Source organism: Prosopis cineraria, unplaced genomic scaffold, assembly GCF_029017545.1.
Source record: "Prosopis cineraria cultivar Desert tree isolate PC_DT_omini unplaced genomic scaffold, ASM2901754v1 PC4, whole genome shotgun sequence".
Lineage (NCBI taxonomy): Eukaryota > Viridiplantae > Streptophyta > Magnoliopsida > Fabales > Fabaceae > Prosopis > Prosopis cineraria.
In genome coordinates, this window is record NW_026555335.1 from 37374038 (window position 1) to 37445430 (window position 71393).

General features: G+C 31.7%; 6 protein-coding genes and 1 long non-coding RNA gene across 14 annotated transcripts in view; 6 read left to right on the forward strand and 1 right to left on the reverse strand.

The window, feature by feature from the left end:
- The window catches only part of LOC129307686 (alternative NAD(P)H-ubiquinone oxidoreductase C1, chloroplastic/mitochondrial), a 5284-nt gene extending 1043 nt beyond the window's left edge, over window positions 1-4241 (forward strand). The window contains exons 3-11 of the mRNA XM_054948544.1: window positions 37-132; window positions 605-671; window positions 755-938; window positions 1319-1412; window positions 1535-1747; window positions 3009-3413; window positions 3510-3586; window positions 3680-3783; window positions 3874-4241. Coding sequence (XP_054804519.1) covers window positions 37-132; window positions 605-671; window positions 755-938; window positions 1319-1412; window positions 1535-1747; window positions 3009-3413; window positions 3510-3586; window positions 3680-3783; window positions 3874-4013 — 1380 coding nt within the window. The 3' untranslated portion in view covers window positions 4014-4241. The remainder of the gene's footprint in view (window positions 1-36; window positions 133-604; window positions 672-754; window positions 939-1318; window positions 1413-1534; window positions 1748-3008; window positions 3414-3509; window positions 3587-3679; window positions 3784-3873) is intronic.
- A 10424-nt stretch (window positions 4242-14665) lies between these two features.
- On the forward strand, window positions 14666-20944 carry LOC129307916 (fatty acid amide hydrolase-like). Its single transcript, XM_054948871.1, has 19 exons — window positions 14666-14885; window positions 15146-15255; window positions 15374-15434; window positions 15545-15720; window positions 15857-15986; window positions 17155-17232; window positions 17320-17467; window positions 17590-17702; window positions 18111-18186; window positions 18274-18345; window positions 18442-18493; window positions 18626-18691; window positions 18847-18927; window positions 19185-19378; window positions 19505-19573; window positions 19677-19741; window positions 19838-19899; window positions 19991-20086; window positions 20623-20944. The coding sequence occupies exons 1-19, from the start codon at window positions 14786-14788 to the stop codon at window positions 20686-20688; spliced, it is 1815 nt and encodes a 604-aa protein (XP_054804846.1). The 5' UTR covers window positions 14666-14785; the 3' UTR covers window positions 20689-20944.
- A 2108-nt stretch (window positions 20945-23052) lies between these two features.
- On the forward strand, window positions 23053-24766 carry LOC129307879 (uncharacterized). The gene is made up of 3 exons (XR_008592500.1): window positions 23053-23225; window positions 23890-23955; window positions 24505-24766. It is a non-coding gene; the product is annotated as an uncharacterized LOC129307879 (long non-coding RNA).
- Window positions 24767-27163: 2397 nt separating this feature from the next.
- LOC129307636 (filament-like plant protein) lies at window positions 27164-31889 on the reverse strand. 2 transcript variants are annotated; one of them, XM_054948486.1, is made up of 5 exons: window positions 31612-31889; window positions 30749-31073; window positions 30301-30475; window positions 28262-29598; window positions 27164-27795 (listed from the first exon to the last, which is right to left on the reverse strand). In XM_054948486.1, exons 2-5 carry the CDS (start codon window positions 30857-30859, stop codon window positions 27475-27477), a joined length of 1944 nt encoding a protein of 647 aa, XP_054804461.1. In that variant the 5' UTR covers window positions 30860-31073; window positions 31612-31889; the 3' UTR covers window positions 27164-27474. The 2 variants fall into 2 exon arrangements, with proteins under 2 accessions (XP_054804461.1, XP_054804462.1); XM_054948487.1 differs by lacking the exon at window positions 31612-31889 and having other exon boundaries at window positions 30301-30356; window positions 30749-30836.
- A 14896-nt stretch (window positions 31890-46785) lies between these two features.
- On the forward strand, window positions 46786-53202 carry LOC129309812 (CBS domain-containing protein CBSCBSPB3-like). The gene is made up of 14 exons (XM_054951533.1): window positions 46786-47130; window positions 47423-47591; window positions 47697-47829; window positions 48841-49011; window positions 50288-50366; window positions 50451-50564; window positions 50721-50787; window positions 50951-51056; window positions 51135-51193; window positions 51893-51999; window positions 52084-52214; window positions 52400-52482; window positions 52568-52657; window positions 52751-53202. Exons 1-14 carry the CDS (start codon window positions 46979-46981, stop codon window positions 52922-52924), a joined length of 1635 nt encoding a protein of 544 aa, XP_054807508.1. The 5' UTR covers window positions 46786-46978; the 3' UTR covers window positions 52925-53202.
- A 2188-nt stretch (window positions 53203-55390) lies between these two features.
- LOC129309420 (uncharacterized) lies at window positions 55391-59518 on the forward strand. 3 transcript variants are annotated; one of them, XM_054950997.1, is made up of 5 exons: window positions 55391-55550; window positions 56095-56214; window positions 56788-56868; window positions 57102-59234; window positions 59397-59518. In XM_054950997.1, exons 2-4 carry the CDS (start codon window positions 56113-56115, stop codon window positions 59139-59141), a joined length of 2223 nt encoding a protein of 740 aa, XP_054806972.1. In that variant the 5' UTR covers window positions 55391-55550; window positions 56095-56112; the 3' UTR covers window positions 59142-59234; window positions 59397-59518. The 3 variants fall into 3 exon arrangements, with proteins under 3 accessions (XP_054806972.1, XP_054806973.1, XP_054806974.1); XM_054950998.1 differs by having other exon boundaries at window positions 56791-56868; XM_054950999.1 differs by lacking the exon at window positions 56788-56868.
- Window positions 59519-60112: 594 nt separating this feature from the next.
- On the forward strand, window positions 60113-61260 carry LOC129310114 (uncharacterized protein At4g08330, chloroplastic-like). Of its 5 annotated transcripts, none has more exons than XR_008593018.1 (3): window positions 60113-60348; window positions 60587-60843; window positions 60970-61260. XR_008593018.1 is itself a non-coding variant. In XM_054951968.1 (3 exons), the coding sequence occupies exons 1-3, from the start codon at window positions 60269-60271 to the stop codon at window positions 60981-60983; spliced, it is 312 nt and encodes a 103-aa protein (XP_054807943.1). In that variant the 5' UTR covers window positions 60117-60268; the 3' UTR covers window positions 60984-61260. The 5 variants fall into 5 exon arrangements, 2 of the variants coding, with proteins under 2 accessions (XP_054807943.1, XP_054807942.1); XM_054951968.1 differs by having other exon boundaries at window positions 60117-60348; window positions 60626-60843; XR_008593019.1 differs by having other exon boundaries at window positions 60252-60348; window positions 60537-60843.
- The last annotated feature ends 10133 nt before the right edge of the window (window positions 61261-71393 follow it).

Genomic DNA, 71393 nt, shown 5'->3' on the forward strand with positions numbered 1-71393 from the left:
CATATGTATCGATCAACTTAAACTCGTCTTTTACAGAATCCAAGGGTGTGCATATTGGGTGGTGGATTTGGCGGTTTATATACTGCACTAAGGTTGGAATCACTTGTTTGGTCTGATGACAAAAAGCCACAGGTATGGTGTGGTTATTTCTCAACTGAATTTCATTTCATCTGATTTAACTAGCTTCCTAGACTCCTTATATTTTGGTACGATAGTCTTTTAAAAACCTCTAGAAATTACTTTTGGTCATATTGTCCTTATAGTCCCTTTCTCTTGTGAATGCAATAAAAGATTCGAATTGCTTTCCACCTGAAATCATATCCACAAACCCCTTTTCCTTTCTTTTTTCTCTCTGTTTCTCTTGTCCAAGTATGTTGTTGATGACTTTGATCTTTGATAAGAATTGAATGTTTTTATTCATTCCTGCATATGTGATCCATTGTGGAATGATATTTTAGGGCATTGTTAAATAGTAATGGAGCCTTTTTCCCTCCTCTAATATTGCAATAGACAGTAGTATTTATTGATGTATTACAACTTCCGAGGACTTAAGGAACATACTATAACACCTGAGTGACATTTTTACGTTATGCATGTGAAACAGGTTCTTCTTGTTGACCAGTCTGAACGTTTTGTTTTCAAGCCCTTGTTGTACGAGCTTCTGTCTGGAGGTAGGCTGTATTCTGGCTAAAAAAACAATTACAGTTTCATGATTATTTTCAAAGATGATTTAACATGGAGTTATGATAAGCAGAAGTGGATGAATGGGAAATAGCTCCCCGTTTCTTAGATTTGCTGGCAAACACGAGTGTCCAGTTTTTGCAAGACAGAGTAAAACTTTTGCATCCCTCTGATCATTGGGCAATGGATGGACTACAGCCATCGAGTCGTGGAGGAACAGTGCATCTTGAAAGTGGCCTTTCTATAGAATATGACTGGTACAAGTTGCTTTTTTTTTTTAATTACTCCTTTTATTGATTTGTGGCAGCAATTCTTGCATGCACAATACACAAAATGATAAGTTTTGATCTTGCCTTGTGCTGTAATGTTTGACCTAGTTACTTAAATCTGTGAAAGAAGAGCAACCTGCTAGTCAGGGCATTACTGGGCTATCCTGTTGAATCTGCAGATGCCCATGCCTCTAAATGCTGGCTAGGACGTAGATGCAGGATCCTACTATGATGCCATAGGCTGCAATGTGCCCTTTTATATATGAATAATGTGGACAAGGAAAAATTAGTAATGCGGTTTTAATTGTACATGTTGCATCATTACTTCTGTTGGTTTGAACTTGCATTTCTTTACACTGGACAGCCAGGCTGGTTCTTGCTTTGGGAGCTGAAACTAGGCTTGATATTGTACCAGGAGCAACTGAGTTTGCATTGCCATTCTCCACGCTAGAGGATGCATATGTGAGTGCATGACTGAAGATGGTGGACCTTGGACCATTTCTTCAAGATTTTAGGACCATTGTAGTCATCTGTAGCTTGAAACCTATATGTTGGACTCACTTGTTGTTTTTCTTGTTGTACAGAAAGTTAATAATAAGTTAAAAACATTGGAGAGAAAAAACTTCGGCAAGGACTCCCAAATTAATGTGGCTGTTGTTGGCTGTGGTTACTCTGGAGTCGAGTTAGCTGCTACAGTGGCAGAAAGGTTAAAGGACCGAGGGGTTGTTAGAGCAATCAATGCTGAAACCATGATCTGCCCGACTGCCCCACCTGGCAGTAGGGAAGCTGCACTGAAAGTGAGTAAACTGGAGTTTAAATTATATGTTTTTTGCTAGCCTATTTTGTGTAACTCAAAAGACTACAGGAAATTGGCTGCTCTTTTCTAAGATTTTAGTATTACTTTACCTGACAAGTTCAACCACTTGTTGGCTTTTCTCAGATCTTAAAAATATTTATATGTTTTAATGGCACAGTATCAATGTTAACAGTTCCTTTTGAAAGCGTCATTGGAAATGATAAAATGCATGTAAATGTTTAGTGGCTTTTACAGTATAACGCTTTAAGTTAAGTAGGTGCAAAAAATGTAAAAGTTGTTTTGAAAGCATCATAGAAGCGAAACTTGTACATGTAAAACTTAGGCCTTCAAAATTTTTGCGAGATTTAAAGGAGCAAAAAGTCAAAAACATGCTGCTTGTGTTTTGGAATTTCTGCCATGGGTTATGAGGTTGTTGACAAATTAGATATTTAAATCTCATCAAATGATGTTTCAAGTTTTTAATATATTTGTCGTTCTGCTAGATATTTTCGTAGCATTTTAAAGCCCTTTCCATCTCTCACATTGGTGTTGCTATTCTGTAGCAAACTTGAACTGTCTAGATTTAATCCAGACACTTCACTTTTTTTTTTAATCTTTTAATCATATATTTTTTAAAAAAATATCAGTCAGACGCTTATTTTTATTCTGTGTCCTTATTTTAAGATAAAAGAATATTAAAAACTTCTGATATATGCACGCACAATACAGACTGTTCAAATCAAATCTAAACAGTATAGGCTTGCTAAAGCACCACCACCGTTGCATTTGTTTCCTCAATTCTTATGGAAACCAAGCACGGACGAGGCAGGGTGACATTGTATTTGTTTCCAAAGAGATGGTCTAGGACTTGGGTTTTTCTCTCTATTTGGACTATGAGTCTTATGGTTGAATATACTTTCTGCATAACTAGGTGATGCCTAAGAAAACATGTCTGGTAAAAGACCAATTAATTAATCATTGCAGTTTGACGTCGCTAATGTTTTTTCCGCATGAATTACCTATAAGGTTGTCAGTTATTGATGAGGTTAAAAAGATTCCTGATAGGTGGAACTTTGAGATAACCAACACAAAACCCTTTCCTTTCTACACTGCTGCTGCTTTGAATGTGGCTGTACCATTTCTTCAATAATGGTGTCAGAACACCTCTCAGTTTAAAATCTTCTAATTCCTTTACCAACGTTACACTGTTTCAATTAATTTTTTTGGTTTCTAGAAGGGTTTGATAATGCTATGGATGATAGGTTCTTTCATCCAGGAAGGTTGAACTTCTATTGGGCTATCTAGTCCGCTGCATCCGGAGGGTGAGTGACTTTGAGTCTTCAGATACCCTGACAGAGAAAGGTGAAAACCAGGGAAATCAAGCTGTACGTGATTCTGATAAATATGTTTTAGAGCTGCAACCAACTGAAAGGGGATTACAAAGTATAATTTTAGAAACAGATCTGGTATTGTGGACTGTTGGATCTAAATCTTCTCTTACTCAGACAGAACCTTCAGATTTATCATTTCCACTTCCTCTCAATGGCCGAGGGCAAGCCGAAACAGATGAAACTCTTCGTGTTAAGGGCCACCCACGGATATTTGCTCTTGGTGACTCCTCTGCAATAAGAGATTCACATGGAAGGATCCTTCCAGCCACCGCACAGGTTTAGTATTCATCCTAGATGATGATATTATGACATACCTATAAATCTTGAGAGCATACTATCTTGTTTGCTGATTTGTTACCCTCTCCTTTGCAGGTTGCTTTTCAGCAAGCAGACTTTGCTGGTTGGAATCTGTGGGCTGCAATCAGTGGCCGTCCACTTTTGCCATTTAGGTATGTCTGTCATATGAAAACAAAATGGTTCGACATTTCTGTAGTCTACAAAATTTCTTACATGATATGAAACCTCTCTGTAATGGCCTTCAGGTTTCAGAATTTGGGTGAGATGATGACATTGGGAAGAAATGATGCTGCCATTTCCCCCAGTTTTGTTGAGGGACTGACCTTAGAAGGTCAGATTGGTCATACAGGTAAGTTTGCCCCATCCTTATTCATTTATATTCTCTTCTTTGATCTTTTTTAAAAAGACGGACAAACACTGAGCTTTTCTATTTTTACAGCAAGGAAGCTAGCATATTTGTTCAGGTTACCAACAGATGAACATAGGCTTAAAGTTGGGATCAGCTGGTTCACAAAGTCCGCCATTGATTCAGTGGCTTCGCTACAGAGCACCTTAATCAGGGTTGTTTCTGGTTCATGACTCCCTCTTATTGACGTCTCTTCCATTGTTGAGATAGTTCTCTATGTATAGTATTCGTCGGCCGTAGCTGCCTTCATGTCTCTGTTTTATAAACACAGTTTGGGGGGATGTTCCGCATAAAGATTTTAAATTTATAATCACAAGGATTCATGTGTCTGAAAAGGTAAATAATATGTTAATTAATGAGGTGTTTTGATCCGACGTCCAGATTTGACGTCGTCTTAACAATGCTTGAATTTCACTTAATAATAAGAGATACTCCATCCACTCTCATTTATAATACATGTTTAGAAGGTTCATTTGATTTTATTTATAAATTACGGTAATATTTAAAAGATATGTACAAAATTACCTTTTATGAGATAAAAAAAATAACATGACATCACTTTTTAAATTTATTATATGAAGGTACATTTGGAATTTTATATACTTTTATTCCATTTACTTTGTTTTGCATTGGTATTGATGAGGTTGATAGAAATGACTTATAAAAAAATTAAAGAAGTACTAGATACTCTCTTTGTTTAAAATTACTTTATTGGGGTGTGAGATTAAGTTAAAAATGCCTGAAGTAATTGTGTGAATATATTTGTTTTGAATAATTATCAAGGGTGTGTTTGGCATAGGAATTTCTGAAAGCTTTTGATGAATCTAGTTTCAAAACTGAAATTTTTTTTCTTTGTTCGATATACATTTTCTTTTACTTTAGGGGGATTTTCTCTGTTGAATTAGTTGTCCACATTCCACAAAACCTGGCCAATTAATTTTGAATTATTAACCATAGTTTAGGTTTCTCGTTTCATTTTCTAATTGTTCTCTGTTTTAAATTTGATCAAATAATTCTCCTCCGTTAAATGAAAAATCTAACGAGATCAATATGATATTTAATATAATAATTTTCTAAGGTTGTAACACTTGGTTCATAGTTGTCTAGGTAACTGAGTTTAAACGATAACAAAAGATATGATGAAAAAATTGATATGTCATCGGTAAGTGAACAAGTGTTCCAGTTTATTATAACATGTTAATTGGTTGTATTTAAAAATTTTGACTAAACATGACGTTTTAAATTTTCTAAAGTTTATATTTTCTGGCAAAAACAATTTTTTTTTTTTTTTGTAACGGGAAAGAAACCAAAGGATTTTATATGGGGTTGAGACTGAATTTTTTTTTTTTTTTCCGACCTTGGCATGTAATAAGATTTTTGTGTGCATCAGATGCGGTGTTTAATGTATTGAATGAAGTTTGAGCAGTGCTATGTTACCCTTGTATGCTTTACTGATGGTGCGAAATGTTGTCAGTCTTTTCGTAGTCCATGATATCCAGCTTAAGCTACAAATACTGGCCTTAAAAGCTTTAATGGTCTTTTGTCCTTCACCTTTGGGCCTGAGGCCATGTTTAAGTCTTCCAATATGGGCCTGAAGCTATGTTCAAGCCTTCAAGCAATTCTTTATAACTTCCGTTGTTCAAGTGAAGCTGCAAAAAATATGAGATCCATTCTTGAAAAGTTTAATGGGCTTTTATTTTTTTATCAACACTTTTTTAATGTTGATGTAAAGACTTTATTGATAAATAATTTATAAATATCTTTATAAGTATTTTTTAAATTTGGAGGCATGTCCTGGCTTTGCTTTTAAGATTCAATTCACCTAAGTTTTTTGATTAAAAAAAAATACAAAGACTCAACTACTAATCAAAATAGTTAATTTCACAAGAAGGTTTGAATTCATGATACAGTCTTCCATTCCACAATATTTTCATTTTTGTAGAAGCAACAACACTTGTAATAACTTTAACAAGATTGTCCTTAAGCCCAACTAGATGTGCTTTCTCTTGTAGTTTGTGACTGTTCACGACCTTTTGGTAGCGCTCCCTCCAGCCTCATGTATAAGCAAATCTTAAGGAAAATTTATGTGTCTTAATTATGAGAAAAACTTACCATATTTAAGGTGTAATTAACACGTTTCCAATTCTATCCCTCATTCAAAACCCTTTATTTTCTTTCATGAGGCAAGAAAATTTTCTCAAGAAGAATAACTGCAGGGATATTTTGAGGAAGGGGGGATTCAATATTAAACATAATTAAAAAATAATTACCTTCAACAAATTTTCTTACCAAGTGTTGTGTAGTATTTTCTTCGTTTGAGACTCGGTTTTGTAATTTATATTGAAATTGATTGTTGTCTATGCTGGCGTGTATTCCCGTATAGTCATAAATGAGTTTGGTATGATTTTTGAAATGAAATCCTATTGGCACCACATACTGATTGAGATCTTTGAGACTAATATATCATGCATTTAAGAAAGAATCTGACTTTAATTATAATTTGCTTTTGATGTTGTAATCAAATTCATATCTGAAAAACCAGTTTGATGTCTGTTTCGCTCCATGGATTTCATGGTTTGCAAATTAAGATACTCACTGGCCAACATTAATTAGATCTGATCACCTCCATCCTGTTTACTTTTCTAACGAATGAAGTTGTAATCACGTCACATATTTGACATTTATGAAAGACCTTATCAGGAAAGTTGATGAGTAATTGCATTAGGAACTCGGGCAATTTCCCTTTCAAGTCTCAAGGTCCACGATATTCAGCTGAAAATCTGCTGAGAATTTGTTTTTTCCGATTTTAAAAACTAATTTACGACTAGTACTTTTGAGTTGTGATATTTGATTGGCATATTAGAAAAGATATCGACTCAAAACTAGATGCATGCTTATGCATTACACTAAATCTATCTTGAGTCACATTATTTATAAATTATATTTTCTCTCCAAAACTATTAGGCATTTTTTTGAGGTAATATGTTATAAAATGTAGGTGTTTTTTGATGATAATTACTGAGTTTTTTTAAAAAAAATATTTTCAATAAATAAATTACTCAGTCCTCCACTTTTTAGTTAGACATTTTATTAAATAAGAATAAATATAAAAAGATAATGTTAGTTTAAAAATAATTAATTAATTTATTGAAAGGTGTAATTAAAGTAAAATGTCATATTTTTTAAAGAAAGGAATAAATGGTTTAGTGTTCTCCCTTCCTCTCCTGCACGCTACCTCTCAAGTCTCAATTGTTGATGTTAAAGGCAAAATATAAAATGTGAGTTTTTGATTAATTGTAAATGACTAAACAAACGCAAATTATAGCTAGTTAAATAATTGGTTTGCTTAGTCAATTCAAAAAAATTAGCTTTATTGTTTTACAAGATTATAGCTAGATAAATAATTATTTTCAATATATCTAAATCATGTAAGTTAATAATCCATAATAAAGTATTTGAAGATCATTTTTATTTATAAAGAGGTTATTAATTGACAGTAAGAGATAGACTTGTGATATTAGCTAATTTTAATTTTATTTTGTCAAACATGCCACCAAAAAGGCTATCATCTATGCTCAACCCATGAATGTTGTTTTAATAGCAACGTCATCTCTTTCTTTGAAAAAAAAGTTTTGAATTTGAACCCAGCATCAACATTGTGTACGTGGGTGTGTGTCTTTCTTTTCTATAAAGAAGTACTAGGATAAGAGTAAATTTTTTTTTTAAAAAAAGAACATTACTTTATACTCCATCCATTCCATTATAAGATATTTTTAAATAAAATTATACATATTAATAAAGTTAATTAAATACATTTTATAGTTTTATATTTTTTAAAATAAAATTATAAATTTTTAAAAATATTCTTTATTTAATACTTCATTTGTGAAAAATATTAAAGAGAAACAACATAATATAAAGAATAGTGTTAAAAAAAGTATTATTATTAAAATTTTATTTTTATTAAAATATTTTATATTTTGAGATGTTAAATTTTTCTAAATAAATTCAAAAATTTAAAATGTTGAGGCTGAACTTGATTATATAAACTTTTTTACCTCTTAATTATTTTATACTTAGTAAGAGTTCATTGAAAATAAAATTAATTTAAAATGATTAAATACAAAATAACAATTTTAAGTTAAAACACAAGCATAAAATTAGATTCTCTTTATAATCTCATGTGGTGTGAAAAATAAGATTAATTGACAAATAAAATGCGTAATACTACAATTTTAATAAACCAAACCGTCATGTCACCGGACCACCGGTTCTTTATTAATGTCCCCCACACTTCAAAGCATCCATTTCCCTTTATGTCACGAGCGGTGAGAGTGAGACGTGAGAGAAGTAATAACAATTGTCTAATATCAAATCAAATATCTTCTCTATTTAAAAATATAAAACATTTTTAAAAAAATTAAATATTTAAAAATATAATTTTTTTATTTTTTAAGACGTAATTATTTTTTTTTAAAGTGTCTCTATAGATAATGATTTCATATTTATTATGAAGTGTTTAATAAAGATAGATATATAAAGATAGTGTTAGTTAGAAAATAGAGAAGTACTTTATGAGAAGGTAAGATTTAGTTAAAAATACATTATATTTTTAAGCGAAGGGAGTAATTGATAATGATATTGACTATTAAAAAAAATATAAGTGGTTCGATAATTAATGATGACCGGTAATTTAGTATTAATTTGAGATTTTTATAGCTTTCAAATGCCGCATGGATATTTATTAAAATTGAATAAAACCTAGGCGATTGTTTAAAATACAAGACATTTTTAAATACTTTGACAAGAATTAGAAAAATATTTAAAATTTATTTTTTTTATTAAAGTGGTTAAAAAATTTCATTATTTTTCAATATTAATTTTTAATTAAAATCAATCTATCTTAGTTACTTTTATTTTTTCTTATATAATCTCTTTTTATAATATAATTAATAAATATATTTACAAAAAGAACTTAATACTATTGATTTTTTTGTAGATTGTCATGCATTTTGAAGCAACACTAGTCAATAAAAATTTCCCTATATTTTAGATAGAAAGGACTCCTTTCAAGTGCAACTAAATATAATAAAATAATTAATTAATTTTAAATTTTTAGTGAAAAAAGTAGCCATTTCTTTTGGGCCTTATAACAGTAGCCAACTAATCGTTTGTAGTTTGGCTGGTAGTGTGATTAATTTCACGCCATATGTTTATGGTCTTGTCATTTTGCATGTATAACAGGCATAATTTTGGAAATTTCATGGCATACATGCATGAAGGTAATTTCTTCTCCGAAGAATAAAAGAAATAATAATAATTAAGTCCAAAAAGATTTAAGTAATAATGTTTAGGCTCTAAACAAATTTTCTAAAAATGATCTATAAATATTGATTCATACAATTCTAAAGAGTCTCATTTATAGATAAGGTATTTAAATTTCAAAGGCACCTATCAATTTGTAACTAAGATTTATGTTTATTATTATTTAAATTAATCATTTTTTAAAAAAAAATTATGATTTTACTGTCATTAATTCAATTTTTTTGACGTAGATATTATTTTTTCTAAAATAAAATCACTTTTTAATGTAATTGTTGTTAAGGCCCTTTGTTTAAATTTTTTGAAATCATTTTTTTAAAAAATCAATTTTGTAAAATTTACCATAGTTAATTAAATTTTTAAAGTTTTATTTGGTTCTAAATATAAAGCAAAGATGTAGTATAGTTATTTTTTCCAATATTATCTTTTCCTAACTACACCAAATTTTAATTCATATACTACCACTCCAATATTGTAGTCATTAATTTTAGCAAGGACAAAATTGAAAAGTCAGATATTTTTTACAAGCTTGAATATATTAACTATGATTCTTTAAAATCATGAAATTATTTTTACTCTATAATTAGGACATGAAAGAGTCTACACACACATACATATAGGTAAAAAAAAAAGAATATTTATATAAGTTGAACCAAGTTGTGTGTTGGCAAAGAGTTGGGCACCTAAAAGGTGAAATTTATTTACCATTACATAGAAGGATGACCAACTTTCGGTAAATATTTGGTTTGACTTCCTTAATTAAATTCTTATCTAATCAGGAGGCATTAACAATGGTACTACCTAAACCACACTGCTTGCTACGTAAGCTTCATTTTAAGTATTAATTATTAACTAACGAGCAATATTCGTCCTGGCTGGAGCAACTTCCTTTGCTAGAAAAGTCAACGGTCGTTATCTTATCCTTTTTTTCGGCCAAAGTCATTGTCTTTTTTTTTTTTAGCCAGAAAAGTTTAGATAAATTTAATCTAAGGTCAAGGGATTCTTCTAAATTTAAAGAGCATTAATAAAAATACTTACAAATCACTTACTAGCATGATCTTCACATTTACTGTGAAATTTAACATCACAATTAGAACTACACATGAACAGGGCAGGTTTCCTACCTAAAGGTTGAACAGGCTACAAAATGCAGCCAGTTACTTAGCCCAACCCATTAAAAACCCCATTTTAGACTAAGCAGAATTGGCTAGGCACCTTGGGGCTACCCTGTTCAACATTTGTAAAGAAAACTTCATTAAATCAAACTTAATAGATATCATTTAAAAATATATATATATATATATATTTAATAATTCAATTTAAAATAATATCCATACTCTATGAATTCACATCATAAAATATGAAAACCTATTATTAAATAACAAGCAATAATAACAAGCTTAAGTTGAAAATAGAATAAGTAATAAGAAGTTAACCAAAAAAAAAAAAGAACTAATCGGGAATTTAGCCACGACAATGAATACAGATATATATGAATGAAAAAAGATAACTTAATAATTTTAAAAGAAAATCTACATAAATTGGTCACTTGGAAAATAAACTTGAACAAGGTGGAATGCTATTACCAACGGTGTATCAACATCCTAAATCTACATGATGAATACACAAATCTCTAACTTAAAATGTGAATTGGAAATATATTTTATTAAGAAAAACAAAGGCACATTTTAAGATTTAAACTAAAAATATAAATTATATTATATAACATATATAAATCTCGAGCAAGGCTAAATGGACAAGGTAACATACCCTACCTGCTGCCTGACCTTACCTGTACATTAACTTAGCCCTGACCTGCCCTGCCCGAATCATGTTGGGCTCCTTTTTTTTTTTTTTGAGTTGGACAGGGCAAAAATTCACCTGGTTGGTTCGGGCATGTCAGGCAACCGGGCACCTTAAATAGTCCTACTCACAACCTTATTAATTATAAGTTAAATTTTTATTAACTAAACTAACTTTTATTAATAAGTCATTATCTTATCTTTAATCCTTCGCTGCTAGTGGGGTAGGCCTCAATCCTCTTAAAGGATTCCATAATGTTCCACCGAAGTGGGTGCAATTTTAGACAATATGATGCCATATTTGAATTAAACAACACTTATGTTTGATATGAATAATTTGATTTAAGTTCCTTTTTGTTTTAATTTTTTATTTAAACAACTGACTTTTTTTTAAAAAAAAAGGATCTCCTAATTGTAATTTGAAAATCTATTTAGAGTGAAAAAAAAATTAAGAATCAATTTGAATTGTTCAAATGTATGGTAAATGCTTCATATTTGAAAACTATAAAAAAATTTAAAAAATAATTTTATTTTTCAAAAGAAAAAAAAAAGATCGAATGATACATTGATCTCTAAATTTCACTGCATCTGTTTGAATCCTTTGAATTTTTTTTTTTTGGTTTAACAATTCGCTGAGAGTTGATTCACTGGTTATAGGTATATTAATTTTAACAAGCTATCCCATAATTAGTTAGGATTTGAGCTTACCTGAAACCTAATTTAGACGTTTCACCTGCAAGACTTGAAACCGAAATCTTGCTTAAGATGTTTGATCATTCAACCCCATTATTTATGATATATTCATGTTATTTGTTAACAAGAAACTAATTAATAGCAAGAGGAACATAAAGATTTGATTTTATACAAATGTACTTCCTTCACTTCATATTCATAAATCATTCACTTTTTTATCAAAATTTTTTTTCTTTTATTCTCATTAAATGTTAAAGAAAGAAAATAAATTATTAAATTATATATATATATATATATATAATAGGGACAAAATTTAAATTTAAAAAAAAATTAATGAGTCTCAAGTTTTATATTAGTTCTGGTAAAATGTGTTGAAAATAATTTATAAATATAGAATAACACTTTATTCACTTATTAAGAGAATTGAACGAGTTTATTTTAAAGTTTCAAATTCAAACCTAAAATATACAATTGTGTTGAATAAAAATGTCAAAAATATCACCACAACACCTGTGTAGCTGCCATGAGTAATAACAGTTTCATATACTAAAAATTTAAATTAGTCTATCAGGGCGATAATATTTCTAGATTTTCTAGAATAGCAGGAGACGAACTTTAAATTAAAAAAAAAAACTTATAAATAACAACCACTAAAGAAATGAAGCACGTGGTTGGAATAAAATATGTGGATGTCCTAAAAGGGTGGGTTTGCCCCCTCACAAGGGATTGAATAAAGGTGATCCATTAACTGGCCGATGAGACTGTTGAAGCCTCCCAAGCTGCTATGGTACAAGAATATTAACTATTAGGGCCATGAGTTCTGTTGCTTGTCCTTCTCAATATTAACTCTCACGCATTGATATTTCGTTACTAGCATCCATGGATCCCATTTTACCTGCATTTTGCACTCTCTTTAATTGCATTTGCAGGACCACTTCACTCTATTCAGATCCTTCTTCCCTCACACTCCTCCCCCATTTTTGTTAACTTCCTCCTCTGCACATCAATTCCTATCTTTTGAAAATTCATAATGCATGCTGGACTCTCATGTCATTTAAGTAAAAGTCAAGGGGTTTTAAGGAATAACTTATCTAAAAGAAAAAGTCATCTCTATTGAATTCCACAGTGCTCAAATTGAAATTAACCAATTCTACCAAATAACATAACGATATGCTACCGGGTGCATGGATCAATCATTAAGAGTGTTTATTTAGCTTAACCAAAGGCCTCATATTTAAGTCCCGAGTATATGATAACAATTAAATTCTTGATGGAATGCATCTTTTAAAAAAGTGCTAGCAAGCTACCAATCCGATTAATATGACTTAACAAAAGTAATGAGATCTCACATGTTAATGAAATTCATCCTATTCAGGCATGCATTCTTCAAGTCAAAGAAAAGAATAAGATTACTGGACCATTATGTTACTGGAAGAGACTCAATTTCTTTTGAATCAGAGAAAACCAAGCTAGTGAAGGAACATACGTGGTGAAATTTAGATTAATCAACAATATTAAATGCCATATTGTTTTTTTTTTTTAAAAAAAATAGAGATACATAGAGTAAGTGGGCCTCCTCCATGATAAGGTACACAACGCATTCATCATTGTCTTTGTTTTCTTTAGCTTTCGGTTCAAAGTCAGAGAGAACCTTTCCTTTTTTTTTAAGACTAAAATAGTATAGTCTACCTTACCCAATTTATAAGATAGTTTTGAATGAGATTTGACATCATAAAATAAAAGATATTTTTATAAAAAATAAGATATCATTGATGATATTTTTTAATATTATCATATATTCTCTTTATTTAATATTTTTTCATAAATAAAGTATTAAATGAATGATATTTTTAAAATTTTATATTTTTGTTTTTTAAAAAATAAAGTTATACAAAGTTTTATTAATATATGTACTTTTATCTAAAAGAATCTTATAAGTTGGGATAAGAGGAGCTTTATTTAAAAAAAAAAATTGTGCACAGTTGCCTTCTGTGAAAGGCAATCTTATTCAAGGAGTACTATGGTCAAGTTTATTATCCCTTTTTTAAACGCAATATTTTTGTTCTCTTTATTTTGTTGACAGAGGTATTGTTGATTAGATATGGCAATGCAACATGCAGGCACAACTTCTTGTAAAAATGTCGTCACGGATTCCAGTGGAACACCCCCATAGAAACAACAAAAGCTAAGGGTTAAATTCAAACTCTGGTGAAGTTCATTTAATTGACCTCAACACAAATCTGATAAATTTTTTTTTTGCCTTGATATTTGAAGTGTCTCTCACTGGTCAGCTCTCTGCATGCAGACCTGATACACTGCGTTGACCAGTTCAACAAAAACAATAACAAGATCGCATTGAGTAATATAATAATTATAAATATATAGGATTCCGAATTTTAATAGTCTGTCATCCCAAGAAAGTTCTATTGTCTTCCCCTCTGCATTAGTTTCTGATTTGTTCAGTTTCTATAGGGCCTCCATAACTTGCATACAGTCAAATAAATTATGCCAAAACAAAATCTTTAACTGATGCTACTAATTTTTTAAACTGAACATCAATTGTATTTTTCTCGAGTTGTGTATTATTTTAGGAAAAAAATTCGAATGGCCAGTATAGCACAATTGCAATCCACAAACAAACAAGTTAGATAGGGAACTAAAATTGGTTTTGAATCCAGTGAGCAGTCACTCATTATCAACATATAATTTTTTTCAGAAATTTAAACCAACTCAAATCTGATAAAATTGTAGGAAGCACAACGGTAGAGAACATTGCTGAGTGCACGGGAAAAACAGTTAGGAAGTCGGACACTGTTAGGCTGACATGGAATGCCTCAGGGAAGAGTACAATGTTAATCTCTGTTTTACTCGTACAGTACTTTTCACCTTGTTCACGAAAACGACGTGTTTTCTTGTTGTCATCATTTCATAGTACCAGAACCGGACCCCATAGCACAAGATTATATAATACGCCTCGTTTGTTTGTATTGTCTCCATTTATCATTTTCTCCGCCTACTCTTTCTCTGATCTTTTCTTCTTCTTCCTTCTTCCTCTATTTCCTTTTTAAGTAGAAACCAACGTTTCCCTCTCTGCTCATTTGTCACTTCCCAAGTACATCCCGGTTCTGATGGGTCTGCTCAAAGCTAAACCTCTTGTTTACAGACCCGTGAAAGATGTTGATTTGGGACCCCATAGTGATGAATTCTATCTTCAGGCCAATGTCAAAGGTTCATGCTTTAATACTTTATTCTTTCTTTTCTCCTTTCTTGCTAGCTCTCATTTTCCTGTCGAGTTTTGCATGATACTTCTCTGGTTCGAAGCAGAGGAGGTTGAGAACGGCCCCATGATTCTGAATATTCTTTGTGCTCATTCACTATGAAATGAATCTTGGTTCTGAGGAAAAGAGACATGAATTTGAAACTTTTTATCAGAGTCTTCGGTGGTTGTTGCTGATACAATCGAAATACTAATGGTCTTTCACTTACAGCTCCTCGCATGACTGGAATTTTGGTCAAAATTTTCGCTAGGCTCATGGAGATTCCATTACTTGGAACCCTTTTACTGTACATCTTGAAAGGAAACAATCTCATTCACAAGGCATGTTCTTAATCCATCCTGTCACATGAAAGCTGAGATTCCATGTATATACTTCTCATTCACAAGAGTTTTTCTTCTGGCAATGATTATTGATGTTTGTGTTCAATTCCTTCTGCAGCTTATTACACATGCAGAACTGGAAGAGCCTCCTCTCTTTGTTCCCTTGCATCCTTTTGAAGGTTTGTTGATCTAATCAAGTTCTAAGTTTCTTTTGATGAAAAATGATTACAGTTCTTAGAGATCTGGACTGTGAAGAGTTAATTGCCCATGTAAGATCGTTTTTTGGCAGATCCTAAAGAACAAGAAGTAAAATGCCTAGAATCTGATTTATCTCCAGTACGGCAAGTTCAACTTGCAACAGAATGCTTGCCTGCTATATATTCAGAAAAGAAGCCTTCGTTCTTTCGATGGACAATAATGGACTACCACAGAGCCTACAATTCAGGAGATACAACTCCATTTATGGTATTTCATCTACTTTTTAATCATCACTCTGCTCACTTATCGGAACTTAAATTGCTTTAAGTTTTATCCTTCAAAATCTAATTTTTTTTTCATGTCTCTATGATGATCATGTGTATATATATATAATGTTTCATAGGTTGCAGAACGATTTATAGCTGCTGTTAGTCAATCAGCAAACCCCCCTTACCAGATGGCATTCTTTATTGACTCAAATAATGAAGACATACTAAGACAAGCAAAGGAATCTACTCTTAGATATGAAAGAGGTATATCGTAGCAATTTAAATTTCATGATGGTATATGATAATCCCATTAAAACTCATTTCATGAATTTGGATATTTTTTTGGGCTTTTGGCATTCTGAACTATTCTAACTTAACATGGACTCAACTCATTGAATAAATCTTGTACTTCTACTTTCTAGTCTTGGAGGCCAAGGAATGAAAATTTAAGCAGTTGAAATAGTACTTGAATTATAGAAGATTCAACAACAAGAAGAAGTTTTATCCCACAAGGTGGGATTGGCTATATGAATTGTACGATTTCATTGTGCTCTATTATTCACCAAATTTTTGCAAATGTTGTTAACTAAAAGGTCTTAGTCAATAACTTCCATAAATGTTCTCTTTGACTTTCTTCTACCCCTCTTAACAGAGCTCAAAATTATCCATTCACTATCCTTACTAGTGCCTCTCGTGATCTTTTTTATACATGGTCAAACCATTTTCAATGATTTTCTATCATTTTTTCCTTAATAGGTGCTACGCTCATTTTTTCTTGTATATGCTCATTTCATATTTTATATGGTAGTGAATGTTGGGCTTTAATGAGACAGCAAGAGCATAAAATTGGAATAGCAAAGATAAGAATGTTGAGATGGATGTGCAGATATATACGTAAAGACAAAATTTAAAATGAGCACATACGGAAAAAAGTGGGTGTTGCACCTATTGAAAGAAAAATAGTAGAAAATCATTTAAGGTGGTTTGGACATGTACAAAGAAAACCACGGAAGGCACTTATGAGAAGAGTGGAACAAATAACTTTGAACCCTGTCAAAAAAGGTAAAGGAAGGCCAAAGAGAATACTTTTAGAAGTTGTTGATCGAGATCTTTTAATTAACGATATTTCTAAAAGCTTAATAAATAATAGAGCATAATTGCGTCATATAATTCATGTAGCCGATCCCACCTAGTGGAATAAGGCTTGTTGTTATTGTATGTTCATTTTAGATTTTATCTTTACATGTATACCAGCACATCCATCTTGACATTTTTATCTCTGCCATTCCAACTTTATGCTCTTATTGTCCCATTAAAGCTCAATATTCACTACTATATAACATAGCTGGTCATTACAAGAGATTATGATATGAATTTTCTTGTATGTGTTCATTACAGAAGATTATGATATGAATTTTTTTTGCTTTGGCAGGAGAACCTATTTCTGTGCTTGATGGTGTTCCTGTTGCTGTCAAGGATGAAATAGACTGCTTGCCGTATCCAACCACAGGTAGCCTTCTTGTGTCTTAAATGCTCAATCGTCTGATAATTATTCATTTACAAGCTAAAAGGAAATAAATAAATAAATGTCTTCCAGGAGGAACAAAGTGGCTGCACAAAGAAAGGTCTTGTAAAGATGATGCTTGTTGTGTTAAGCGTCTAAGATTATGTGGAGCCATAATTGTTGGAAAAACCAATATGCATGAACTTGGGGCTGGAACTAGTGGCATTAATCCACATTATGGGTAAGAGAATAAATGATTTTCTACTAAATTATTAATCATAATTCATCACCAAAATTGGCTTCCTTTTTGACTTCTTCTGAGATTGGTTATGACAAGAACATGTCTGTTTAACTACCTTGTAGCGCTACTAGAAATCCGTACAACCTCACCAAGATTGCAGGAGGTTCTTCAAGTGGATCTGCAGCAGTTGTGTCTGCAGGACTTTGCCCTGTTGCCCTTGGTGTTGATGGAGGAGGTACTAATATTTTATCATTATTAATTTCTTAAGAGGGAGATCTTGTTTCATGTCTTTCTTCAGCTTCAAGGATAAAAGCATTGTAATTTTTTTTTTTTAAAAAAAAGTACCCCTAAAGGTTAAATTGAGAATTACACCATCTTAGAGGAGCTATAAAAACAGTTTTTATCCTTCTGTTTATAAATGAAGATCAGCATAGTCAGCATGGTGATATTAATCTTCCGGGTATATCTTTATTATTCACATTCTAGTACTCTAATTTATACAATTCTTGGATGGACTCAATCTTGAAACAAATAAAAGATAGACCAAGTTAATCATAAATAAACATGTAATTTTTATCTTATTGTAAACAAGATATGAGATAGAAGATAGTGAATCATTAATTTTCTTGTATAACTTGGTCAGGATCTGTGAGAATGCCTGCAGCTCTTTGTGGAGTTGTTGGTCTGAAACCAACTTTTGGTCGTGTACCTCATTCTGGGTGAGTAATCCTACGTTGTTTTTTGTACCATAATTATTGACCAATAGATTGTACTGATTTAGAATAATGTTCTTCTGCTACTTTCAGAGTTCTTCCTCTGAACTGGACAGTGGGGATGGTAGGAATACTAGCAGGCACTGTTGAAGATGCATTGATAGTGTTAGTATTACTGATCTTCTCTACTATAATACATTCCTCCTTCAAGCAACTCACAGATTAGCTTCCACAACTTTTACTGTTCTGTTTTTTTTACAGTTATGCTGCAATCAGTGGTGAAATTCCGTCTCATCAATCCTCGAACATCCCAGTAAGAACTTGTTTATAAGTTCAAGTATTGGGCCTATATAGATAATTTGGGCTTGGGCTTGAGAAATCTCTAAGCCCAAAATAAAAACTATAAGGTTTTGTCCTAATTTCTGTCTTTCTTAACTGTCCATAGGTGCATCTTCCATTGCTGGGCCTGACAAAGTCCATATCTAAAATCAAGTTGGCGAAATATGGGAAGGTTGGTAACCTGCTGCATGCCCTAGATTTCATTAAATTAATAATTCATTGATATAGATATATATATATATATATATTAAAGAAGTAGCTTGTTTCAGGTTCTGACTTGACTTCTGATATATCATTTGTTGGCCAACCACTAATTTGGTCAATTAGTGGTTTGATGATTGCAGTGATGAAGTAAGATTATGCTGCTCTCAAGCTTTGAACAAGCTTCAGGAACATTATGGTTGGCAGGTCTGACCAATTATAAAACTCTCATTTTTTTTAAAATATCTAAACTCAATTTTCAGATGAAAATATAAATCAAATAAACTAATCATAAATAATTGTACAAACATATCATTAAAAAGCAAGCATTTACATTTCAATTTATGATTGAGTTGACCAAAGCTACTTAAGAATCATTACATTTGAACCTGTTGGAAAACTTCATAGCATTAACTACCTAACCTGCCAGCTTAATTTTTTTTCTTTTTTGGGAAACATGAAAGACTTTAGAAGTGACCATACCAGAGATAGAAGTGATGAGGCTGGCACATTATTTAACAATTGGATCTGAGTGTAGCACGTGGCTTGATTCGATACGAGAAAAATATGTTGCAGAACAAGGATGGGATGCAAGAGTAGCTCTCAACATCTACGGTGCTTTCAGCAGCAAGGAGTATGTAAAAGCTCAAAAAATTAGGTACACCCTGTCTTGTCTGACCAAATTTGAAACTAAAGTCAACATATTGTCACCAATGATAAATAAACCAGGCGATGAAGCACAAACTTGTAAGCATGTTTGACATATCTGTTCTAATGTGTATAGGAATCGCCAGTTACAGTTTCATAAGAAGATATTTACTGAGGCAGATGTTATCGTCTCACCAACCACAGGGTTTGTCTATTCTCGTACTAATTTCTCAAACTTGAACATGATGTCTTTCATTTGATTAGTAGAAGGTTGCTCTTATCCTACATGTTCCTGATATTTGAAACAGTGTGACTGCGTATTCCATCCAAGATGATGCCCTCAAGACTGGTGAGCTTGACTACGTCAATGGAGGTATATAACTATATATACACACGTGAAACTCAAAAACTTGACGACATTAATTTTACAAATGCCTTGCAAAATCTGATTTGCTTCATGCCTTTTTAGCTGCACTAATTAGATATTCCATAGCTGGAAACTTTCTGGGACTTCCTGCAGTGACTGTTTCAGTAAGAAATTACCAAACTGTGCTACACTTTTCTTCACAGTACATTGTTCTGCAAGAGGTGTTTTATAAGGTATATAAATGGTCCTTCACAGGTTGGGTATGATAAATTGGGTTTGCCTATTGGTCTTCAGTTTATTGGAAGGCCTTGGTCAGAAGCAACAATTATTCACTTGGCATTTGCAATGCAGGTGAAATAAAATCTCCCTATACTTATTTTTGCATAAATAATAATAGCGTGTGTTATGATAATTTTCTCTTACTGCCAGTGATCTCAAACTCAAGATGATGCATTTTTATGGTTTGTCTAGTTTTAACTTCTAGGGGGGGAAAATACTGTCATTCAAGATGGGAACGCTTCTAATTATTAAAATGCTTTTCAAAACTTATTGTCAAGCGTAATAAACTGCTAATATAGACATTCATAGCTTACTTAACACTGCTAGCTTACAGCTTACAGTGTCACATAAAGTCAGCATAATGGAAAGTAATTGAATTATAGGAATTAAATTGAAAAATATGAATATATTTTAAAGAATGAAGTAACGATTTTCAATTGAGTTTCCATAATTTTCAACTGAGATTCGGACGTTCCCAAGTCAACTCATCATTCTTCTTGTAAGGTACCAAAGGGTCATTTTCCAGTGAAAATACGTTTATTTATAGGGTTAAAATAGGATTTTTCATCCTTTTCAGTGCTAAACACATGGTACTATTGTGATTCCAGGCCATTTGCGAGTCAGAGCAGAGAAAGCCAGAGGTTTTCTACAATCTGCTAAGCAAAGATGGATAGGGTGTGGCATATCAGAAGAAGGAAGTAATGTAAATTACGTTGCATGTTCTTTGAAGCTGACACAAGCAGAGCCTTGTTTCTCATGGGATTCTTCTGCTTGTTTATTTCCCTTCCTGAGGGAAGTTTCTGTTTACAAGGATTGGCTTTTTAGAAATTTTTTGGGCTTATTTATCAGATCAGCTGAGGAACATGAAGTTTTGATTTGAAAGAGAAATTAAAAAAAGGGACCAATGGAGATCATGCATTTGCCTTGAAATTACTACATTCAAGTTAAGAAATCATAAATGACAAGGAAAGGCTTAATCAATTGAATTCTTAAGAGACCAAAGTTGAAATTTATAATCGATTAGATCTATTAATTCAAGTCAAACTTAACGAGTCAACTTAAATAAATTCAAAACAATTTAGGATCGAGCTTAGTGAAATTATACATTTTTTAATATTCAGACCAAGCCCAATTGAGTTTGGGCTTAGCCAAATACAAAAAAAAAAATCATTTTAAAAACTATATAAATATATACTAAATATTAATAAATTGTTTAAATTTTAGATCATTTTATACTAAAATACCATATATAGTACATTGTTATAGATTTTTTTAGAAAAATAAAAAATAATTATATTATCATATTTTTATTATTTTTAATATATAAAATATCTCAAAATAATATTTAAAATGTATTTTAATATATTGATTTTTAAGTTTTAAGACCCACATATTTTTAAAAAAAAATTTGAGTCTTCTACATCATTCCCAAAAAGTATAAATTATATTTTTTTATAAAATAAAAATAACCAACTTTAAAGTAAAAAATTAAATTAAAAAAATTGATAATTTGGGTATTCAGCTAAATTTGGCCATTTGAGTCTATTCAAGCTAAGTTTGAATAAGCTTGACTCGCCTAAATTATAAACTCTATAATAAGTGTTGTAAAATATATTAGTTCAAACTATCTAACAATTCTCAAATTTGAAAACACTGCAGTAACATGATGGAGATATGGTGATGATCAATAAACTTCCAGCTTGATGGTTCTTTAGGATTGGTGGAGTTAGGAGTTAATTAAGTTTTAATCCACATCTGGCCATGTGAGTTCAATTGTTTTCCTGAGAAAAAAATGGAGATACAATAACTTAATGTTAAGGAAAAATATTAATTCAGGGACTTCAGTTTTTTATTTTAATTTTAATGATATATATAATGAGAGTAAATTGTAAGGTTTTCATAAAATTGTTTTAGTCACGCACAATATCTACCTGATTTTAGAACTTACTTGGAGTAAACAAAACTAAGTTTTTATTGAAATTATATAGAATTTTTAATAGGGAAAATCTCACCTAGGGCCTCATGAATACAAAAATTTGCATTTAGGGCTTAATAGAATATGAAAACGCATTGCAAGCCTAAGGGCCTTTCTTGCAAATTTGTTGTGAATGAAAAAAACGCATTTATCATTGTCTCAACAGAATGTTCATGTATACACAGCACAATGTCTATGAATCATCAACACAATGTTCATAAATGCACAACACATTTAATAGACATACATGGTTTAACTTGAAGTGAAATATACAAGCAAGCAAAAGATGAACAACATAATATCTATAAATATACAACACGATATTTATCAATTCTCAACACAATGGATATATGTAAACCTACAACATATGTACAACATAAAGTCCATAATGAACAACATACTTTCATTAAAATAATATACCTCAAGTTAATGTCCACCAGATGTGTTGTGCATTCATGAAAATTATGTTGAAAATTCATAAACGTCATGTTGTACATACATGGACATTCTATTAAGATAAGGGAAAAAGCATCTTGTCATCCACAACAAAATTTACAAGAAGGACTCTTGAACCTATAATGCGTTTTCAAATTTTATTGGGCCATAGATGCAAAATTTTGTGTTCTAAGGGTACTAAATGAGATTCTTTCTTTTTAGAATCCAATATATGTATTACTACACTAGCAACTGTAACATCCTGATTTTTATATAATAAAGAAATTGTGGAATTTAGGTTTTGAGGAAAAAAAATGATAATAATAGGAATTTATATTATTTGAGGTTATTTAGAAATAATATTATGATTAGGTATTTAATTATGAATTTAAAAATTTAAATTTAAAACCACATAAGCAATATTTAGTTAAGATATAATACATAAATAATTTTTTTTATGTGTGTGTTAAAAAAAAAAGAGAAGGTAGAAGGAACAAAAAAAAGGGGGGGTGGAAGGTTGTTGTTTCTAAGTCCCACATTAGTTAGATGAGGGAAAAGAAGAGGTGCCTTCATGTATAAAAAGGAGGGGGGTGTGCATTAGGAAGCATGAGAGGCTAAGATGCAATTTAGAGAAAATTGCAACTTTAGGCCCAAAGGTTTGAATAATTAAATTCAAACCTATAGTTTTTTTTTAATATAATTTTGGGACTCACAATCCTATTTTTATATTATTTTTCTCTCTTCCTCTCACGTTGCTCGGCGTTTTCTCGCAAGGGGGGATTATTTTCTTTTTTTCTTCAGGTATGTTCTAACTTTCCTGTTTAGATTAGCATTTAAAAATTTATTTAATTACAAAATTAATTTTATAGTTATTTTTTAAATAATATTAGCTTTCTAGTGATATGATTATTTTGTAGGATAGAGTAAATATTTTGATTAGGATTTTTTCTATAGGATAGTAAATCTGATGATATGATGGATTAAAAATATAGGTTAAAACTCTTAGGGATATAATAAATATTATAGAATATTTTCTTGAGGTTGAAACTCATGTTTAAGAATTTTTGAGTTAAAATCTAGATCTATATGGTTGAATTTATGTGGAATCTGAGATGTAGGGATAAACCTATGATTATTAAATATTTATTTAAGTATGAATAGGTATTTTTGAGGTTATAGAAAGGTGATTTGAGGCTTCAGGATAATTTTAAAAATTTAATTTATTTTTGGACGAATTTTTAGAATATAGAAGGATGAAATTGTGATACTAGAAGTGATTTGAGGATAAAAAAAATAGTTTATTAGGGTACGAGAATTTTAGAAAAGAATTTGGGAAGTTAAATGAGGCATAAATCTTAAATTAGTGTTAATATAGATTATAGATCTAAGACTTTCTAACTATTTAAATTAGAGTTATTTATTTTAATGTAAAATTAATATATAGTATTGTGAAATAATTATGTAGATTATATTGACAAAGATAGTGGTGAAAAAGGAGTTGTGAAGGGGAACTTGTTATTCAAGACACAAGGTAACCATTATTAATGTGTTGTGATGAGTGTGTTTGTGAATGGTTATGTGTTGTTTTGTTGTTTGGAAAAATTATGAATTATTGAAAATAAATACTGTATATACTTGTTTGAAATTATTGCCAAGTGGGTTAAAAATTTATTTTTGTTTATCATGATGAGATATTATTGTTCGGATATATTCCTGTTTGGATATTTGAATGATGCATGACTTGTCAGGGTATTTTAATGTATGGTGTTAATGGGAATTTCTGTTCGGTTAATTATTACCACGTGATAAGCCCTCATTGGACCCAATGAGTGGCGTGTCGCTTGGTCCAACTCACCTTTGGCCGGGTGATTTGGCGTCCGAGCATGGCGAAAGGAGGATATAAGGTGCAGTCATGCAAATTAAATACTTGTTCGGTTTGTTTGAAAGTATTGTTCGGTTAAATGTTTTGTGTGCCCACTTAGCAATCGCATGATTAGTTACATCCGCATGCATCATTACATATTAATTTTTGGTTACTGGGACTTTTAAGTCTCATTCCCCGTGGTTAATATTTTTACAGGAGCGAGTCCGGCCGAGAAAGCACCAGAGGTGTAACTGTGGTATATGAGACACCATCTTTTACGTTGCCTCTTATTTTAGATTATACAATGTATCTTGTGCCAACTTAGGACATATCTTCTTTGTGAAGCATGTAAACTCTAATCCTTTTTATTAAAAGTATTTATATGACCAAGAGGATTATGTCTGTCGCTCTTGATTTATGATCTGATTTGAATAACATGCTATGAGGATCATGTCTGTCCCTCATGGTTCTAATTGTTTTTTTTGAGATATTTTAAGACCTGTGGTATATTGTCTTGGATGTATCGTGGTAGAAATTTTTCTACCATGATAAGGGTTCAATGAAAAAAAAATAAAAAAAAGGATTTGTTGAATTAATAACTTGTGAAAAATCGGTCTGTAAATTTGAGGGTGTTACAGCAACAAACAATCTTATCTATCTAAATGAGATTAGGTTTATTCATCAGGCTCCATCAACAACAATTTTCTTGCATATATCGTTTATCATGATGCTCCTGTTTGATAACTTCGTTAAGTATTCTTGGTCTCCCTCTCCATCGTTTCAAAAGGCTAAGCATATTTAAGCCATCTCAATCTATTTACTATAGTTTCTTGTAAATTGATATTATCCTAGTTTTTTCTTGTGTACAACCAATACGGATCTTATTTTGATAACTTTCTCAAGTATTCTTAGTCTCCCTCTTCATCATTTCAAAAAGCTAAGCATATTTAAGCCATCTCAATCTATTTACTATAATTTCTTCTTAATTGATGTTATGGCAGTTTTTTCTTATGTACAACCAATATGGATCTTATTTTGATTACTTCCTCAAGTATTCTTGATTTCCCTCTCCATCATTTCAAAAGGCTAAGCATATTCAAGCCATCTCAATCTATTTACTATAGTTTCTTCTTAATTGATGTTATGCCAATTTTTTCTTATGTACAACCAAGACGGATCTTATTTGGGTAACTTCCTCAAGTATTCTTGGTCTCCCTCTCCATCATTTCAAAATGTTAAGCATATTCAAGACATCTTAATCTATTTACTATAGTTTTTCTTCTTAATTGATGTTATGCTAGTTGTTTCCTATGTACAACAATTACAGATCTCATTTTATTATATGATTACATATCTATTTTAATATTCTCATTCTTGTATTTGTTCTTGTCTTTTCTCACTTGACATTTACTAATGTATCACTATTATATATCATTGCCGATTTTATAACAATTTCATAATTTTTTAAAAAACTATGTACCTTGTAGTATATTGTTATTGCAAATAACTAAATGTGCATTTCTTTTTAAGGAAAAAATGGTGTCGTTTCAGCAAAATTCAAAAAGGGAAAATTTACTTCAACCACCTTGATCAAACTTATTGATAATCAACCCCCTAAATTTTGAAACATCAATTCAATCCTTATAGGTTTCACTTGAGCTAAATTGAAATTTAATTTTAATGGGCTAAATTGAAATTAAATTTTTGAGAGAAATGACACAAATAACCCTAATCTCCTCAAACAAAAAACAACTGACATAAGGAAACGGAGGGAAAATTTGTGACTTTTATTAATGGCATGACACCACTATAAATATAAATAAATGATGGTATAACACTACTATAAATATAAATAAGTGAAGTCAAGTACATGAACAATTCGTGTATAAAAAATAAACAATTGATGTATGAAAAATAAATAATTGAAATAAAAAAATTTTGGAACTCTCATTAACAATACAACACTACTATAAATATAAATAAATAAAATTAAGTATATAAATAACTCGTGTAAAAAAAATAAATAAATGTTGTATTAAAAAAAACAACTGACATATGAATTGGAGTTATTTGTATTATTTTCCTCAAAAACTTAATTTTAATTTATCCCAAGTGAGACCTACAAGAACTAAATTGATGTTTTGAAACGTTAAAAGGGTTGACGTTAATAAGTTTGGTCATGAAATCTCCCAATTCAAAAAAGTTTCCTATAACTCGTAGGCTCTAGTGTAGGATTTTTAAACAGGATGGAGAATTTCATAATTGAACCAAATTTAGGATTGATTAGTGTAATTTATTTTATTATATATATTTAGAAATAAAATAATAAGTTTTAACAAAGCGAAAAATTGAATAACTTATTTCAAAATAATCAAACTTTTTGTATGTAAATATCAAGTTTTACATAAAAATAATTAAATATTCTAAAAAAATCCAGTTGAATTCTTAGGAAATAATTTCTTTTGCATCACAGGAAATAAACGTTTGAATGCCCCCCCCCCCCTCTTCTATTACACAAGCTTTTTTAAACGCCATTTTTTCTTTCTTTATTTCCTAATCAGCAAATTATCCTTCTAACTGCGAGCTTTTTCTGTGAGGTTCTTTATTGTAATTTCACTTCCTTGTTGCAACAAAATGAGACCTCCAATCCCAATCGAATCTTCCCCAGTACTACATCCGGTCTGTTGTTGGGAAAAGATAAACAGAAGGCAGAGACCCAATCAACTAGACCCCACCAATCTTTTCTTATAAGGCAAAAAGAGAGAGAGAATCTCTTTATGCCTTTCAAGTTTGAATTAGTCACATACAGACAATCATAGAAATGACAGATATCGTGACCTCTTCTAGAATCTATCAAAAACAATCAAGAAGAAACAAAAAATCAACTTGTCTAGGTGATCCCGTTGCATGATTAGAACCAAAAATTTCCACCTGATATATGGGATTCTTGTCTCATTGTTGAACTGACCAATGAATTAAAGAAGCAAAGCAAAGACAGCTGTAAGATAACAGGTCATCAAAACCATTTTCTTTACAAGTATTGGGATTTACACATAACTATATGCTTTGAGCAACTTGTGCTTCTGCAACCAGTGCTTTTAAAGTAAAATATGTAACTTTGGATTCATAAATGTTGAATCCAGGAGACTGTAAGGGACGAATAAACACATTTAAGTATGACTTAATTCAGTGAGTTCCTGTTCTGCTTACACTCTTACTTCTAGCAGAGAACTTACCAAAACCATTGCGGCTTTTCTCATGGTCACAAGATGATTTTAACAATATTGATGACTCAGGATTTCTTTTAGGCAGATCGAAGTGATGTAATTTCAAGGGATCAGCGCCATTTTTAGGACTTGGCGTAACTTCACGAGTTAGGTCCATAGGGTTCTCTGAATCAAGCAGGAAATCTTCCAGTGTTGCAAGGGACTTTAACTGATGACCAAGAGATGCAATGGTCTTTTGGCACTCAGCAAACCTACTAGAAGCCAAAGCAAGTTCCTTCTCCTGCAATAAAAATGTGGAGATAATTAAACGTGTGAAGCAAGACATTAATTCGATGCAATTCCAACAAAGCTTCACATATTTATAGTTCCCCTAGATATTAGCTTCAATGCCGGCAAATGTGACAACTTTTTTTCCATTGACTAAAAAATTAATTTTAATAGAATTGACGTCTCCCGCAATTTTACTCTGGTATGTATTCTAAATCATGAATGATAAATGTATTCATATGCCATCCTTATGAACTGAACGGGGAGCAAAGCAAGTGTGGTTCAGCAAATCTCATTTCGAATAGGCAAAGCATGATTTTACAAGCCATGCTATCGTGCTACTTTGGAGTCCTAGGACACATATAGTGTTTGACTAGCAAGTCTATTTTCTGGGGGAAAAAATAGCTCTTTTCTAAGCATTTATGCAGAATGGCAAATAATTAGCAGATTTCCAGTGTTCCTAATTTTAGCAAACTGACCTGCTTTAACTTCAACTCAATGTTAACGCCTTCTCTGTGCATTTTCTCAGCCTCTAGCTCTAGTTGAGATTCATGCTTCATCCTTGAAAGTTCAACTTCCATCCTCCCACACTTGGCAACATTCTCGGCAGACAAAGCTCGCTCCTTCTCAATCTCCTTCTCCAATGAACCAATTTTTGAAACCAAATCCTCTACTTCGCTTTGAACAATTCTTAATTTTGATGCAGTTTCCTTATATTTTGTTTTGGTTGACTTCAGTTCTTCATAAGCTTCTTGATTTGTCTTATTTACAAGAGCTAACTTAGTTTGAAGCTCTGCTACCTTCAACTCTGCTTCCTTTACTCGACTCTGTGATGCCTGAAGCTGCTTTCGGCACTCAGCAAATGCCATCTCTTTCTCAAGTCTATCTGCTTCCATCTTTTCCACCTTTTCCTCCAATTCAGTATTCTTTTGAATTATAGCTTGCAGTTCATCTCTGATTGCGTTTTGGTCAGCATTGGGTTGACTTGATGCCAGTCCTGCCTCAGCAGAAATGCTTCTACTTTCTGTATCTGGCAGTGCAGCAAGTCTTTCCATCTCAAGAAAATCATCCATGAGAGTGATCTCAACTGGAGGGGCCACAAGATTTTTTCCAATGGCCTTTTCATTCTTAAACTGATTAAGTTCTGTGATTAAAGCGGATGCCCATGAGTCAGAACGACTTGGCCCGCATTCATTCATCTCCCAGCCACCTGATTTGCGCACATCACTTTCAATAGCCTGTAGCCTTTCTCCACTATCTGACAGGCTATCTGCAAAGGACTCCACATAAACTGAAGAGGAAGCCAAAGATTTGTGATCATTAGCAGAAAATGTTTTACGAATTATGGCTTTTAGTCTCTGGCACTCAGCTTCAAGTTTAGCCACCTTCTTTTTGCACTCAAGATGTTGCTTGCTCGCTGTTTCAGCAGCTTCTGCACTCAAATCTCTCTCAACGATCCTGAATTCTAGTTCCTCAAGTCTAGATTGCAGCTCAAGTTTAAGTCCTGAATTTTCTTTCTCCACAGCCTCAAGTCTAAGGTGAAGATCAGAACGAATTGATGCAGAAGATTCAGCTTTAGCAGTTTGAAGTTGAGCCTCAAGCTCAGATATTTTGGATTCCCAGTCACGAGAGCTATTTGCAACAGCTTCATTGATCTTTCGCTCTTGTTCTTCTCTAGCTTGTCTCAATTGCCTCATACACTCCTTGAGTGCCCCGTCAAGATGACTAACTCGATCTTCAAGAGTTGAGTTCTTCTGATTTGCAGAATTAAGTTGTTGTTTCAAAGACAATACTTCATTTTCAGCCTTCTCCCAGCCTAAACACACCCAAAAGCCAATATCAGGAACTTATTGCATTTGTAAATTTAAGTTTTCAACTTGCAAGAAAAGAAAAGATAGAAAACCAAGGTGGTAATAAGCTTTCCAAAGAATTATGGATGAACTTGCCAAAAGAATGCAGTATACATATGATAGCCATGGGCTCACAGATAAAGCAAGTATTATGGATTATGGATACTCCAAATATGAATTTAATCCACGGATCAGGAAAAGACAATTTTAGCTTTCATTTAGAATTTTCATCCATCAAAGCCATAAAAAATAGTCTGCACTTGAAAAAAAAAATGTAAACAATAATCTATGCAATGACAGTAGCAACAGCCAAAAGTCATTAGCTTTCTCATTCCAAGAAAGCCTGACAATCAAATTACGAAAATTTAGAGATAGTGAGTAAATATTTTCTTTGACATGAATTAGCTCCCCAGTTGTCTTCAGCATTGGGCATGCGCATATCATTAATGCTCGCTGACGTATGAAACAATGACTAAACTGTTGGCGGTTGATTATGACTCTCAGTATCTGTTCCCCATGTAAGTTTTGTTCATATTCTCCCAATAACATCATCTTTTAAGGGTTTACTTTTGAGTTATGACTTGGATGAATCTCAAATTGATGCGATAATAAACATAATGAGGTAGCATCACTTATTGTGGCATGAAAGGAGGTCCAAGAAATAGTACCTGAGACAGCTTCTTCAGCAACTTTTGCATGCTGCTTTACCAAGTCTTCTTTGGCCCTGATGTTTCGAAGACAAGCAGATAATTTTTCTGTTAGAATCTTCACGTCACTAACTTCTTCAATGGGTGCAGCTTTAGACGTGACTTCTGGTGATGGATTAGTTTGGGTTGGATATGCCTTGGAAAAAATAGTAGAAACATCAGAGTCCGTCAAATTTTTTTTCCAACATCACAATAACTTGAATAACCGGAGATATCAAACCTCAACGATTATCTATGATGCTAAAAGCCTATATGCTTTAGAAAATGACTGCGGCCGAGAAAACTTATGACACCGCGAGGGTACAGAAAGCTACTTGGAATTAGTTTTGCCTTTCACGGAAATGCCGAACCAAGATGAAGAGAAACTATTTAGAGAGATGGGCAGAACAGAGTCATACCACTGTCCTACCTGATCATCAAAGAATCTTTCCGAATAAGACGATATTGACCCTGAACTCTCAGTTTCACCAGGACTCTTCTCAGATGACTTCCTGCGCCATAGCCAACTTCGTCGGTCCATCTACAATTAACACAAAGCAGCACCTACCTATTACTTCACAGTGACTTTGTCTAGTGTTTCTTTACACGAATCCCCAATCCTGTATGGAAAAAGTTCATTGCTAACGGAATCTCAATCTCTTGGCTTGAAGTAAGAAGAAATTTGGAACTTGATCAGAGTAAAATTGATTGATGAATGGATTCAATCGGTACACGAAGTTCAGAGCCGTCAAAATCTGTAAGCAGAACGCACCCCAAGAAAAAAAGATCAGCCTGAACTGTTGAACCAGAGCACCAGACGCATATTCAAATTGAAAATAAAATAAAATGTAGTTATCAGCTTTGCTTAGAATTCACTTCCCAGTCCATCTAACTCGATTTTAACTTCTGGTAAAACCGCCCAAAAGGGAGTGTAAGATGTCAGTGGTCGCAACACGTAATCCAGTGAAGATGGACGATTGCAATACCCTTTTGAAAATTAATGTTTAATGGGCACTCTTACTTGAGACTCAAAATTCCAACAACTCATATGACATACACCTACCGACTCTCCCCAATTTCACGCCATTTGATAGAATTGGGAACAAATGGCAATATCGAAATACCAATGAACGCTGAATGTAGTGACCGGCTTGAAATATCACATGCAACCCAGAGAAAAAGGAAAAACAAAGAAAGCAACTTCGAGTACTCATTATAAAATATCTGGAAATCCCAGAGAGCAATCAACACGGAAAGCATTTGAATCGAGCTATATTTTAAGAATTCAGATACCTGCTTCCGGTGAGAGGTTGAACAAGACATATAATAGAATGCGGAAAAGAGACAGGTTCCGGAGATCTGAGAGGAATGTCAGGAGAATTGTAAGGATTGAAGGAACATCTTGGGAGGATGATTTCAGAAATATTATCCAACAGGTTTGTTCCTGAGGGACGGAAAAATAAATTCAGAATCGGGACAGAGGAGGAAGGAGTAGGACCATGTGATTGTCTTGAATTGGAAGGGAGGGTGGGCTGAAAGAAAAACTCAAAAAAGTCCACACCTAGTTTTCTCTCTCCCTCTTTCCCGTATCATGAAGATTTGATTTGCTGGTAAATTTATTCCAGTTTTTTAAACAGCACGCGCGTTATTCCCGCCCATTGGTCGACGAATTTTACTACAAACTTTACAAAAACATTAAAAAAATGATTCTAATTCTACAACTAATAACCTAATAATACTATTAATTTGGCTTTGAACTTGTTATATGATAAATTTTTAAGTAAATTGGGCGTAAAGCACCATTTATAGTTCCTCCCGATGAAGACGTAACATCAAATGTTATTAAATATAAATTAATTATAATATTAATAAAAATAAAAAATAATAAATTAATTATGTATTTTATTATAAAAATAAAATTAATTAAAATAATTTTTATTTATATATTTTAAAGTATTTTAATTGAATAGATTATAAATAATGTTTTACAATTGATTTATTTAAAAAATTTTACTGTTACATTGTTCGATTCGTGCGAACTGGAATGGCGACACTTTCATCATTTCCCTTCTTTCCGAGTCTGTAACTTCCTCGTCCCTGTCTGACAAAGCAGTACAATTATTATTATTATTGTTATTATTATTATTATTTTGGTGCAAAACAAAGCAGTACAATTCAAGTCCACAATTTCACGCTTACTTTAGAGTACATGGACGCTGTGATTGTGACCATTGAGTGTGAAACTCCTTCGTCTGAACTTGTGCTCTTTGATTGCGGAATATCAACAACTTTGTGAGAGCAAAATCTTTCGCTCTCTTAAGAAGATTGTTGCGCAATAATTTGTGGTCATTAAATCATCATTTTCAAATGTAAAATGACTAAAATCCAAGTCTCTGAACCAAGTAACCTTCTCTCACACTTAGTCTAATGTATATAAGAAAAAAAGATCTCATCTCAAAAAAAAATATAAGAAAAACATATTTATAAAATCTATGGTTGGCAACAAGAGTTTTTTTTTTTTCTTCGAAGAATTAGGGATCAAATTTTCAATTGAGAGTGTCTATTTTAAATTTAAAATTATTTTCAATAATTAAAAATAAAAAAATAGGTTTTAGATTAATAATTTTTTCTTAACTCTTAAATTTTTCAAAAAAAATTATTTACTAGTTTAATAATTTTAAATTTCTTAATTTCCTTGTGTTGTGAATGAGCTGAACTTAATTTTCCAAATATGTTTTTTGATAAACAATTTTTCAATTGTTTATATCACGCAAAAATAAATATTGAGTTGACCTTGAGGCATATGAAAAATCATATTTTTTATATTATTAGAGACATATACAAAAAAAAAAGTTATAAATTCATCAAATTTAGTATATTTAATTATAAATAGTTGTGTTCGAATAAATATACTTTTAAAGCTTTAAATATCAACTAGGTAACTAATATAACGTGTAAGCTTGAACTATTGAAAATTGTTTTAAATCCAATCAAAATTGGAAGGTATTCTCCCTTTCAATGACAAATATTAAGTGCATATTTATTTTTTTTATTAATCAAAAGTCAATTTGCAAAATTTTATTTAATAAAGATCAGTTTAATAAAAATTAATTATTATAACAAAATTTTATTTATTTATATTTTTTTAAAATTAATTTGGTAAGCTAAAAGTTGTTTGTATTATATATATAGTGAAATATTTTTTTGAATATATAATTACCAATGATGATATTGATTTATGATGATTTATAATTTTTGTGATACAAACATAATGTTTAACAAATGTTATAAAAATTTTAAATAATATAAAATTTGATATGTTAAATAATAAGAATAAAAAATATAAAGTTTGGCATGTTGAAAAAAAATTATATAATAAATAATTTAACATATATTAATATAAAAAATTAACATGATTAATTACTCCATCTATAATGTATAATCTTATTTCTAATTAAATCATGAACTCTTTTCATCTCTGTATTAAAAGTTATACTTAAAATTAAGATAGAGGTACATGGTCAGTGCAATTATCATGAGAGTTAATCATATTTTCATCATTAAAATGCATAAATTCATAATCATATTTTATACCCCTAATCTTTTTATAAGACATTTTTAGAAAAAAATTTAATTCTTATCGTAAATTATTTTTAAAAGAATTTAATTATTTATTACAGTTTATAATATTTTTTTTGTTTTATTTGACTATTTTTCATTAAAACATGTGTTCAAGTATGAAAAAAAAAATTGAACAAGGGACACTATGATGATGGAACAAGTGTTAAAATGATGAATGGTGGAAAAGTGTAACAGCTGAGAATGTGCTTTCAGCTGCATTTCAAAAGCGTATGCATGTCACCTTGACTAATTTACTTTCAATGACTTTCTAAACCTATGTTTAAAAAAGACATTTGCCCAATCAAAAAATTTTCAAACAACTTTTCACATTTGAAAAGCCAGAAAATACTTCTCAATATGGGATGATATTTACCCAACAAGTCTTAAACTTGTTGATTGTAAACGCTATTTGCACCTCTATTTAGGTGTATAAAAAAAAAATACAAATTTTCATGTCTCTTTGCTCTGTTTCCATTATTTATGCGGGTATGAAAAGAGATTAATTATTATTTATTAACATCACAACACACAGGAGAATAAAAACAAGTGACATATTACGTGTGATCAATATTATTATGTATATATAGGAAAAAAAGAAGAAGCCAAGCAAAACCATGTGAGGACAGGCAGAAAAGAAAGAGAGAAGGAAAGGAAGAAAGAAAAAATAAGAAAACGTACTCAGATTACCTTGAATGAAAGGTTGAATTTAATTTTTCTCTCATTAATAGAAATTTTGGTATTTTTCATTGGGCATGTCAATTATGTGTTCAATGATAGATCACATGGGAATATTCCTTTTCATAAAAAAAAGAAGAAGAAAAAGAAATAATTGGGAATAAAATGGTGGCCTGTTTTTGTGATAGAGTCCAAGAGGAAATGTGCTTGCAAACTTTGACATTTCTCTCATCAACAAATGATATATTTATCTTCTTTGCAAATGCTGATAGTTTGATAGCTACGCTTCTTTTATTTTTAATCAATATTAACCAATTATGCTAAAACATAAATGAGGCTGAAGTTCAATCAATATTACTAAGTAAAGGAGCCCTACATAAAAAATGCATGATTGTGTGTAGGGCTAACTTTTGAACCGAATTTAGAGTCAATAATGGAGAAACTCTATTGTGATTCTCGATAGATTTATATATGAAAAATAAAAATAAAAAAAGACAAGTTGATAGATACAGGTTTTTTATTTTTTGGTGAGAAGATCGATGCAGAAATTAATTTGTACTTTAATTTAATTTTTATCTACTTTGGCCAACCACTTTAATTTTTATTTAATAATAAATAACCAACGGTTTAACAGTGATGTTGGGCCCAAAACCATCGTTGTTTGGACTTTTGGTAATATAAATGGTTAAATTATATTGCATTTGATGAATACAGCTAATATTATGTTAACAAGGAAATATAAACTAAATTAAAGCACCAACAACAAAAGCTTAAAGTGACAGTAAAGAAGCCTTAATTACTTTTTTATACATTTATTTGGGATCTAAAGATTAGATTAGATCCAAGTATTGACAATCCTAATTAGAAGATAACTCTTCTAACGCTATTTTTTTATCTTTAAAGTTTGAACAATGACCATGCTTAAGGGACATTGAGCCTCTTCCGTTCAATGTTAATAAAGATTTAATTATCTTAAAAAAAATCAATCAACAAATTTTTGGGAAAACTAGCTTTCACCCTTATGCATGCATGCATGATGAATAAATCAAATTACAAAAAATTACAAATTTTAAGATTTTGATAAAAATAAAATAAAAATGAGACATTATAATTTATAAGAGCTTATTCAAATAAAATAATTTAGGATAAAGGGACAAAAATATCCACAAAGTAGTCAATGACAGGCACCTAATATCCTAAAGTAATGAAAAGGACAAAAATACTTATAACGTTATATGGATGGGTGCAAAAGTAATCAGACTGTTAATTTTAACTTAACACCATTTACTATGACCGTTAAATGCTAACTGTGCATGCCACGTGTCAATCTTTGCTGATATGGACTAAAAAAAGGGTAAAAATACCCACGAAGTCATCAGCCAAGAGCAAAAATACCTATAACGTTACCAGAATTGGTGCAAAAGTGACCAATACATCCAATTCCTTAAATGTTGACCGTTTAGTTGACAATTAAGCAAAAGTTGACTATTTTTTCACTGATGTAGATAAAAAATATTCTTGGATGAATTTTTACGGATGTTAATCGATCATTGTATGAGTGCCTATAATGTTACTTTAATAGGTGCAATAGTGATCAATCTATTAAAATCAATGCCATATGGTTTCTTTCCATCACAATGTATCTCACTCCCTTCCTTCTCCCTATCCACTCATTTTTCTTATTTGTAAAGCTTGAGATTTAACATAGTGAAATAGGTTGTTCAAAATCGAAGATCAAGACTGAGCACATCTAACTTAAAAATATTGTCACAATCTTAAGCAATTGCATTCATAATAGATTCAAAAGTTTCAAATGATTTTCGCCACTATTGCAAAAAAAAATAAGCAATTTAATTTGATATTCAGTCAAAATAACATTTTCTCACATGATAGTCATACAATAACTAATTAACTTCTGGAGAATTTCATCTAGAAATATTTTTTATTTACATCAGTAAAAAAATAGTTAACTTCTACTTAATTGTCAGTTAAACAGTTAATATTTAAGAGATTGAATGTATTGGTCACTTTTGCACCAATTTTAGTAATGTTATGGGTATTTTTGCTCCTGGTCGATGACTTTGTAGATATTTTTGCCCTTTTTTTAGTTCACGTCAGCAAAGATTGACACGTGGCATACACAGTCAGTATTTAACGATCAAAGCTAATAGTGTTAAGTTAAAGTTAATGGTTTGATTACTTTTGCACCCATCCATATAACATTATGAATTTTTGCTTTTTTCGTCACTTTAGGATACTGGGTGCCCGTCGCTGACTACTTTGTGAGTATTTTTGCCCCTTTGCCCAATAATTTATAAGAACTTAATTGAAAAAAATAATTATTGATTCTTATAGTTTTAATGTGTCTTGACATATATTACCATCGTTTTTTCATTGCTCCATATCATTCTAGTTTATTCCATTGGTAACGTTAATCCTTTTATTTGTGAATATGTCTAGGAAAAAAAAAAGATAGCACTAATAGTGTTAAATATGTTGACCTATGACTAATGCTAGTAATATATGTTGAGAATTGAGATAGAATTATAATTTAATAGATTAACAATGTTGTTCATCCTATTTTGTTTCATGTTTCAACCTATTGAATCATAATTCATCTAGGCACAAAAAATTAAACGTGCTAGTCATAGATAAGCATATTTAACATTATTAATGTTATCTTATCATTCTTTCAGATATATTCAAAAACAAAAGGATTAACATTGCAGACAAAATAAACTAGAGAGACTTGAAGCAATTAAAAATAGAAAGGCTTCAAGGACCTATATGTACACATGTTAAAATTACATAGACTAATAATTGTGTTTTCCTAACTTAAAATTAAGGAAAACTATTGGGATTTGTGAATTAATTTTCCTTACTATCAATTATCAAACATAGCACTAGCAGCAATGGATTTCCATTTCCAGTCTTGTTGCTTGATCTTCTTAAGGAAGTAGAGTAGTGGACCGTGGACCTTGCATATAAGTCTTTTTCAATGAATGGAAACCCAAATTAGACTAGATCGATTGATTCAACTGGTAATCTAGTGAACCAACCAGTTGGCAGATCCAGTTTATGACCTAGCCTAAGGTAGTATTAATCTAGACAAACCTGATCAACTTAAGGGTGACACAGTCAACCTAATTGTAACTCGACTAGTCAGTTCGGTCCATTTATTTGAGCAAAATTATTAACATTTTATTGAGATTTTATTGAGTTTGCTAAATTTTTGTTGGGATTGTGCTGGTATGTATAAGATTTTTTCTCTCTTTATTGAACTTTCATTGGGTTATTTGGGCAAAACTAATAATTTTTTATTTAAATATTCATTTTCTCATATTCAAATATGAACATTTTTATGTATATAAATTATATTATATTATTTTAATTAAGATTAGTCTAACTTCAAGTTGACTCTTGATTGAACTACTAATCCTTAATCACTATCTTAATCGATTTAATGATCGATCTAGTTTTTAGACGCAAGCTTTTTTTTTTTTTAAGAAAGAGAGGACAAAGCCCATTACAGACTAACTTGGAAAATAATTCTAATTGTGGGCCAAAAGGAGATGTCCACAAGCTTCTTGCAATTAGGTTAGCCCAAGATGGACTTCAGAGCACCTCTCTTGTAGGTATGGTTCCACGTCATCTTAGGGCCTTGTGGAGCAAGAGTCTTGGGGATATCGATATAGGTTAAATTCCCCCCCCCTATTGGGCTCTGCCCTCTTTTGTTCAAAAAAGAAGGAGAAGAATTGAAGACAACATGCCTTGACCCCGAGTCCAAGGAAATATTCATGCCTTTTATTAATTAAAAGGCCACAAAAAATTATGTAGATGATAACAAGTCAACCCATATCAAGGCTCAACAAATTTCTGCACCTTAAAGGTGCATCATTAAAATCATTAATATCTGAAGTCTGGTGTGAATCTTGATGGGTGGGCTGGTTTGCACATTTGTTCACTTCCTTAAATATGTGATCAAAAGTAACGATCTATAGTTCTACATAATCAAGCCATCTCTAATTTTCTTGATAGTATTGAAAAAGGATGATTATAAGAATATTCATTATGATAAGCACAAAAGGCCAGAGAAAATTGGAGTAGACCAAATGTAATGTTGATGGTTCTGTGATGAAAAAGTATAATACCCATTCTTGGGTTTCCAGCAGTGCCCAAAAATTGACAGAAGCCTCCTAAGCACTGCCCACTAGCCTTTTTGAATTACACCACCATATGCAGCGATATACTGTTCCATCACTGATCCATCAACATTACACTTGGTCCATCCATTCCCAGCTCTAATCCACTTGTGAACAATAATAGGAGGACTGAAATCATCCGTGGCAGTGGGCTCTTGTCTTTGAAAAACAGAACTTTTATAAATATTCATAATAACAAAAGCAAGATCATTAATTAGGTTTAACAAATCCATCTGAAATGTATGCAACTTCCTCCGATTCCATAGTTTCCACATTGCAACAGCCCAAAGTCGATCCCAATTTTTTTTGGCAAAAAAAAATTAAAGTAGGTTGGATTCTGGGGGCTTATCAGGGATAGGGACAGTGAGATTTGACCTCAAGATCTTTTGGATTATGAGCAAAATTTAGATCAATCTTTGTTGATTAAATTGAGCCCAATTTTTAGTTAAAAAAAAGTCTCAATAGCATTGCATATAACTTAACAGAACAATAAATTGCCTTTGAAACTACCACTGGGCCCATTTCTGTTCATGAAGCCCGCACACCATTTTCCCTCCTCCCCTTGGAGAGGAGGAGGCCGGCCATATTTGTTAAAATGAGAAATAAAATGTGTAATAATTGTCGTATTGTTGTATTTATTACTTATATTATCTTTTAACAGAATGATACTCATATTTTGTTTACAATTTTTTTATTTTCATTTTGTAAATGGTGCGGATATAGACGGATACATATTAAACTTGTGAAAAATTACTCTGGCATGAAATCATGAAAAATGGGATTCTTATATGATTTTGTGTCAATTTTTTTATTAAATTTTTAATTTAATAGTGGCAAGTCATAGATGAGTCCTCAGGTTACGTTACACGGCTCCTCGATTATCATGCAAAAGATGTTGGGAGAAAGCAAAATGTCAGAAGGGAAATCCAGGAAATCATCAATTTTTACATGACTTGCAAGTAAAGCCTTGAGATCATTCCATCACCACTCATCTTATCATACCAAAAGTTAATCCATATTTTGAAAATGTGTATTTTTTTGGATATACTTCCTCCGATCTCATTTATAAGTTCAATTTTAAAAGGTGTATTTGGTCTCATTTATAAATCACGGTGCGTCTTTTTAAGTAATATTTGAGAGGCATTTTCAAAATTACCCTTCATGAGAAAGAAAAAATAACAGGACATTACTTTTTAGATTTGTTATATAGAGACATGTTTGAAATTTTATTTACTTTTATTCCTTATACTTTTATTGTATTGGTATTGATGAGGTTGGTAGAAATGACTTATAAATAGAACCGGAGGGGGTAGTTCACATGTATCCTCTTATTTAAAGTTATTATATTTAAAGTATAGTTGAATATTAAATATAAGTATTTCTTTTAGTGAGAATTCAAATATCTTATAATTAAATTAATCTAAATTAAATATAGGTTAAAGTATATATTTAATTTTTTAATTTTATGCAATATTTCATTTCAATCCCATATTTTTATAAAATGTCTTTTTAATTCTCTATCCCTAACATTGTTAGTTTTATTTTAACAAATTGTTACATTAAAATTTTAAATATTGATAAAACATTCTTAAATGTTGACATATTAGGTTTAATTATTTTAAAATAATAATAATAATTGACACAAAAATAATCATTTTAAATTCACAATATTAGAGTTAAAGGACTAAAATGATAATTTATAAAATTATAGGATTAGATTAAAACCTTATATAAAGTTGAATGATTAAAAATATAATTTAATCATTAAATATATTAAAAAATTTTTTATTAGCATTATTAATATTAATGCTCGCTTTCCGTTAATATGGACGCCCAGGCATTTTTTTTAATTTGAATTATTTTTAGTGATTATCTAGCATTGCATTCAAAGTTGTTAAATTTATAAGTTTAAGTAAACTTGTGACAAGGATGTAAACTCGAAACGTGAACTCGGATAATAAATTTATAAGAGTTTACCTCTATTAATAAATAGCCTTTAAAAGTGTATGATTAAATAATTAAAATATAAAATATGACCATAATTTAATTTAATTATATTTCAAATATAAATTATTAAAATTTAATTTATTTACATTTATAGATTATTATATTTAACATAAAATTTTGAAAATAGTGCAACTTATTTTTGATATTTTTTGTTTTCTTTTTTTTTATTAATATCAGTTTTTGGTTGTTTAGTTTTATTTTTTGTTGAAATGGATCCTATTGCTTCTATGAGTCAAGTTTTATACATTATATACCTATCTTTTTTATAAGCAGATTAACATGATTTTATAAGCTAAAGACATAAAAATGATAAAATTAAAGAGTCAATTCACGAGTTTAACTGAATGTTATTTAGTACAAGTTTATGAGTAAATTAATATAATTTTATAAACTAGAAATGTAAAAAGGACAAACTCATAGAGTCAACTTAAAAGTTTAATAACAATGATTGCACCCATCAGATATGGATCAAAGCATTATTACTTTTAAGTGAAGGGGAAGACTTGTATGCATAACATGTTTTGGTTCACTCAAATTAAACGTGTAAATTTTTAAAATATTAATAATATTAATAAAACGTATAATGATTTATAAAAAAATTTGCATGCCTTAAATTGACTGAAAATAGTATTTTTAGTATATGAAGCTAAGTACAAATTTTTTTTCCTTAAAAAAAAAACAACCTTCTAGATGTGTGTTTTTTTTAATTTTTAATATTCATGAAGTTTGAGTTTGGATTTACAGCCTTGCACAATAAGTATGGAACTCATTTTATTTTACCTAATTATGGATAGATATTTGATTTATTTTTATTATAAAGTATAGAGTATGTAATAGTCTCTATAGGATACACTAGATGCTAATGAGATTAATTTACTATTTTCTTCTGTCTTAAATATATGAGCTAATAATCGAGGGTTCTGTTTTGATTCAAAATGTAAGTCATCAATCTCTTTTGTTTCTCACATGTATTATTTGTTTTCTAAAACTACTCTTATTCATCAATAGATATTTTCAATATAAGTGATTAAAAAGAGAGGTATTTTAAAGACAAACACATTAAGTGACTAACTCAATAATTTTTTTTTAATCTATGTGAATTAGCTATCAAGATCCTATCCTGATAGAAAAACATATAGTCCTGGCATTTAGAACCTGAAGTATTTTGTACATGTGTGCCTATGTTACATTAAAAGGAAGCTACATTTATGTACCAGGAAAAAAAAAAAGGAAGCTACATTTTTTGGCTGAATGAAGGTAGAATTTTGCCTCTTGTCCCTTGTTTGAACTCAAAGGAAGGTGTATTGTATAAGGTCTCCATATACTCTGAAGGATCAATAGGTTATGAAATTATTATTATTATTATTTATCATCATCATCATCATCATATCAAGGTCAAAAACTGATTAGTGATGACATAGATAAATGGACATTTCATTGCTCTTGATCACTGTAAAAGGTCAGCCAACGTTTTGAATGAATCGTGTGGAATATAACTTGATGTGATTTAAGGGGGTTTCATACGGCATTTAATTACATTCAATTCAATGCCATAATTCAACTACCATTATATGTAGTACGTACTGTCATTCTGTAAATAAGATATTTCTCATTAATGCATTTATTCCTTGGAACAGAGCGTGGCAAAACAAACGAATTTTTGGATCTGGTGGCGCTTAATGAGCATCTCAACTACAGATTTACAGCTTTTGAATTTTTGTTTTTCAATTACTCACAGGTGTTCTATGTTAGAAGTTGTTTAAGACACAATTGAATCATTAAATGTGGGCATATTTTACAGTGAAAATTTAAATATTGATTTACATGTTATAAGTTAAGTTTTATCGACACTTCAAAATTATTGAGATGCATTTCTCTTGAAAAATTTAAAACAGCCTTTACAATTAAAACAATCTTGATGAATTTTATCCTCTCTAAAAATTTGAAATTTAATATGTTTGAATACTATGTGACAAAATTTTTTATAATTGTTTGTTTAAATCAAAAATTGTTATTGTATCACATGAGAAACTTTATTGAGTGAGTGGATTGACACTACTCACTAATCTAAATCCATAACAAGCAGTATTATACATGTAATTCAAGATTAGACACTTTTCTTTGTTTTATTCCCATTTCCTCCAAATATTCACCTTTAAAATTAGAAAGGATAAGGGATGCAAACTAAGTTTTGCTGATATTATTGAGTTTTTTTTTTTTTTTTTGGGTGCGAGGGGGGGTGTGGTTTGGTTTGGTAAGCTTATAATAGACTTTGTAGGCGCATGTATGTCGTAGTTGTTCGGCATTGTGAATATTGTCTTGTTGGTTATGGGATACTTATTGTATAAACGTCATTAAATATTATTTTAGCATGTTGAATATTTGACGTTTGTATATTTTGAAATTGCACAATCATTCCATTTAATTAGGATTAATTAATTATTCGTATTGACAGTTTGTCCATAACCCATAATTCTAATAATAATAGATAAATCATTAATACACGGGTGAAAAAAATTACAAGCTATTACAGGAAGGATAAAGAATTACGTAAAATGCAGAAAAAATTATTGACGATTCATTAATTTAAAATACCAATGCGTGATTGTCAATATGGTAGTAGATGTGAGTAGGAGCTATAGCAGAAAATACTTTTTTTTTAATAAATAAAAATTTATATGAGTTGGATCCTAAAAATTTGTTAAAATTAGAACATTTTTTTAAATTTAAAAAGCACTTAAAATAGGTTTTCGACAACACTTTCACACACATATAACAAACATATATAGTTACAGAATGCATATCTTTCGGGCAAACAAAAACATAGTTAGAGAGAGGTTTGTATTCCTTTATGGAGATTTTGATAAGTCTCTTTCCCTGGAAGAAAATATAACTGGGGCAAGAAAAAAAAAAAGAAAGTAAACAAGATATACGTTTTATATCTATTTTGATTCAAATGTGATGTAATAACAAATAATACTCATTTGGTATCATTGAATTAGGACGAATGAAATGGAATTCAAAACAAAATCTTGATGCAAGTGTATTTGGTTGGCAAGAGTTTTGATTCCTAAGGAATTTAGTTCCGGCAAAAACGTTAAAATTCGATTCTTTCACATACTTTATGGAATCACAGAATTCATCCATTCAAACCTTAATACCCTCCGCTTCAATGCTCCAATTTCAATGTCACATGCCTCTATCTTCCTATCACCCTTCTGTTTTTCCAACAACTCCTCCACCATTACTCCCTGTCTTCGATGATCAATGCGAGGCACCATCATCTTCCTTGTTGCATGTGACAACCTCCATCATAGAGATCATCAATGGCAATACCAACAACAAAGATGATGCTACTTTAATCTCATGGTGGCAACTCAACATGGTTTAAGGACGATCATTGGTAACGAGGGAGGCATCACCATGCATTCTTACCGACATTAAAGGACCCATCATCGGCAATGACCCACCTTTTAGCTTTACTTCAAATCAAGGGGCTTCACACTACCATCACAAGTTGACAACGCCATCATCCATTGACAAACCGCCCCCACAATCTCTCTCTCTCTCTATCTATTGCACAAAAGTCGATGACTTCATAACCGGCAATGACCCACCTTCTAGATCTCTATCGATTCAAGGTGCTTCACACCACCATCATAAGTTGATGACTCCATCATCCTTGTTTAATTAGTGGATGTTGTTTGAGCCATGTTGTCGAACGCTTGCTTCTTGGTAGGTGTGAATTTGGTAGTGAATGAGGTAGACGAGGAAGATGAAATAGGCGGGTTTTGGGGATGGTTGTGATGCTTGGACTTGGGATTTCAACTATACAGAGGGAGATTTTTTATTTATTTAGGAATATTTTAGTCTTTTAATATATAAATATGTATATTAAATAATAAATAATGCAAGGATTACATGTACACACCAAATACACATGTAATCTAATTCTATTTCAATTTCAATTCTGATTTCAATTCTAATTTCAATTATATCAAAAACACTTCCATAATATCAAATAAGGCCAAATTAAACTCTTTATTCTTATTAGAGATAAAGTAACTTTTAGTTTCTTATGTTTGGAAGTATTATTGATTTGGTCCTCCATTTTAATTTCTATCATTTCAGTTTTTTACGTTTGCTTTTGTTGTTAAGTTATTTCTTTAAATTTTGTAAGATAAAATAACTCTTAAAAAAGATGATGTGGAAATTAGATTGTTGATGTGAAAATATATATGTTGATTAAATAAAACACATGAGCCAAATCTATCAAGTTCTAATTACTTATTTGCTATTTATTTCATTGTTTTATAATTTATAATTTAACATTATACATTTTTATTAAGGCATATTTAAAATAAATAACAGATAAATAATTAGGACTTGCCAAATATGACTAATGTATGTTATTTAATCCATGTGTATATTTCCCATTAACAATTTAATTTTCACATCAGCTTTTTTAGGACTATTTTTTCTTCTAACACTTAAAGGAGTAACCTGATAATAGAAGCAAATGCTAAGGATCCAAATGATATATTAAAGTTTAGTGACCAAATTGACAGAATCCCCAAACACAAGAGATTCGAAGTTGCTTTATCCCTTCTTATTAATACATCAAGCACTATTAAACTAGAAAGCAGCGATCTGAATTGTCATACTTACCTTAAAGTTTTGGGAAAATCACTCCAAGGCTCCCCATAAAGATTATAATTACCAAGGTATCTCATAAAATGCTCATAATACTCTCAAGTCTCGAATCCTGTACAATTACAATTGACAAAGTGAAATGATGACTTGATAAAGAAAAATAATAATTTGAGAGTTTAATATTAAGTTGTCATTTTCCTTTATCAAGCTATCATTTTTTTTATCAAGTTATAATTGTAAAAGATTTAAAACTTGATAGCAATTTGTACATTTTATGAGATTTTTTGATAATTAAAATTCTTATGTGGGACTTCTCAATAATTTTTTATAAATTTTTTTCCTATAATGTAGGTAAAAACTTTAGTTAATGAGGCTAGAGAAGTTAAAATGGGTGCAATATAGGTCCATTTTAAACTCTCTAAATGTAAAAAACAAGAAGAGGTGTGTAATTTATACTTTAGAAAATTATATCTATAATTTATTAATATTGTGACTTACTCATTCAATCCTATATACAAGATAGGGAGAGAATATTATTTTATCTTATTTATAAATTACATTATTAAACTTTTTAATATATATATATATAGTAGATGCAAAATTAAAAATTTATTTAAATTGTCAGATTGAATTAATAAATTTTAAAATTTTCTCTAATTTAAAGTAATTTATAAATAGTACTAGTTAGTTGAAATATCATTTTACCAAAAAAAATATCATAATTATAATTATATTACAACTTATTATAAATTTATACATTACATGCTATCTATTTAATATTAGAAAGTATTTTTTTTAAAATATGATATTAAAAATATAAGTGATTTTAAATTTATTAAGGTGTAATTAATAATTTTTTTAAAAATATCTATAATTAAGAGTGTAATAATAAAATTTTTAATTAAAACATCATATTAAAAATAAATATAAAGAATGGATAATTTTAAAAATAATTAATTAATTTATTGAAATATAATTTGATTAAAAATCTTGACCATACAGAATACTGATAGGACATGCTCCATAAAATATTGATATGATTTTTTTGCCCATATAAAAATATTGATTCCCAGGTGGCCAATCAAATGTCTACACGAAACGAAAAACACAAACCACTACCGAAAGCTGAGGTCGAGGGGGCGAAGCATGAAACATCCACCTGGCATCACTCGGACTGGCCTATAATTGGCTCCAAAGCAGTCTTCATGATTTTCAAATGTCCAATTTAATATTTTTTTTATTATTTTAAACCGCGTTTCTTTTATTTATTAAATGCGCATTTAATAAAAACAATAAAAAATCGTTTGAACCTGGGGTGGCCTGACGGAAGAAGGGAGAGAGGGAAGGTTGAACTGTTGAAGCCACAGCCTCAGGCCTCATCCACAGCCACAGCTGGTAGGGGAGGGAGAAGAACCCTAACCTCTCTGTCTCTCTCTCTCTCCTCGCGTCTCTCGCGCATAGGTTGATCAGACCCCAGCGCAGGAGACTCAATCTGTTGGAAAATGAGTGGTCATATTCCTCCTCCTGGTTCCAGAAGGAGCAGTTCGAGCCAGAAGCGTGCACCATCCACGGCTTCCAAGAAGTCCGTGCCGCTCGAAAATGGAAGCAATGGAAATGGCACTGCCACCAAACCCTCTTCTCCGCCTCCGCAACCGTAGGTTTCTGATCTTCTGTGATCAATTCTTGTTCTGTAATCTTTATATTTCTCTAGCATGGTTGATGCATATCATGAGGCTTGGGCTGCTCTTTTTTTTTTTCCCCGCCGGAACAATACACTTTATTACATGGAACTGGTGAATTTCTCTATTAACTGATGCAATTCATGAGTGAAGCTGCTGCCCTGCGCCGGGTAGCTTGCAGAAGTGATTGGTTTCACATACTGCGGATAAGTCTATTGCTGTATTGGTTTTCTTGTTTAATTTGGGTTTATTGATGAAATTCTTTAGGGCTGTTGGGGGAGAAAGGACAGTGAAGAAACTTCGGCTGTCCAAAGCACTCACAATTCCTGAAGGGACGACAGTGTCTGAAGCATGTAGAAGAATGGCAGCTCGCCGAGTTGATGCTGTTTTGTTAACTGATTCCAATGCATTGCTTTCAGGAATTATTACTGACAAGGTTTGGAGGATCTACTGATGGCTGCCTCCTAGTCTGTCCGTTGACATTAGTGTTTGTAAGTATTTTCTGTATGAAATGTTTGAAGTTTGTGTATCTTGTGGTCAGGACATTGCTACTAGAGTCATAGCTGAAGGGCTACGGCCAGAGCAGACAATAGTGTCGAAGATAATGACTCGGAATCCTATATTTGTTACTTCAGATTCACTAGCTCTTGAAGCCCTTCAGAAGATGGTTCAGGGTTAGCTTCATTGTTACTGTTACCTTTATTATTCTTTTTGTTCATGGCTAATTGCATGAAAATCATGCATAGATAAAGGGCCTGTGACAATAATGATTGATAAATTAGAGATAAAGACTTCGCCAGTAAATTCCTAGGTCTCTCATGGCCCAATTCTTGGTAGTCAAGTATCTTTAATCGTTTCATTTCTCTCATTAGGTGTTGATGTTGCAATAAGAAGTTTAATTCACAGGGACTATGCTTTTTAATTTAGATAACTCATCAAGAAGACAGGGTTTGTCATTGCAATAAGTCATGGAATTTTGATTTTTTCCATTAATGACACTGTTAGACTGCATAAATGAATATGCAATTATTTTTGTTCATTTTTCCTTTTATCTATTCTTTCCTTCACCAATTTTTGCTTCATTTTTTGCTCCTAAATTGGCAGTTTCAATTTTGTTGGTGATTTTCTTGGTGCATTTTGTGCCTTGTAATTGTTCATTCCTGTTCATTCACTTGAGACTTTTGTAAATGTCTGTTATTAAAAATTATTAATGTTATTTCATTGAAAATTGGTGCATGCTTGGGTCTTCTTTGTTGGGCCAGATTTCAGGTTTTTAGTCTCAAGTCTTCATTTTTTTTAAACCATCTATCATCATAGTCTTTTTTTTTTTAATTTAATATTGGGCTTGGATCAACATGGGCTATGATACCATGTTGAAAACCTGGTGTGGGTTCAGTGTAAGTCTGCATGATAGAAGTGTGTATCTAAAATTATTGTGAGATCTGATATTCATCATGTAGACTTCAAGGGCGAGTGGCCTTTTGCCCAAAATGCCTAAGGCATTTGCTCTTGGCTCCCTCAACCCTCTTGTAGCCTCCTAATTTCCCTTCTCCCACCGACGTGGGACATTTCCAACATTTGTCTTGTTGATTTTCTTTATGTTTACATTTTAAATCATTATATCTATGAACTATAAAATAGTTCTTTAATTTAGATATGTTTAACCTTTTGCTCGCAATTAATAGGTAGATTCAGGCATCTGCCTGTTGTGGAAAATGGTGAAGTCATTGCCTTGCTGGATATTACCAGATGTCTATATGATGCCATATCTAGGATGGAGAAGGCTGCTGAGCAGGGGAGTGCCATTGCTGCTGCAGTTGAAGGGGTGGAAAGGCAGAGAGGAGGCAGCTTATCTGGTTGGTTATTGACTGTCTTTATATGCACATCTTATGGGACTGATTGCATGTAATTTGTGAACTGCCTTTATCTGCATATATGAGTCTTTCAAAGTGTTAAATGCTTATAACCGCCACTGTTGAATTGAGAGCTTTTATTGTATTTTTCTCAAAACTGAATTTATCATTTGCTGATTTTCATACTCTCAAGTTGATATTACAGTTTTATCCTGGAAAATTTTTATTGTTTATCTTTCTGGCAATAAATAAGAGACCAAGGAACCATTGGTAAATAAATATTTAAATAAGCTTGTAAAGAGGGGCAGAAATCTCTGCTTTTTCCTAGCCCTTTGTTCTGTCTAATTGATCCTATTCAAAATTTCAAAAAAATAAAAGATTTGAGTAATAGATTCGTGATATTTTATAGTCAATTTGAATGTAAAATTCCAACTGTTTTCCTGAACCTATGTATTTTAAAGAGGTTTTCTTTCTGCTTTGTGCAACTAAAATTCACTTTTTATATTATACAATCAGAGGGTTATTTCAACATGGACTTGTGTTAACTTTGGTGTGGTGTCTATTATCTCTCGGGGAAGGTGGAAGGTGCAATTATAGGAATGTTATTGGATGAACATGGAAGTTCTGGTTTGGGTGCTGCTATATTTCACTTGTGTTGACTTTAAGCGTTTGGTGTTTGGGTGTCAATTTCACTTGTCTGCATGTTATTTCAACTGTTTTCAACTATATGTTTTACGAGTATGTTTACTTTCTTAAAACCTGGAAAAGGAATATTTTGACTATTCCATAGCAGCATATGATATATATATATATATATTTTGAGTGTTCAGTCTCTTTCAGATCTGAGTTCCATTTTTTTGGTTATCTCTTGCTACTGCCTTTGCCTTTTATTCCAAGAGTCAACATGATGCTAATAGAAGTCTGTCATCAAGGAGTTTTATTAGCTGGTTCCTCTTATTGAGTTATTTTTATTTGGGCTTGTTTATCCATTCAAATTTGTTCCATTAAACTTCATTCAGTCTCAAGGGTTGCATACTTTACTGTTAACTATATTATTATCAATGTTTTCCAAAACTTCTCCAACCTCTATTCTTTGCTGCTGACTTCTCACCTTTTACCAATTTCATGTGCGTTTTATAGCGTTGAAGTTTTGCCAACATTGTTTTATTGATGTTGATACAAAAATAATGGCATCAGAATGAAGTTACATCTGGTGTCATTTTTATCCTTTTATGTTGTAATGATGCTAATGCTCTGTTTTGATTTTGATCTAAATCAGCTTCAAATGCTTTCATAGAAACATTGAGGGAGCGCATGTTCAAGCCTTCACTGTCAACTATTATTGGTGACCATACAAAGTAATTTCCACGTCATGTTTATGCTTTCTTGTTTGGTTTGCCAAGCTATGCCTCACCAAGTTTTGTAGCTTTATGTATTTCCAGGGTTGCTATTTCATCAGCATCAGATCCTGTCTATGTAGCTGCAAAAAAGATGCGGGATTTGCGTGTTAATTCAACTGTTATTGTTGAAAGAAACAAGATTCAGGGGATACTCACGTAATAATACAACTTTTTCCCTTTAAAGTTCTTAATTTTGAATACTGTTCCTGATAGCATGTTTTTGAGGCTAGAAATCTCCTTGTAAGATATGCGATTGTGACCCATACTTCATGCTTGTTGTATAATTTATTGTCATGTGAATCTTTCCTGCAGTTCAAAGGACATTCTTATGCGGGTTGTGGCTCAAAGTCTATCTCCTGAATTAACTCTAGTTGAAAAGGTTGTTCTTATTTGATCTTTTTTTTTTCAAGTAACTTTAGTTGAGAAAAGGTTTATTCTGAGATTTTTTTAAAAATATTATTGGCTCTGATTTTTCCGTTTGATTTCTTCTCTCCTATTTTCCCTCTCTGTTACTCTCTCCATATCTCTTTTTTTTTCCTCAGGTAATGACTCCAAACCCTGAATGTGCATCATTGGAGACAACGATTCTTGATGCACTGCATATGATGCATGATGGAAAGTTCTTACATCTTCCTGTGGCGGACAGAGGTGAGCTTTGCTTTACTAATATCATAGGTTGTTTCTTATGTTGTAGAATGTAGATATTAATTATCATTTGTTGTGCAGATGGATACGTTGCTGCTTGTGTGGATGTTTTGCAGATAACTCATGCTGCAATTTCAATGGTAACTTGTGTTTGGGATATGTATAAGTAATAATGAATAGAGTACAGGAAATGCTTTTATTTTACAGTCTCAATAATGATAGGATCTGGCATGAGGTGCTTGAGAGTTTGTATATTAGTACGGGAAATCCTATATGCTGTGTCAGTTTTTAAATGGTAGATATCTAAAAGACTTCCTTTTCCCTTCCAAAGGTTATCAGATTTGAAAGCAACTTCCCCTTTTAATTTTAGTTATGGCAGCATTAATATCTCCTTTATTTGAAGACAGTGCCTTTATTATGATTTAGTTTGTCTCCTTGAACTATCAAAATATCGTGTGTTATCAGCCATGGGAACTTCATTAGATCTGTCTGACCAAGTACATCATCTATCTGAACCTTGCATGCCACTTTTTACCTCATCGTGGCAATGCTTATATTACTTTTAGCATGTCCAAGTTCTGTGATACATGCACCATCCCTTCCAGTATAGCAGTGCTGAAGTTTATTATATTGCGTATTGAGAATCACAAGTTAATATTTGATGTATTTTGTTGCAATTAAATGTGGACCCTGTGTATTGTACTGAGTTTAAGGAACGAGTTGCATTGTGTGGTTTGCTTTAGATTTTATGGTTTATGTTGAATTATACTGAATATTGAATGTCGATGTTTGGCACAATTATACATTTATATGATTTTACTATTCTGTGTGCTTTGTAGGTTGAAAGTAGCTCCGGAGCTGTTAATGATGTGGCAAACACAATTGTGCAAACATTTTGGGATTCCGCACTTGCTTTAGACCCACCGGATGATTATGACACTCACAGGTACCCTATGGTACTATACAGTATACATTCTGTTCAAACGTATGGTTTGTTCTTTAAAGCAACATGGAATATGTTTGAATGCAGTGATGTCTCTGGGTTCATGGCTTCAGAAGCAGCAGAGACTGCAAAGTCTACATATCCGTCTGTTGGCTTTGGGAATTCTTTCATCTTTAAATTTGAGGACCCTAAGGGCCGTGTACATCGATTAAACTGTGGTGAGTGATCATTCTGGTGAAAAGCATAGCAAGAACTTGGGGATATTTACTGTCAACGTTCTTGCACATTGATATCTGGATCCTGTTGATATAATTCTGTAACTTCCTCCCCACTCTTTGATTCTTGCAGGAATCTCCTTTTCGAGTTATCTAATAGGCTGTTGTTATTTGGATATGTTTTTCAGGGGCTGAGCATCTAGAGGAGCTTATGTCTGTTATCATGCAAAGAATTGGTAATGTTGATGATGAAGAACGTCCTGTGATTATGGTGTGTAATGCAAGTTAATTTCCTTTGCCTTTTTGTTTATGGTTTATGCATTGGTTATAATAGTGACTTTTATTTTTGTTTCTAGTATGAGGATGATGAAGGTGATAAAATTCTTCTTGCAACTGATAGCGATTTTGTTGCTGCTGTTAACTACGCTAGATCAGTTGGAGTAAAGGTAAAGACGTGTTTAACTTTTACTATTTGGTGACTTAATCTTGTATGAATTGATTGATCTTGTTATATACATGCTAAATAAAACATCTTTCAGGCGCTAAGGTTGCATTTGGAGTTTGCCAATTCAAACAAATCAATGGCTCCAGACTCTGTTACCGCAACAGCACAAAAAAGTAGTCTATTATCTATGAGTTCAGCTGTTCTTGCGGGTGCTGTTGTTCTGACAGGCATTGGCGTATTGGTCTATTTGAAGCGTTCCAAACAATGATTAGTTGCTAGTTTTGGAAGCAGCCCATAAACTTGCCGCATAAAATTCAAGAGCTCTATGGGATTTCATTTAATTAATTGCGATAACGAAAATGACATGCATCAAAATAGTCGTTCTTTTTGGTTTATTAAATACCATGGTTAAGCTTTGGGGAGATACCAAGATAGTGAAGAGATGCCCTCATCTCTTTTTTTATTTTTGATGTAGATGGGATGAGTAACCTCATCAAAATGTAAAGATAAAATCTTGGCGTTTAATTTAATACTTGCAAATGTCTAGCCGTTCTGCATTATTAATGTGATATAATGTCCACAAACATGCCTTAAGTTGCCTTTCTATAACAGATGCATTAATAGGTTGAGCTTAATGTCTGTCACATACACCAGCCGCAAACACTTTTTTATCCTTTCAATTTGCGTACGTGTATGTTTCGCCCATAAATTTGAAGACAATAGAGCATATTTTGAGATCATTGGAGATCTTCAAAGTTCGATTGTTACACGTATATATGTTATTTTTCCGTTAATTCAATTTTTTAAGTATTTTTAACTGAATTTTGAGTTGGTTAAATGTTAGGTTGAAGGGAAAGTTAATGCATGACCCAAAAAAAGGCAAAGTTAATAAAACTACATTTAACTGTGTCAGCAAAATGTATTGAATTATTTTAATTTCTTAATAAGTATAAAGAGTAGATTTTATTGATAGTAGAGAATATTTCTCCTGAGATGTTGAAAGCAATGTGTAAATTTTTTTCCAATTAAATTGTTACATGCACGAGCTGGATTTGAACCTTTATTTTAATTTCTAGTTATATGTATCATACTAATTAATGAATGTAAATATAATTAAAATGATAAGTTTTATTTCATTAAATTAAAATTTAATTATGAAATTAATTCATGTCATGATCACAGTGGATTATTGAATTCGAGTCAGCAACCAAATTACGTCACGACTCACGATCATAGTGTATAACTGAAGCATTCTAATCTCTATGAAGAAGAATCTTGAATCTCAAGAAACACATTTCCATAGGGATGAAGTTCCATTGTTCTGCCCTATGCCGTTCGAACCACCACTTCACAATCACTTTTAACTTGAACCAAGTGATATCCAAGATCCCATGCCATTTTCAATCTCCAATATGGTAAGAAAAACCATGCAGCATCTCTCTGTTGTGATCCCATGCAACTCCAGCATGCGTGGCAACTCATGATCTCCCCATATATCAATGTGACTATTACCGGTGATCTATTGGGTTAGATTTTATGGTTATTGTCATAGTCTATCAATTTTTTAATTAAGTGTCTATGCTTGACTCTTTTTTTAGACAAGATTTTTTTATGAAGTGGAACCGTTTCTTTGATTTATAGAGTATAAATAAACTCGTTGTCCTGCATAATTCTATGGTATGTCTAGTGACGGATTTAGAAATTTAAATTAGTGGGGGCAATTTTTTTATTAGAATTCTTTTAAAAAATTAATAATATATAAATTTATAAACATGAACCATCTTCCGTTATGTTAATTTGGAGGTAGAGCTCAAATAAGGGTCGAGATTTTAAAACTTTATTATTTATGTAAAATATATAATCTTTTTCAAATGTCATAAGTGATATTCTTAATTTATAACAAGCAATCTTTTAAATCTATAACAATATTGTAATTTTCTTGTTTATCTTTAAATTGAATTTGATTTATTTAAGTTAATATAATTTTTAATTTAATAAAAAATAATTTCATATATCAGAATTTATATTTTATTACTAGTAAATGTTTAATATATTTATTTATGATATAAAAATAATAGTTATTTTATTATTTCATATTTTTATATATTTTTGAATTATTGTCTTTACTGTTCATGTATATTTTGTGGTAATATAAAACTATGTATTAACATTTGTTTTTATCAACTTTTTTGGGTCAACTTCATTTCTATCCTCTAGTAAAAATTTTAGATTCCTCTTAATTATTTGAAAAACAGGAATATGAGGAAATTAGAAAACATGAAAATGAAAAAACTTAAAAAGTATAATCCCTTTGTTAAAAGATGTAAGGTATTTTTTTAAGAAATTGAATATTAAAAAATATAAAGTATTTTTAATTTTTTGAGATGTAATCATTACATTTTTATCAAAAGTGTCTTTATTGATAATGACTTTATATTTATTATAAGTGTTTAATAGAGGTAAATAAAAAAAAGATAAGATTAATTTAAAAATTAATAACTATTTATTAAAAGATGAGATTCAATTAAAAAATATTTTATATTTTCGAACGAAGAGAATATTTAATATATCCAAGAGTTTAATAATACTTTAGATAAAACCAAGAGTTTAATAATACTTTAGATAAAAGAGTTAAATATAAATTAATAAAATAATTTTTTAAATTAATTTTGCTAACTTTGTTTTCCCCAAAGGAAATGAATTTTGGACCCACACCAAATACCAGTAAATTCAAAACCAATTCTGGTGAGTAACGGTTCCAGTTCTCTTCGTCGACGAACAAGTATCCCATACTCCGTCGGACGCCGTCCACCGTTGTTAGCCCTGCGTGTTTGTTCTTCGGTAAGCAGTGAGGAAGGTTCGAATCCTAGGGGATTTTCTACTCCCAATATCGGGTGAGATTGATTTGTTCGATCTGGTTTTGAGTCTACATTTGAATTTGTTTCCTTCTTCATCTGTTCCCCGCGTGGCTACTCTTGATTTGTTTTAAATTTTTCATTTTAATTTGGCTTTAATCCGTATAATCGTTGAATATTGACGCCTTTGAATTTGGGAATATTTACATATTGAGTTTTTTTTTTTTGGGAGTAGTTTTTGCTTGAATGGTGTGTAATTGGTATTATATTTCTTCCCTCTTTATTTTGATTACTAGAGACTTGCATGATTTGGATAATGTTGATTTGCAGTGTTGGATTTGTTGTGTATTGGCATTTCTGTTTATTAATCTTTTTATAATATCATCAATTTTGGAAATTCTCAAGGTATTGTGATGTATGATCTTGTAAATGACTTGGCTCGAGTTGTGTCAAAGTATCTGGAACAAAAATTAAAAGAGTATTATATCAACCATGCATGTGTCAAAGATTTCAATGGGGGCGTAGTATTGGTCCGCCTATGGTCATGTCTGATTTTAACGATGGTTCTACATGCAATACCTAGGTGTCTTGATGAGGAAAGATGGAACTTGAGGAAGAAGAAAATAATCTCCGTGCTATGAGACTGTTATATAGGCTCCTTGAACATAATAGCCTTGGCCTGCAAAATACAAATTCAGATGATGTAAGTGTTCTTTTATTTTGATGTTTTTCTTCTCCTCGTACTGGGCTTTGCCAGGAGATTTTAATTATTCCTCCTATCAAACTTCATCGTGCTTTTTAACTCCTTCATTTTCTGATGAACTGTTTTGACTTCTAATAGGTTTAGAGAGATGATTAATATTTTTCACATTCTATGCAGAATGTCGATGGACTGAAAATGTTTATTTTCACATAGTGCTTCGTTTTTCACCTGAGGCATATGTAGGGCAGAGATTTGAGAGGAAAACTTGATCAAAGTCATGTGTTGGCCTAACTTTATTTTCTTCTATGAACCTTTTGAGGTCATTCCTCTCCTTTGTTTGGCCACTACAGCACTACAGCCTCAGTATGATAATTTTTTATGTCGACTTCTTTCTATCTTTTACAACATTATTTGAGTGCTCTAAACCAAAATTCTGCGTGACATTTTAAGAAATCTTAAAGTATGTTACGCTGTTGTTTTATTTTTTCATGGCTGGATTTTGTATTAATATTTATTGCTAATTAAAGCACCCTAAGGACCAACTCCTTCAATATTCTATTCTTTTGTCTTTAGCAGTTGGTTGAGAGAGCTCGAGAATTACTGAAAGTAATGCTGGAAGTAGCATCTGAAAGGGTTTTCGAGACTCTTTTAAAGGTTCATGTAGATCATAGTCTTTTATTTGCGGAAAAGATCATTAATCTCTCTTTTCATCTTTTCTCTTTTCTCTTTCCCTTTAAAGAAGGAAGGCCACTTTTCTTCCTTGGGGTGACAAGGAAACACACTTATTCGATAGTGATTTTACTTGCACGAAACATTTAGGCGGGATGCATTAATACAAATAGCAATTCTGTTGTCTAATTTTATATTCCTTTGTGTTCACTTAATAGATCATAGCAGCAGAAGCTGGTATCTCCAAGACACTCTTCACTTCTCAGCCTGTGGCCAGTCTCCAGTCAAGGCCTCTATTGGCAGCCAACAGTTCTCACTGCTCTGTAAAATATCCAACACGCGGTAGATTTTCTTCATGGAAGGATGAACAACCCCAATCAAAGTCACTGGCTAAGAAATCTGGTCCAAGGCTATCTAAATGTAGCATCTCTGACAAAGGTGAAGCAGTTAGAAAAGCGCTCTTCAATGTTTGTGAAGAAAGCTGTATAATGCAGCAGGATCTAGTCAAGGCAGCAAATTTTTCTTACGAGAATCCCATTTTTCCTATGAAAGAGAATAGTCGTCGTGAACAGCATTATAGCGTGAGCACTTTTCACGTGGGTGAGCACTCAAAACAATCCCCAGACACGTTCGACTCGAGAGCTGGTGAGTTTAGAGAAGTCAGGGAGACGTCATTACCATATAGAGTTTGTGAAATTGAAAGCAATTCAAGCTGCGCTGAAGCTCAGGACGAGGAGGGAGACATCACCAATGACTTGTTTAATGTGATAAAAAGAATTGAATCTCGTATATTGGCTTTGCAGCTTTACTCAAATTTAGTATATTCCAAAAAGAATGGTGCAGGTGGCAAGAGTATGTGTAGGATGACAGATCCATGGAGTCCTATAGGACAGAAAAGTGAGGGAATAGCAGGAAATCGACCTAGTTATCGAAAACCTCCTTTTGTGGGAAATGCATTGATGAATCAGCAGGCAAATCAACTAGCTAGTAAGCGTGAAAATTTGACCACAGCAAATACATTTTTGGAGCCCATCTTAACGGGAAACGAGTCACAGAGTAAGGTGGAAGATCAGATTTTAGACCAAGCAAATGACCATGGCATCACAACACAGGAAAGTCGTCAAAAGGGCGAGGCTTGCAGAGCCACCCTGCTGGCTTCAAGAGGAGAGAAGTTGCTAAGCCAGAATGGGCTTCGACCTCCATCACAGAGCATGGCCATGGTAGACAGATTTCAGTCATTAAATCGGTCAATGAGTGGGAATGGTTGCTTGGAGAATCGGGCCAATGAGTGTATACAGGGGTTGAGGATTCCTCTGACTTCCACAACAGCAGGTCCAACAAATAGAGACAAGCGAACCAGAAGAAACCCAGTGGCTCAGTTAGAGACTCACAGGAGAGAGAAGCAGCCACTTCATCATACGGAAACAAGACAAGCTCTACCTCACTGGATATCCAGTGAGCCTGAAATGCCCCCTCATGGTTACAGAGACAGGGAAATTCTGGAGAATAGAGGGACTCATAAGATGAGGGCTTCATCACCAAATCATCATGAATCAGAAGAGTTCAGTTTAAGCTCTCGCTCTCCTGCTCGCTTGACATCTAATCAAAGCAGTGCCTTTTATAGTAGTGAATCTGAGGACATTGGTGATTCGCCGGGAAAGATGGTTAGCGAAGCATATGAGGATAGCTCAGGAGAGAGTAGTGATTTATATTCTCAAAATGATGCTGGCTCTTCAAATAGAATGGGAAGTTCAAGGTCTAGCAGATCTTGGGATCGGAGAGGCCCCGAGAAGACAATTGGACATTTGAGGAGGCTGAAAAATAAGCTGAGACTTATCTTTCACCACCACCACCATCTTCACCACCATCATCATCACGATAAAGATGATGATAAAATGAGTAAGGCGGATCATAGACATTCTATATGGCAGAGGATCTTTCATGGCAAAAACAAGCACAGGTTGCTAGCAAAAGGAAGAGCTGAGAAGACAAGAGGAGGCGCCACTGCAAAAGTGTCACATGGAAAACAGGTTGGGCAGTTTCATGGACTCGTGGAGGGCCTTGTGAGACGCATCCGACATCCTAAGAAACAAAAGCCTTCTAACGTTGTTAAGATCAAAGGGTCAAGGAACCTCAAACGTGGCAATAGGAAGAAGTTGCATTGGTGGCAGATGCTTCGACGTCACCGGGGTGTGAGGCTGAACAATAGAGGCCGCCTTAAAGTGGGGTTTAAAAGCCAAAAAAGGCTCAAGTACTGAGCAAAATCTATTGAAAAGCATGCAAGATGCAGCACGATTTCCATAATTAATCCACAAGATCTGAAGAAATGGGATGCAAAAGTTCCACTTCAGGTAATAGAATGTTTTTTGCATTTTTCGTTATTTTATTGTCTCTTGTCCATTTTCACACTCAAATTCGGCTTTTTAGTTCACTTGATCATTGTATACGAAGAACATGATTAAGAAAGAAACTGCAAGTATCAATCATCCTCATTTCTCTTTATCTTTCAACAGGGGCCAAATTTTGACTGCCTCGTCTATAAACAAGGGAGGCAGCACCCCTCAAATTGTATTACACAGTGTTTTTCCCATGATGGATTGTATTTTGTATATATTGGCAGGAAGCACTTATTTTCTGTTCATACTTGCAATTATGACCCCAAATGAGACCTACTCGTCCTCTGAGATTGATTATTAAACACCTAAAATGCTTTTTCTTCAATATGTTTGATAAGCAAACACATACTTCCGTAAAGAAATTGACTTTTCAAGTCGGTAAATTTTCCCTGATTGAATTTACATTAATATCCTTATTATTGCTTATAACGAAATAATGACTAAAGTCGGTAAATTTTCCCTGATTGAATTTATATTAAAATCCTTATTGTTGCTTATAACAAAATAATGACTAATCAAATGTCAAGAAGTTTCTTGTTCATAAATGGATTAAATCGAAAAAAATAAATAAAATTTTTATAAATGAAAAATGTCTTCTTTCTTTTACTTTAAAAATAGTAAAGTGACACTAGTAAAAAATAATGACAATAAAATTATAAACATTGTGAAAAAAAAAATATGGTGATAGATTTTGTCCCGTCACTCCACCGAAAGTGACAAAAATTATTTCTTATGACTTTTTCTGCAAAAACATTTATTTCCTTCAAAATTTATTAACAATCACAATCTCCCACATTTTTCGGCCATATTACATTTTTAAACTCCTTTTTCTTTCCTGTTTATTGGGCCAAGACCGATCCACAGGCCCCAATGAGCAGTTCCTTTTGTTACCGTTATCGACCGATGGCGTCTTGTTCCCCTTTTAAGCTTCCAGTTTTATAAATGGAAGCGTCTCGGAGCTGAACTACCCCAACACAGGCACGCAAACGATGATCGCTTCCGACGATATGCACGAGGGATGTGAAGAACTTCACTTGTCTTCGTCGTACATCAGAGATGTCAATTACAGGTCTCTCTCTCATTCTCCTATATATATGTTTGGCGTTGCACTCTGTAGCGTGTAATAAGAATTCATAGTATTTATAGCTTTGCTGCCATTACTGTCAAGTTCAAATAGAAATTTGTGATGCGAGCTATTTCTAATGGATGCGATTCATATCTTGCTGTATCTGAAAGGGTTTCGTGTCTGAAATATAGCTACTTATTAATAGTAAAGGCATCGAAAATTGATGTGAAGTTGAAAGTAGGAATCGGTGATGCGAGCTGGTGGTTTCCGATTGATGCAGCTGTGGCTCGTGTGGATATGAGCTGAACTTGAACTCCTGTAATCGCAACACTTCCGCCATTGATGCTAGGTATGAGAAATCGATAAAGCGAGGCATAATCTCCTTCTTCTCCGTGGACGAGAGCAGATTCGCTATGGTCGAACAACTTCGATGGATACCATTCTTCAATTCAAAGCGATCCTGGGGATTGTTTCGGCGAAGAATCAAGCTTCTTTGTCGTAAGTGTGGAAGCCACATTGGTTATGCTCGCTCTTTGCCCTTTGAATCCTGGGATGGGATCTCCGACTCTAGAGTCTATGATATCAAATTAAACGCTCTTCAACCTTCTTTCTATCAAGATACAGGGAACTTCATTTGAGATTCACAAACGGAGAGAGAGGGACGACTCTGATCAGCACTTATAACTAGCAACTTTTTGAAAGTGAGTTGAAACGCACCCAAATTGTTTATTTATTATGCGTAGAATTAAGTGTATCATTGTCCTTTTATCTAGCATCTAGGAAAACGTTTGATGTGAGAATATTTAGTTTTGTGCTGTAATTTTCCTTCTTTTCAAGGAAACCATTTGGTGTGCTAAAGTTTTGTAAGAATGGAAAACATAATTTATCCTTCTATGAATCATATTTTCATTTCAATTGTATTGTAAATTATTAAACATTTTCGTTTTTGGTGAACTCTTTTTGAGTTATAATATACATTCTGTCCAAGAATCAAATAGGATTTTTATTCACTTTTGATTTTTTTCTATTGCTTATATTTATCTTCTTATTAGAATCAATTCTATTCCAGATATGGCTAGACACACTTTTTTATCTTTTTACTTAATACTAAGTTAGATTTATATTCTTATAAGTTGTGCGATTGAAATAAGCCAACATTTTATATCTTGTTATCGGACTATCAATGATTAATTCTAATGTTTGTGTTAAGTTATTCCAACTCATTTTCAGTGCACTTGATTAAAGTTTGATATTTTATATCAAGATCTTTAAACTTTTTGATATACGAATTAGAATCTTGATTAAACGATTAGAAAGTTCATTGTTCTTCGCATATATAGAGATTGGTTAGATGTATAATTATTATTATAAATATATTATATTAAAATTAATTGCATCAAGAAATATAAAATCTAATTAAAATTGGGCCATTGATTACTTATATTTTTAAGATGGAATGGAAATGCCCTTTTTAAATTTTGGTATATGAGAATGGCTATTCTAATGTAATGGCCTCTTACCTCATTTGAGGTAATGAGCATTCTTTTAATTTATGTTTGGTTGGAGAGAGGGAAAGGGAAGGGAGGTCTCCAAATCCCTCTCCAATTTGGATAGAAGGCTTGAGAGGGCAAGATGAGAATCATTTTCTATTATATTACAATTTTTTCTTCCCTCCAACCAAGCAACCCTTAGCAAATTATAGTAATGGCTCCATGTCTTAAGAATGGATTTTTTTTAACTAAAATATATCCAATTAATAATTGGATAAACATTAGTACTCTTCTCATTTTTTCCCTAATTTTACACGCTTTTACCTTTTTTTTTGGTCGACCTTCTCCTTTGTGCAACTATTAACTTTTGCCTTATCTTTCACACGTCACCTTATTTCTCACTGTATTTTCTCTTCTACTTCTTTGGCTCACATGGCCTTGTTGCTTTTTTAATTCCACTCTCATTTCTTTTCCCATTCCCATTTTCATTTACATTCTCATTCCACAAAAAATTATTCCATCACACCAAATTAGGCTTTATGATTATTGAAATGGGGAGAAACAACCAAATCTTTGTCATCTAAGTAAAATCTAGGTAAAATATTACTTGTTAAACAATGAATAATCTTCACATCAATTCTTGGCAAAACTTGATAATTTTGATATTAAAGTGATTTTGATAACACTTATTTGAAAATAGGTCATTGATTATTTTTTTTTTATGATTATCAAAATGCAAAGAAATACCAAGTCATCATCTTCTAAATAAAATCTAGTTTTGATATTACTTGTTAAACAATAAATATCTTTCACATTAATGTAGGTGAAACTTGACAACTTTGATATCAAAGTGGTTCTAATACCACTTATTTGAAAATAGATCATTGATTGCTTATTTTTATGATTATCAAAATGCACAGAAACACACAGAAACACTAAATTTCTGTCATGTACTAAGTAAAATTTAATCTAAACAACTTGTTAAACCATGAATAATCTTCACATTAATTTTGGGCAGAACCTAATGACTTTGATATCAAAGTGATTTTGATACTACTTTTTTGAAAATAGATAACTGATTATTTACTTTTATTATTATCAAAATACAAAGAAACACCAAGTCCATGCCATCTTCTAGATAAAATGTAGTTTTGATATCACTTATTAAACAACGAATATTCTTCACATTAATTCGAGGTGAAACCTGACAATTTTGATGTCAAAGTGGTTCTAATACCACTTGTCTAAAAATAGGTCATTGGTTACTTTTATGATTATTAGAATGTGTAGAAATACCAAGTCTCTGTCATCTTCAAAGTAAAATCTAATTTTTATATCACTTGTTAAACAATGAATAATCTTCACATTAATTCTATGTGAAACCTGATAACTCTGGTACCACTTTATGGGAGAGCTAATACTTGAGTTAGTAGGAGTATAGTTGACATCATCTCTTTTGGCTAAGACTAGTCTTGTTACTATACCAAGATATTATGTACTTCTTCAACTTATAATTGATTTATACAACATTCTCGTTTAAAATGGGCCCAATATGGTTTATACTAAGAACATTTAGATAGCTTGGCTACCTACTTTTTTTTAATATGAAAAAAAAATCGACATCATAACTTAAGTCAAATTTTAAGACCCAAGATAATAGAAAAATCAAAGTGAACACGAGAGGCTCAAGAACATTTGACTTTCAGCATTTGAGAGACAAGAACTAATTTATGTGCCTTTGATCTGATTTGATCTTCCTCTTTGCCATTCATTGTTGCCTTGCCTTTGTCTTTTGAATCGAATCAAAGCTACCATGTGGGGAAGATTTTGTTTAGCATTGAAGAAGAATGGTTCAAAATAGTAGTCACATAGTTGGACAATAGAGTGCGAGAGCTGAAGCACTACTCAAAGAATATATGATTGAAAATACACGAGAATGTTGGCCAAATTTTGGAATTACTCTAATTCTGGTTTCATTTCTCGTCTCAGACTTGACACAGAACCTTTAAAGACCTAGAATCAACCCCCTTCAACACGTGAGCTATTAGGATTGATAGCAGAGTCTCTGTTATATGATTCTCTCTTGGTTCATCTTAGTCGTACTGCTTCTCTCTTTTTGTTGCCATTAGTCTTCAAGTGAAAGAGGGTCTAGGTCGATTAAGAGTCTCAATATCAGTTTAGAAACAAAAATGGATCTATCTATCAATCGTCCAGCCTACTTACATTTCCCTATCTTTATGAATTATTTTGGATATCTTTGCTCTTGGTGCAATTTGATTGATTACTTCATTGAGCCTTAACATTGGCGTTCAATTAGGAGGGGCTTTAGGCCTACTAAGGTATTAAGCTAGACTTTACTCTCAGATCTTCATCCTGCTTTTGAATTAATGTTTTGTTAAGCTTTCTGTGTTCTCTCTCTCTTCTGCTATGTTTTTGGTGGCTTAAAACTAATTCATCATTGGAACTCATTGTGATCTTGATATCTGGAGGTTCAACCGTGGCCCAAAACATTTATGAACAAGTCTCTCCTTGCTATTCTTTTATATTTTTCCATCATTCTTGATAAGACTTCAAGTTGGTGTCACTATAACTTCAAAATCTTCAGTTGTGCAACATTGGCTAAAACTTAATGGACACCTCCATAGATCTTTTTGTGGCTACTTGATTGTTGGTTTAGAAGTTCAATGGAACTCGGGTGGTAAAAAACCTCCCACAATTACTTTGCAAATTTGTGTAGGACATTGATATTTCAATTGAATCGCCCTTTTTCTGTACCCAATTGTCTTCGAAAATTTCTTTTGGATCTTGGCAATCACTTTGTGGGTTTTTGTAATTATCTAAATAGACATAAACTACAATTTTCAAAGCATAACTTGTTATTATTGAAAGATCCTGTTAATGCTGCAAATTTGGTATATCTCAAGGAATCCTATCTTTTTAAAGATTTAGTTGGAAGGTTGATTGAGAGTTCTTTTGGAATTGTGGAGGCAAGACAAAGGCGGGAAATTAATTTGAGTAATTAGGGAGCACAATATCTTAGCGAAGCTCAAGTTCTTCAAGCTGCTCTTGATATTTATTTGGTCTTTGCTTGGAAAGTCCTCGAGATCTTCTACCTACAAAAAGCCTTCCACTTCCAATCATACTAGTACCTCAGGCTACAATGTAAAGACTTGTTGGCCAAATTGATCTCAATACTACAATTTTTTTATTTATTTATCCATATACTACACTTTTAAAAATATTTTCCCATATACTTAAAACATGGTTGGTATCATATCGAAATTTGAACATTTTTTAATATAAAAGTTGTCAGACTGAGTTTGTGCTCATGAAAGAGGGGAAAAAAAAAAAACTTGATCTCTATCAAATTGAGTTGTACTCATGAAAGAAAAAAAAATCAACATACATGCATCCCCACCCTTACTTGCTCTCTCCACCCTCACTTACCTCTCTCCACCCTGTGCCAGTGCTCCCTCCTCGTGTGTGCATGAGTGATATATATTGCATGTTACATGTATATATGGTGGCATGCAATGACGGAGCCACGTTTGATTGAGGGGGCAGATGCACCCCTTTAATTAGGCAAAAATTACAAGTATATGGTGAAAAATTTAATGTTTTACACAATCACACCTTATATCATTATATTTTACACTTATATCCTTAATTAATTATTTAATATCACTCAAGTCTGATTAAGATCTAAGTATATTAATTACAAATTTTTCAAACCCATAATAATTTAGTTTAAGCATGATAAATTTTAACACAAAATATTAAACTCTTACTATACATGAGACAACCTTCATAAAAAAAAATCATTATTCACCTTTTAATTACAAAATCAAATCCAAATTTTTCACAATGATTTTTTTCATTATTAACTTTTTATTTCTTGCTCAACAATATAATTTTAAAACATGAAATCACAAATAATAACTTTTTGTGATTATTTTTCACCTCTATTATTGTAATGTATATAATTATTTTTTAATTATTAAATATTTATTTTTATAATATTAATATTTTTAAATTAAATCACACCCCCTAAGCTAGGGTGTTGGCTCTGTCACTGGTGGTGTGGATTTTTCTTTTCCAAGTTTAGGAAGTATTTATATATAATATAAATAATATTTTTTTGTCTTAAATTGTAAGATAATTTGATAGAAAATTATGCATATAAATAAAAATATAATATAGTAATAACACTTTATAAATTTACTTTTTTAAAATAAAATTATAAATTTTTAAAAATATCCTACGCACTTAATCATGACACTACAATATTATTTCAATTCTCCCCCACATAAATAAAACACAACAATGACACATTAAAATTTACTTTTTCAAAATAAAATTATAAATTTTTAAAAATATCCCTACACACTTAGTCATAAGGCTACAATAAATTAAAAGTGCTAGATATCTACACTAAAATAAATAAAATTTATGAAATTAAAATTACCTAAATGAATGCTAATGCTTATATCTAAAACTTAAATTATGTTTATGCAATGTGAGTATTGGGGGTTTTGTTTCAAGAAAATTAAATTAAAAGTTTTAAATTATTATCAGATTATGGTATTCATGGCTTGTATGATTATACGATACAACACGACATATATTTATCCTCTAAAAAAAGAATAAAATTAAGAATGATATTCGTTGAAAGTTGAAGTAGCAAAAAAATTAAATTATATTTAAATAATCCATTAAATAATTTTTTTTCGATCCGTATTTAAACCACCAACCTAGCTCCATAGAAAATATTATTGAAAATTGAACAAGCATGATGATCGAAGTAATATTGACAACTCAGGCTAATGACAACAAAAAGTTCAAAACACGATTAGTTTATATTATAATTCCAGAGATTGAAGATTAAATTTAAATTTAAATAAAAATAAGGAAGTGATAATAAAATGATTGACCAATGAGTATTCTCCTACAACAATATTTGATTCTATAAATTGATGATTGATGGATGATAACAAATTTTAAGATAGACTGGCTTTTTTTTTTTTTTTGGGAAAGGAAGAATAATATCATTAATAAACATTAATACTCTAGAGTCCAGATATACGACTTTGAGGCAGATTAACTTTAGATTCGGCTAATTACAAGTTCAAAATTTGAGTGCTGCCAGCAAGGCGTTCTCTTGCTCCAAAGAAAAGATGATTTGCTAGTGGTTGTAGTAATCTAAAGTGGGGTTACACCTCACACGAGCTGGACTCTTTTGTCTTTGTATTCTCTCTAGCTTCTTGCTAGCCTATCTAATGAAGAAAAAAAAAAAAAAAAAGATGATTTGCTAAATCTCAACAGATTTGACAAGATCAAGTTTGATATAAATATTCTAGCTATGGTTTGATGGATTTGTCAAGTTATGTTTCATGGTCTGTTTGATGATGATTCAAGATACAATAGTTAAAGGTCTTGGAAAAGCATATTGTAAGAGCTCAGGTGGCTGGCTTATAACCATCAAAGTGCCATGAAGATTAATTGGTGCAGGTACCAAAGGTTGAGGGCTCTTTTGGTGGTGCTATTGGAGATTATTTTGCCCTTAGCAGTTAGCTGAAGTGTTCTTTGTAAGCTTGTGTTTGTGTCTTTTTTGTTTGTTAATAAGAGAGATTGCTTCTTGTAGATCATTTGGCTTTGTTGTGGGAGTTGTTGCTTCAGTCCTATGGTGTTCTTTATTGACCTAAAAGTTATTTTTGGCTTTCAATATTGTTCTTTCTCTCTTGTGATTAGAGTGGTTGTTGATGCTGCTTTAATGAATGCAGCTTTGATGCATAAGGGTGTGGGCTCAGTGTTTGAGCAAGTCTTTGGACTACGACCCCTTCTAGCAATTTCCATGGTGATTATCATGGGCTTCAAGATACATAGGACTGTCCACTACACCTTGACTAGCTTATTGATGTGCAGAAGAATTAGTCTTATCATTGTTGTGTCTTTCAATTTTTTTGTGGGGTATTTTGAACTTTTGTTTGTTGTTGGTTTTTGGATGATTAATGCTTGTATTGGTGACTCTTTTAATGAATTATTTTTTCCTCCGTCCAAAAAAAAAGTTTGGTATAGTTTTTTTTTTAAAGTATCACCTCAAAATGGAAAGAGTATGATGGTTAGTTTATTAATTTTTTAATACGTATCCTTTAATTTTAATATTTTCTCTTGTGTATTTTATGAGAATATATTTTCCAAAAGAACCTAATTATATTTTGGATAGACAAGGTTAGACGTGTTTCTTTTAAATTTAGGAATAAGTTAAAATACAACATGAGAAATTAAAACAGGAATTAAAGATAAGTGTAATTATTATTTTTAATATATAAATTAATGCCGTTATACATGATTTCGTTGAGATTCTAATTTTGAATATAAGATCAAATCATATCTCTTGTTCCAAAGATATATCATATTATTTTTGCATTAAAAATTTCAAATTATTTAGCTTGGGAAATTCATATTATAAATAGGGGGCATTGATATTGTAGCTCTAATCTCAGTTTAAAGAGGCTTTATTTATACGGTTCTTCATTTTGAATTGTTTCTCATATAGCGATTGTTATCGATGGATCACTATTCCATCTCAAACTCAAAGAAGGTGAATGGTGTCATAAAGATGACTCAGAGGAGGCAGAAATCTAAAAGCCGGCGACTTGAAGAACATAAGCGAGAGGTATTTATTTGTTTGATTATTAAAGTTAATATGTTTCTTGACATATATAGATAACAAACCGTTCACTAATTACATTGAGTTCCTGTAATTTGTTTGCTCAGTAAACAGTTATCAAGTTATTTTGGAGCAAATTTTTTGGACTGAATCAATAGTCGATAATTGAAAGAAATTTCAAGAAATAGAATTTATCTTCTTACTTAGCTTTAATTTATTAAGAAAATCATGATATTTAGGTTAGGCCTTTTAACTGATTTTACATGCATCTTTTCTCTAATGGGTCATAATTTTATGTCAATGATGTAGATGGAGACGTTGAATCGAGAACTAAGGGAGAGAAGGAGGAGGAATAAAGAGCTAAGACAAGAGCTAGAGATGTTATGGCAGCGGTCTACGGAGGACTTTATTCAAGAACTGGTGAGGAAAGCACGGGAACCATTTTCTTCTGCTTCAATTGAAGCATTCAGTAGTGGTCCTGAAGATATACAGAAAAAGGGTGAGATTTTAGAAGAAATTCTACATCAAAGGATGGTGTTTAGATATCATTATCATAAGCAACAAAAAGCAGAGGCAACTTTATCTGATCACGTGAAGCATCGAGAAGCAATGCATGGAGGAGGGAGTTACTGGGCGTTAAAGGCAGAGCTAAAGATTTTACGAGAAATAACACATGAAACAGAGATTTCTCTATATCATTTAAAGAAGCGGCTTGCAATGGAAGATTCTCTACGTCTTTTTAAGAAGAAAAGAAGATTAGCATAGTTTTTTTCCTTTCTTAGTTTCACTTTTCATATGTTTATTAGTTTGCTGTTATTTATACTTGTGTGAGATCTATAATTTTCAAATAGTTTCTTTGGTTGAGTTGTCTATTCCAGTGAAAAACTCGCGTTCACTTTTGTTGTATGCAAACGAACTAGTTGAACATTGGATTGAGGAATATAAAACATAAATTTAATACTCAATACTACTGGATATTGCTTTGTTTTGGTTTGGTCGTTACTCGTATGATAGTTAAAAATTATCGTGCTTGATTTAACGCGATTCAACATGTGGGGATCTTTGTTATATCAACCTTAAAAAACATATTATATAATTATAAATATTTTTTTTTGGTAAATAAAATTAAGTAAATTTATAAATTGAGCCCCAAGAATTTAAGCACACGAAGTCTTAAATCAAAAAGGCTATACGATGAGTCCATTTTTTTGGGCATAAAAAAATTAATTTAAGAATAATTAGAGTTGTGGAAAAATTTTTGTGCTAAAAGATATAGAAGAACCTTTAACTTATCATCTAATATTGTGGATGGTATTTTACAATCCCCCACTAGCTCCCTCTTATCTTCTTAATTATGTTGGAGTGATATATCCGCTATCTACTTGTATTGTAAAGTCCGTCTGATATTTTTTTCTTTTGATGAGCAAGTACACCTGATTATAATAGCTAAAGCAACTGAAAATGATAGAATTTGGTTAAATTTTCCTAGATCAAATAGCTAAAGCTATTACAAATGATCAGCAGCCCTGAGAAACTTAGAATATGTGTGTTTTTGAATTTTCTGGGCAAAATTCAAACAAATTCTAGCAACAGTGAAATTTCATATCAACAACTGAAATGAAAATATTTTTGTACGTTTTAGACCTATAAAATGTACACAAAAATTACCTAAAAACAAAGACAACGAGAAGACTCTAAGAACCAAAAATCACATGAAAAAGACTCAATTTGATCAAAACACAAGAAAACTCAAAAAGACCTAAAATAGGGAAAACAAAGTGAAAGTGTGTGGAAATGAATGGAAATGAAAAAAAAAAAGAATGAAGTGATGCAAATGTGATAATATGGCAATAAGATGGCAGATATAAAAATGAAAGTGAAACACCAAGAAACACGAAAATTTAATCCAAAACAACCTCCCTAGGAACAATGCTAAAAATTGAACTAAGTGGTCATGCACTTATCAATTTAAACTAGAATAACCAACTAGATAGTATAATGTTAGCCTAGGTCAATTCCCTAAGAGGTGTTTAAAGATTAAATTCACAGCTTCCTATTGCAATTAAATTAAATAAAAAAGTCTCAATAGTTGATTGATTTTAAGTGATTTAAAAGTAAAACACTAATTAACCTAATTAATGTTAGGATAGGCTGGCATCCAAAAGGAAGGTGAATTGGGTGACATTTAAAAATTTAAAAAGAGTGAAGAACTGAAGTGTAAAGGAAGAAGATGAAACACACGAGATTTAGATCGGTTCAGCCACAAACTTAGCTTACGTCCAATCTTTAAAATCACACTTGAGATTTTCAACTAAATTCACAAGCTTCAATGGGTACTTGCCACCACGATACAACTCTCGAGATTAAACTTATCTTAATTCATTCAACAAACCTTACTACAATCCAGTAAGTTATTACAAAAACTTGAAAAATACCTTTTTTAAGAATTCTAATAAAAGAAATAAACTTTAATAGAAAACTCTCTTAAAGAGTAGATAAAATTACAATTGAAAGCTTATAAACTTATGAGAGCTTTTTACTATTCTTTTCAAGAATAATGAATGAATGCAAGATTGTAAAAGCACAATTTGAAAGTTCTTTAAATGCACAAATGATAATTTGTTCACTTAAGGATCATTAGTTCTTATTCTGGCTCAAAATGAATCACATATATAGTTTAAGTAGTTGATAGACTGTTGGAATAGTGATTCTATTCGTTGGTGAATTTTCTTATGAGTAACTGGTAGAATCACGTGTGGATTTGCACTTCGAGTATTCTCAAAATGTATATGTGATAAATCACATGTGAACACCTTGACTTCTAATGCTTGATTTTATACTTATGAAAAAGCATCAAGTTCCGTGTGCTAAAAGTCGCGTGGTACCTC

Bases quoted from the DNA above. Each gene is read 5' to 3' on its own strand.
- LOC129307916 (XM_054948871.1), top strand. From the start codon at position 14,786: ATGGGTCTGCTCAAAGCTAAACCTCTTGTTTACAGACCCGTGAAAGAT. The intron at 17,468-17,589 runs GTAAGAGAATAA...ACTACCTTGTAG, and splicing joins GGCATTAATCCACATTATGG to CGCTACTAGAAATCCGTACA. The intron at 18,494-18,625 runs GTAAGAACTTGT...AACTGTCCATAG, and splicing joins ATCAATCCTCGAACATCCCA to GTGCATCTTCCATTGCTGGG.
- LOC129307636 (XM_054948486.1), bottom strand. From the start codon at position 30,859: ATGGACCGACGAAGTTGGCTATGGCGCAGGAAGTCATCTGAGAAGAGT. The intron at 29,599-30,300 runs GTACTATTTCTT...GGGTGTGTTTAG, and splicing joins TGCTGAAGAAGCTGTCTCAG to GCTGGGAGAAGGCTGAAAAT. The intron at 27,796-28,261 runs GTCAGTTTGCTA...TTTTTATTGCAG, and splicing joins TTGAGTTGAAGTTAAAGCAG to GAGAAGGAACTTGCTTTGGC.
- LOC129309812 (XM_054951533.1), top strand. From the start codon at position 46,979: ATGAGTGGTCATATTCCTCCTCCTGGTTCCAGAAGGAGCAGTTCGAGC. The intron at 52,215-52,399 runs GTGAGTGATCAT...TATGTTTTTCAG, and splicing joins TGTACATCGATTAAACTGTG to GGGCTGAGCATCTAGAGGAG. The intron at 52,658-52,750 runs GTAAAGACGTGT...AACATCTTTCAG, and splicing joins CTAGATCAGTTGGAGTAAAG to GCGCTAAGGTTGCATTTGGA.
- LOC129309420 (XM_054950997.1), top strand. From the start codon at position 56,113: ATGGAACTTGAGGAAGAAGAAAATAATCTCCGTGCTATGAGACTGTTA. The intron at 56,215-56,787 runs GTAAGTGTTCTT...TTTTGTCTTTAG, and splicing joins AAAATACAAATTCAGATGAT to CAGTTGGTTGAGAGAGCTCG. The intron at 56,869-57,101 runs GTTCATGTAGAT...TTCACTTAATAG, and splicing joins TTTTCGAGACTCTTTTAAAG to ATCATAGCAGCAGAAGCTGG.
- LOC129310114 (XM_054951967.1), top strand. From the start codon at position 60,269: ATGATCGCTTCCGACGATATGCACGAGGGATGTGAAGAACTTCACTTG. The intron at 60,349-60,625 runs GTCTCTCTCTCA...CGATTGATGCAG, and splicing joins ATCAGAGATGTCAATTACAG to CTGTGGCTCGTGTGGATATG.